Below are 72,089 nucleotides of genomic sequence, written 5' to 3'. Positions count from 1 at the left end.
AGATCTTTGATCGGGTGACCATAACGCGTGTGCACTGTTTTTTTCTTGAATGCGTCACTTTTGGAGAAGCTAGATTTTTGGTGTTGTCCTTGGTGGTAGTACTGCTTTTTCGAGAAATGGATCACTGTAGCGGGTTTTTCTTCTTTTTTCTAAAAAAAATTCTTTCTTTTTTTGGTTGTATACATCCGTAATATCGTCAGGGTAATGCGTTGTTGCAGAGCCTGGATGTAATTGGTATCTCCGCGATATTAATATATGTTTTTTGTTGAAAAAATATTTTATACTATGTATTTACGTGGTGCCACTGCTTCCATCACTATCTCGGAGACAAATATACATAGTTAATAAAAAATCACTATCTTGAATGTCCACATAGTTGCAAGATATATGTAGAGATTTTTATGCTCATAGAGTTGGGTGAGAGTCGCATGAGTTTATAAGTGGCTATTCCATCAGTGATTGCGATACGAACATGTTCTTGGCATGACTTCTTTGGCACCACGCGACGGTCTTCTTTCTCGCCAGATGGATCAGTGTAGATTTTATACACAAATGAACTTCAATGATATAAAAGCCTATATATATACTATTAACAGAAAGTATATTTTAGCCCTAAAAAGTATATTGTGTACGCCCTTCTCGCCAAAATATAGTGCGTATAATAATTTTTAAAAGTCAAATCATATAAAGTTTGATCAAGTATGTAGAACAAAATATCAACCTCTAGAATACAAACTCAATACCATTAGATTTTTCATGATGTACATTTTCATACGGTATACAATCAGTATGGTAGGTATAGATATTTTTTTAAAAAACTTAGTCAAAGTTGATATTGTTTGACTTTTCAAAAATCTTATATGCACTGTATTGTGGCAAGGAGGGAGTACTGTAAAATAATAGCTCCAATATTCTATAACCGGCAGAGCACCACCACCTGGAGAGGTGCAGTAGCATGGCTTATTAGGCCTAGATCAGGCATGGCCGCCTGCCTGGCCACAATCAAACCCCATTAGCCAAGCCGCCGCGCTGCTGCGCCTAGGACGCTGTCGCCATCCGCCCGCAGCTTCATGCCGGACCTACCCAAGCCACCACCAAGCTACCATGTGCTAGTCATATGCCTTGAGCGGCGTCGCCGCAACCTTACTCCATGCTAGACAGCCCAGGCCGAGACCGCACGCCGCCGCAAAGAAACACCCCTGCCATGACCCCCGGGGACATAGCCACACCGCTATCGACGCCACCACATCACCGGTCAAGCCGGTTGTTTTGTCCGCATCCAAGATCCCACCTTCGCACGCCAGTAGGACCATCGCGATGATCCTCCCAGATGAAAAAGAGAAGCTGAGGGGGCAGTGTTGCCAGGGGCCACCGGACCTAGGCTCGCCTAACCCAGATCTGGTGCCAATGACAGAGCAGCCTAGGAGAAACCCCCGCTGATGCAGGCCCACAGGTCCCGCCTGGCCCAATACTAGGCCCGCATGGCAACATGGCACCACAACCCGCCAGCCACCGCCTCCACCGGGATCCACCGTCGCCGTCGGACCGTGCCCGAGGAGGCCCGAAGAGCACTGCCGCCAGACGCTCCTGCCCCACGCAGAGCCCCATCCCTCACTCGATCCATCAACGTATCTTGGTGATCAGATCATGTGGTTAATTTTGATGTCGCTGCAGTAATATGGTTATGTATATGATAGCATTCTTCCAAATTCCAAAAGGAGTCCTAAAAAAATAGTATTATTTTCGATCTAAATTATTTTGGCAAGGAGATAGTGAGAACCGTAAATATACTCTGGCTAAATGGAGTTTGGTTTCCCGATATAAATTCTTTTGGCAAGGAGGACTTGGGATTCATGACCTTCAGGTCAAGAATAGGGCCCTCCTTGGTACACTCGCCAAGGTGCTGGAAACTTCCCCACCGAATATAAAAGATAAAAGTAGATGTATGGCAAAGGAGGGCCAATTCGTCGATTAAGCTGTTATCCATGTTGGGAAAAAATATCCTTCGTTGTATCCTTCAACCGTGTAGACACCTCCGTAAACAGGTCTCGATGCTCCACACGCTGTAGAGACGACCATGAATGAAAAGTAGTTGTGCACTGGTAGATGACCTGCAAAAGAGATGTATTTTTATCATTAAAAACCTTACCATTTATACATAGCCATAGCGACCAATAACGGGCTATCGCTCCCACCCTAATAAGTAGTTTAAACCTAAGATCCACACCGTTGAGCCAATTACCGAATATATTGGCAATGCTTCGAGGCGGGTATAAGGTAGAACCTATTTGGATGGCTGACCATATAGATCTAAAATTTTTGCATTGGAAGAATAAGTGATTTATGGTCACGTCATGATGACATAATACACCGAATTTACTTCCTTGCCAATTGCATTTTGCAAGGTTATCTTTCGTTAGAATTACCCCTCGACGAAGATACCACGTAAAAATCTTATTCTTAAGCGGGATCTTCATCTTCCAAATTTTCCTATTATTTTCCACTGGAATGTTAGGATGAATTACAACATTATACATAGAATCCACCGAGAAGTTTTCACCCCCATGGAGATTCCAACGAAATACATCAGATCCTTGCGTTAACTGGACCAAAGCCAGACGCTGCATCAAAGCATTCCAAGATGCTTGTCTAGGACCAATGAGATTTCTTCTGAACGACATATTCGGTAGGAAAGTTTCCAGCATCTTGGCGAGTGTATCGCTTTTGTGACGTACAATATTATACAATCCTAGATATTATTCTTGGAGAGTGGCATTACCTAGCCATTTATCTTCCCAGAACCTAATCTCCGATCCATCTCTAATAGAGAAAGAACCATATGGGAAAAAAATTTCTTTGTCGCCATAAGTCCAGCCCAGAAATGCGAGTTCCCAGATTTCCAATAAACTTGGGATAACGCACTTGAGACAACATACTTTCTCCTAAGAAGGGTCCGCCAAACCCCTTCTTCTGAAAGAAGCTTGAAAAGTAATTTACCAAGGAGTGCTCTATTCTTGACCTGAAGGTCATAAATCCCAAGTCCTCCTTGATCTTTTGGTCAGCAAACCACGCTCCATTTAGCCAGACGATATTTACGTTTTTCACTATCTCGTTACCAAAAGAATTTAGATAGGAAATAATCCAATATTTTTAGGCCTCCTTTTGGAAGTTGGAAGAATGCTATCATATGCAGTACCATATTACTAAGTACTAAATTAATAAGAATTAATCTTCCAGCCAAGAACAATAGTTTGCCTTTCCAACTCATTAATCTAATTTGAAGTATCTCTTCTACTAGTTTCGATTCAGCAGAAGTGAGTCTCCGCTAATGAATCGGAATACCCAAATATCAAATAGGAGGTTGGCCTTATCCGCAGCCAAATAATTCATTATATAGATTAGCATCATCTTTCGCCTCGCCAAAACAAAACAACTTATTTTTATGGAAATTTTATTTCAGGCCAAGTAATTTCTCAAACGCTGAGAGTATTAACTTCAAGCTTCTTGCTTTATCGATGTCATGTTCCATGAAAAGGTTTGTATGGTCGGCGTATTGAAGAATGGATAACCCTCTATCCACGAGATGAGGATGTTGGAGATATGCCCAAGAGGCAATAATAAAGTGGTTATTATATATCTTTATGTTTATGATAAATGTTTACATACCATATTATAATTGTATTAACCGAAACATTGATACATGTGTGTTATGTGAACAACAAGGAGTTCCTAGTAAGTCTCTTGTTGTCGTCGTGGGGAACAGACAGATGCTATAGGATGGCTTAAGTTGGGGCCGAATGGACGCTAGAGGATTCGGGGGAGGGTTTGTGATTAGATGGGATGAACTTCCGAATGCTTTCCTCAAGAACTTAGCCAAGGCTAGAGGTAGAAGAAGAAAGACATGAGGAAGAACTCGCTCTAGATCATCTTCTTTATTGATCTCCACAGGTTACAAGTTTCTGAGTACAAGGGCTCAGTTATGCGTACCCCCGTCTAGAGGGCTACCCCATCTCCTTATATAGGGGAGAGGATGGCTTACAGGGGAAGAAACCCTAATGGCATCTTTGACTAGACAAACTACTTTACAAAGTTACTTTAATCATAGATGACACCGGGGTCTTCTTTAATCAGGGAGGCTGGCGTCCTCCGGCTTCTTTCATCGTCATCCTCTTCTTTATCGTCAGGCCTTCGTTTAAAGCTACTTTGCTTAGCTCATCTTTGTCCTCTAGCTCTGGAGAGAATCTTTGACCAGTTATGCCGACGTGCTATAGTGTACTTCTTACCGGTAACCCGGTGTCTTTTCTATCCGGTTCCGGTATACCCCTGCTGGGGATACCGGCTTAGCTTCACTTAGCCAAATCCTTAACTTCGTGCTCCGATATAAACATTAAACTGGTATCTTGATGGCCTAAACCATCCGGTTTTGGCATGCCTTTGGCATACCGGGGGTCATCCCCCCAACATAGTCCCCGAAGCTGGTATAGTCCGGTGGATCCTATCCGACGGACCATGCCAGGTTCTTATACCTTAAGGTACCGGTTTAATCTTTCCGGCGATGAACTTAGATCCCTGGCATCTTTACCGGACTTACTTCTTTCCGTCTTTTCAATGTGCCTCCGGTATCTTATTCCCCGGCATCTTAGACATTAACTCTCTCCTCGGCGAAGTCGAGAATTTCTCGGGTACAGTGCCTATCAGTGACATGCGCACTGTGTCTGACGCGCCAGTGTCAGAGGTCACTTCCCTTCGGCTTCTGCGCCCGCATTTATGGCGCCACACCGGGTCCCCGCGGCCGTTTTGGATCCGTGTGGCCTCCCTGTGGCATGTTATTTTCCGTACGTGTATCTGCGTGCCACGTGGCGGCCCACGAGGCGAACTGCCGCGGCCCGACGGTTTTCGGCCCACTTCGTCTTCTCTCTATATAAGGGTGGAGCGGTTCCACTTCGTCTTCTTCTTCGCATTTGCCCCCATTTCCAGAGCACTTCGAGCCCTTCGCCCCCTTGCTTCCTCGTCGCCGCCGGTCGCCTCAAGAGCGCTGCTCCTGTCGACGTTGCGACGCTGCTCTCGCGGCGCCGAAGCTCTTCGTCGCGCGAAGTTCCTGCAGCGTTCCTTCCTCGCTGCTGATTCGGGCTTTCTCCAGCGGACCTCACCCTTCTCCGTCGCCGGCCTTCGTCGACGGCCAGGGGCTCACCATTTCTTCGGTAGACCTCTCCCTAAGCGCCTCCGCAGCCTCAGGTGAGTCCCAATGCTTGATTCCTTTCCTTTTCTTGTTTTCCAGATCTTGGGTCGGTAGTATATTTACTTCCTCTTTTCTTTTGCTTTTCTTCTTACTCGTAGATCTTCGCGCGAGGGTAGTTTTTGGGAAAACTGTTTTTGCGGTAGATACCAGCGTCATCCAGATCCACATGTCTAGCGAAGAATCTCTCTCCGCCTCCTCCTCCAGTAGCCAAGGAAGTAGTACTTCGGACGGGCTAACCGAAGATCTCGCCCGGATGGAAATTGAATCCGGCAAAGACCAGGAGGTCAGCACCTCCAGCCGGACCCCCGGAAAAGATCTTTCCGGTATTACACGCGGAGCCTGAGAGGTTCCGACGTAACACAACACGAGATTGACTGGCTCTACCGGTCTAGGAGGATACCGGAGGGGGTCTCTTGCCGGCTTCCTGGTGCTCGAACCCGGTGAGGTCGTTGTCTTTCTTGCTCACTTTGAGCGTGGCTTCGGCCTTCCTGCCTCCGACTTCTTCCGCCAATTTCTTGACTTCTATCGACTCCAGCCTCACCACCTTCCCGGCAACGCCGTTTTCTATCTTTCTTGTTTTGTCGCCTTCATGGAAGGCTACATCAGCATCCGTCCCGCTCGCAAGACCTTTGCCCGCTTCTTCTCTCTCCAGATCAATTCGGTCCAGGGCAAGGATATTCCCAAGCCCAAACCCCCCGTACAATGCGGGTCTTGTATCATCGGCTCCCGCCAAGGGAGCCCCTTTTTAAGTTCAACGGCCTCGAGTCTTGCCGGTTGTGGCAGACGACGTTTTTCTACGTGAAGAACGATAGCGCCGCTGACCTTATTAATATGCCAGCCTTCAATCCGGCGCCACTGATGACCCACAAGTATAGGGGATCGCAACAGTCTTCGCGGGTAGTAAAACCCAATTTATTGATTCGACACAAGGGGAGACAAAGAATACTTGAAAGCCTTAACAGCGGAGTTGTCTTCAATCTTCCTTGCTGTACCTACAGGGGTAATACCCAATGCAGCACAAAAATTTTCCAACTTCATAGTAATAGGCTTACCATAGATCTTAAAGTCTACGGTCGGGCGAAAATGCTTATTGTTGAACTTGAAGCTCCCCACAAAGATTTTAGTGAGCGTGTAGTATTGCTCACTCTCATCTGCCACATATGTGGTTAAACCCGCCTTACCGACGAGGGTCAAGAAAACATCCAACAACCCTGCATTTCTCAAAAAGTCATAGCATGGAAAGGATGCAGCATTGGGGACTCCATTGTCCTCCTCGGGTGCGAAGCTTGGTGCGATGAGGTCCTCATTGTAGGATGGCCTCGAATCGGGTGGATGACCTCGAGGGCCTCCCCGTGCTTGTTGTCTCCCCTTGGAACACTTCTCCAAAGTTAAAGTTGTCCATCCCCCTTTTCTGAAATTTTTCAACAAACAATATAAAACTTGATTTGGTGACATATAATTGAGGGAAACTACCATAGGAACTTGCTAGAGTACTAATCATGCATCAAAACTAGTTTCTACCACTTAGAACAAGCATGCAAGCTCACTATACATGTTACCTACAACAGCAAAATATGCAAGATATACTCCACCAAACAAAATTCTACTTGGAGGGTTGGAGGAGTCACATACCGAAGAGCAAATGTGCCAAATTTCGGACGAAATCTGGGCTGAGCAAAGAGATCGAGAAATCTGGAGTTCTTGAGCAAAAACACGAGTGAGAGGAAGCTGGTGTCGATTTTTTCGGGAGAGAGAAGAGTGTGGGAGGAAGAGATGTTGAAGTGGGGTAAAGGGGGGCCCACACACCAGGGTGGCGCGCCCCCCTTGCTGGCCGCGCCAGCCGTGGGGTGCCACCCGGGGTGCCCCACTGGTCATCCCAGGTGCTCCCAGGTGCCTCGTCGAAAAATAGGACCAACGGTATAATTTTTGTGAATTTTTTTGAAAACTTTGAAAAATGCACATTTCTGGGTATTAAATTTATTATTACTGGGCAGAAATTTTTTGAAATCTCCAATTAACTAAAGAACTTTGCAAAACAAAAGTGCTACAGCAAGTAGAACAAGTGGAGGAAGAAAGAAATGTTGTTTACCTCCTCTATGCATATAAAAAGTATTTGTTAACAAGGTTGATCAAGTCTTGCCACCAAATAAATTTTACATAGCATATGAAGAAATAAACCTCAAATCAATCATGTTACCTTGAATTGTATTGATATGGATCCAATCACAAGAGTTTGATATTCTTCTTTAGGCTCATATATTGGACAATCGATAGTTCCAACTTTGATAGTTCTCACATTAGAAATAGTATTAAGTCCACATGCTTTTTCAATCCTCTTGGGGAAATAGACGGTGTGCTCCCTATCATCAACATTGAAGGTAACCTTTCCTTTATTGCAATCAATAACAGCCCCTGCGGTGTTAAGAAAAGGTCTCCCAAGAATAATAGACATATTATCATCTTCAGGCATTTCCAACACAACAAAATCAGTTAATATCAAGCGGTTATTAGTAACTTGAACAGGAACATCCTCACATATACCAACAGGAATAGCGGTAGATTTATCAGCCATTTGCAAAGATATATCGGTAGGTATCAACTTATCTAAGTAAAGTCTCTTATAAAGAGAAAAAGGCATAACACTAACACCGGCTCCCAAGTCACATAGAGCAGTTTTAACATAATTATTCTTAATAGAACAAGGAATAGTAGGTATACCTGGGTCGCCCAACTTCTTTGGAACTTTGCCATTGAAAGAGTAATTAGCAAGCATAGTGGAAATTTCCATTGGGGATTTTCGTTTTGTTAGTAACAATATCTTTCATATACTTTGAATAAGGAGGCAATTTAATAGCATCAGTCAAAGGAATTTGCAAGAATAGAGGTTTCATCCAATCACAAAATTTATTATAGTGTTCTTCTTCCTTTGATTTTATTTTCTTAGCAGGAAAAGGCATTTGCTTTTGCACCCATGGTTCTCTTTCATTACCATGTTTCTTAGCAATAAAATCTTCTTTAGTATACTTTTTATTTTTATCTCGCTTTTCAGGTTCATCTTCAATTTCTTCTTTATCAGAAACATCATTCTTATCATTACCATTATTATTATCATGTTCATTACCACTTTCAGTTTCAGCATCAGAAATAGAAATACTATTAGGATCATTAACAGGTTCGGAGGATTCTACAACATTTTTATGTTTCTTCTTCTTTTCTTAGAAGGAGAACTAGGTTCAATGCGTTGAGAATCTTGTTCAATTCTTTTGGGATGCCCTTCGGGATATAGAGGATCTCGGGTAGAGACACCACCTCTAGTTGTTACTTCATAAGCATGTTTCTATTTAGAATTATTTTGTAATAAGTCATTTTGCACTTTAGTGAGTTGATCAATTTGAGTTTGAACCATTTGAAAATGTTTAACAAGCATCTTAACATCATTGGAGGTTCTCTCCACAATATCATGCAAATTGCTAATAGCTTGAGAATTTTCCATTAGATGATTCTCTACTCTCATATTAAAATTTTCTTGCTTAACAATATAATTATCAAACTCATCTAAGCATTGCGCGAGAGGTTTTGAATACGGAATATCTTCCCTAGTAAAGCGCTAAAGGGAGTTTACCTCAATCATGGATAAAGGGGGAATTATCTCACATATATCTTCTATGGGAGGTAGATTCTTCACATCTTCAGATTTAATACCTTTCTCCTTGAGAGACTTCTTGGCTTCCCTCATATCTTCATCATTCAATTTAATTAAACCCCTCTTCTTCAATATTGGTGTTGGAATTGGTTCAGGTGTAGTCCAATCATCATAATTCCGGCCTATTTTAGCCAATAATTCTTCAGCTTCGTCTGGAGTTCTTTTCCTGAAAACACAACCAGCACAACTATCCAGGTATGCCCTAGACTCAATGGTTAGTTCACTATAAAATATATCAAGTAAATCATTCTTTTCTAAATCATGTCCAGGTCGAGCTCTGATAAGAGAACAAAATCTTGCCCAAGCCACAGGCAATTTCTCTTCATCTCCCTGGTCAAATCTATAAATTTTCTGTAAAGCAACATGTTGAGCACTAGCAGGAAATTATTTTCGAAAGAAAACATCACGCAAATCAGTTGGACTTTTAATAGAACCAGGAGGAAAATTATTATACCAAGTTTTAGCATCATCCTTTAATGAGAAAGGAAAAAATTTAGCGACAAAATAAGTACGCATCTTGATATCATCAGAAAACAAACTACTCATAGAAGAAAGTTCAATCATGTGTTCTACAGCACTTTCTTTTTCAGTACCACAAAAGGGTGCTTTCTCTACAATAGCTATATGAGATAGATCAAGAGAAAAATCATAATATTTATCCTTAATGCAGGAGATGTGGCAAATTTAGGATCAGGAGATAACTTTTGTCTAACAGTATATTGTGTGAGAAACTTTTTAATTTTACTTGCATCAGCAGTAGCATTGCATCTATTAATTAAATTATCATTAAGCTCCACATAATCTTCATCAGGATCATCACTAGAATAATCAAGTTCGGATGAATTAACGAGTGTAGTAGCATCGGGAGTTTCGGTATTTTCAATTTGTCTAGACCTAGCAATTGTAGCATCTAGAAAGGATCCCAATGAACCACTATCATCAAGCACAGCAGAAACATTATCAATATCATAAGAGTTTTCAGATTCGAGCGAAGTACCGACAAGTGAAGCTTGTGGCGGTGAAACAAGTTTATCAATCACGGATGGTGAATCAAGAGCAACAGAGGTACTCGAGTTGTACCTTTTCTTGTAGTGGATGGTAATATGGCGACTTTAGGATCGCGAGTTTTACCCATGATGGAGAATTTGCAGCGAACAATATCAATCCAAGTGAACTTCCAAATAAAGCTATGCTCACCGGCAACGGCGCCAGAAAACGATCTTGATGACCCACAAGTATAGGGGATCGCAGCAGTCTTCGCGGGTAGTAAAACCTAATTTATTGATTCGACACAAGGGGAGACAAAGAATACTTGAAAACCTTAACAGCGGAGTTGTCAATTCAGTTGCACATCGCAAACGAGACTTGCTCGCAAGAGTTTATCGATAATAACAGTTTTATAGCAGTAACAGTAGTGAAATAACAGCAGCAGAGTAACAGAGACAGCAGTAGTGATTATAGTAAACAGCAGGATTAAAATACTGTAGGCACGTGGACGGATAACGGGCGTTGCATGGATGAGAGAAACTCATGTAACAATCAAGCAGGGCATTTGCAGATAATAATAAAACGGTGTCTAAGTACAAAGCAATCAATAGGCATGTGTTCCAATTATAGTCGTACGTGCTCGCAATGAGAAACTTGCACAACATCTTTTGTCCTACCAGCCGGTGGCAGCCGGGCCTCAAGGGAATCTCTCGGATATTAAGGCACTCCTTTTAATAAAGTACCGGAGCAAAGCATTAACACTCCGTGAACACATGTGATCCTCACATCACTACCATCCCCTCCGGTTGTCCCGATTTCTGTCACTTCGGGGCCATTGGTTCCGGACAGCGACATGTGTATACAACTTGCAGGTAAGACCATAAACAATGAATATCATGATGAAATAATAACATGTTCAGATCTGAGATCATGGCACTCGGGCCCTAGTGTCAAGCATTAAGCATAACAAGTTGCAACAATATCATCAAAGTACCAATTACGGACACTAGGCACTATGCCCTAACAATCTTACACTATTACATGACCAATCTCATCCAATCCCTACCATCCCCTTCAGCCTATAGCGGGGAATTACTCACACATGGATGGGGGAAACATGGCTGCTCGATGGAGAGGCGTCGGTGGTGATGATGGCGATGATCTCCTCCAATTCCCCGTCCCGGCGGAGTGCCAGAACGGAGACTTCTGGCTCCCGAGACGGAGTTTCGCGATGTGGCGGCGTTCTGGAGGGTTTCTGGCGACTTCGACTTCTCCTCGTGCGTTTTTAGGTCGAGGCCGATAAGTAGTCCGAAGGAGGGCGTCGGAGGCCGGCCGAGGGGGCCACACGCTAGGGCCGCGCGCCCCCTCCTGGGCCGCGCCGCCCTAGGGTGTGGGGCCCTCGGGCCTCCCCCTGACTTGCCCTTCTGGCTCCGTAAGTATTCTGGGAAAATAGGGCCTTCTGTATAAATTCCGAGGTTTTTCCTAAAAGTTGGATTTCTGCACAAGAACGAGACACCAGAACAGTTCTGCTGAAAACAGCGTTAGTCCGTGTTAGTTGCATCCAAAATACACAAATTAGAGGCAAAACAACAACAAAAGTGTTCGGGAAAGTAGATACGTTTTGGACGTATCAGCCACCCACCAAGGTCAACTGGGGCTACAACCCCGGTACAGATCACATAGAAACGAACCGGGTGGTACGCTTCATGGAGAAGCTGATGAAGGAGACCAACATCTGCTCCGATGATATCATCCGCACCTTCATCTTCCGCCGGGTGCTTCCCCTCAAGCGCCGGGCGCATAAGATAAGCGAGATGTATGGTCCTGGCGATCCCACCAAGATCACCGGCCTTCTATTAAGTAAAGCGGATGTGGTCCTCAAGGCTAATCAAATATGCCAAACGGACATGCCGGATGACTGGGAGTGGGGCTTTCTTCCTCTCAACTCCCTCAACCCTCCAACCAAGGAAGTAAGAGATTACACCACCCGGGCTGTACCACCGGTAATTTTTATGCTGTGTCTAACTGTTTTTCTTTCTGCTTTCAGGCCAAGGACCGCTTCCCCCGCATCGAGTCAGATCGGCGAGGCCCTTGCCGGAAGCGCCCTTTGGACAAGGTTGATCCAGATCCCTTCGTCCCTTGGTACGATATCAAGATGGGTCGCATCCCCACTCAACGCCCTGGTAACTCTTCTTCTACGGCTTCCGGTTCCGACGATGAGCTCACCATGCTTGAGGTAGTTTCCTCTTCCGGTCTCTCATATTTTGTTGCCTATTTCCTTCTGTAGACGCTCCCTCAGCTGGCCCTGAACCACAAGTCCACGAGCATGTGCCTCCTCTGCAGGCCGAGGTTGGCCATGAGTTCCTGGAGAAGCTCATGCCCCAGAGCAAAAAGAACAAGGTGCCTGCACCTGGTGCCGGTTCAAGCCAAGCTCCTCCCGCCAAACGCTCCCGGACGGAAGTCCTTGGGGGACGGCAAGTAGGCACGAGGCGCTACAAGGGGAAGACCATGCCGGTCTCTTCCGGGTAAGTTCTTGTTTCTCTGTTCACTTGCTATGCCGGACTTTTCCTTCCGGTTGCTTTTCCTTATCTCTGCTCTTTTTGTTTTCCTCCAGTCCTGCGCTTTCGCTTTCCAAGAGCGCCAGCGGCCAGAAGCCGGTGACCTCCGAGGGAACCGCAAGGGCCCCAACTCCTCCTCCTCGGTCAAGCCCGGTACCGTCCGGTACCGGCAACCTCTCTGCCTCCCCTCTGGGAGGCACCACAAGTGCGGGGCGCGCGGCCCCTACACCTCCTGATCACCGCGCGGAGGAGGATCTTACCTCCCCTCCTGAGAACCTGGATACCGGCGCCAGCAACATCGGCGCCGACGACGAAGCTGCCGGGCGGGCGGAACCTCTGGTTCCACTCGCCCCGAAGAAGAAGAAGAAGAAGCACTCCAGCTCTTCCCCCACCAAGGCCGCGCCGGATACTTCCGTGCCGGCCTCCTCTACGCCGCCCCCAGAAGCTCATATTCTCGAGCCTACCGGGGCCACTCCAACACCGCCACTAAGCCAAGGACCTTCCGCAGCCAAGCCGAAGCCGCCGCCCGAGACCCTCAAGATCACAAAGTTCCTCAAGCCGGGGGCTTCCCGGGGAAAGGCCGTGGAGGGCAGCGCCTCAGCCGGTAGCCCGCAGCCTTTAGTGCTGCACGTCAGCCCCGCCGCTGCTGTGGTCCAAGAAAACCTTCCGGCCTCCTGGGCCGGATCGTTGAGCTGAAGCGCGAGGGCCGGGACCTGGGGCACCTCCTTCCCTACGCCCAAAAGTGGAACGATGCGGATATATCCGCATCCACCCGCGGCCTGGGGAAGGACCGACTTCCGGTGCCAGACCCTGCTGGACCTCGGTGCACAGAAGAACACTTCATGCGACTCAAGCGCGCAGTGAAGGAGTTGGACAATGCGTGGCACGACGCCACCAGCAACGTGGTGGTAAGTTCCATCAATCGTTTTGCAACTTTTCTGTTGATGCCGGTTTCTTTCTTTCTGGATCTTGTCTATCTTCCCAGTCCCCGAGTTTCGTGTTGAGAGCATAGCCCTTAGCGTGAAACTTAAGAAAAAACTTGAAAAAAACTGGCATAGCCAGTCCCCGAGTTTCGGGTTGAGAGCGCAGCTCTTAGCGCGAAACTTAGGCAAAAACTTGAAAAACCGGCATAGCCAGTCCCCGAGTTTCGGGTTGAGAGCGTAGCTCTTAGCGCGAAACTTAGGTAAAAGCATTGAAAAACTGGGTTCTTTCTCACACTTATCTTCCTTTGAACAGAGCACGGCGGATGCTCGGAAGCAGCTCTTCGAGGAGCTTCTCTGGGAGCATCGGGACCTTGCCGAGGCCCACAGCCACTGCCAAGGTTTGTTTCCTATTTTCCCTCCGGCATCTTCTTACCGGGACTTTTCTTTTTTTAACACTTATGAACTTTCTGTTCAACAGCTGTCCCGGAGGCTACCATTGAAGCCCTCAAGGCTCAGATCACAGCACTCCAAGGTATCACCTTTTCTTTTTCCGGTTAACTTGTGCTTTCCGGGCAACTTTTCCAACACTTTTCTTTCCGGTACCCAGGTGAGAAGGAGCAGCTCATCAAGGAGCACCACGAGGCACTGGATGCCCAGAAGACCGCCTCCAGGGAGCTCAAGGAACAGGCTATCCAGGCCGCACTCCAGCATGACCAAGAGCTGAAGGATGCCAAGGCAGCAGCCGAGGCCAGTGCGGCGGAGGTTGTGGATGATTCCGCGAACTCCACTGCGGTGCTGAGGGCAGAGCTGGAGGAGGAGAGGAAGGCGCGGAAAGCGGTAGAGCGCCATATTGAGGTTATGACCACTGATCATAAGGAATATGATCGGCTGGTCATGCAGATTGATGCGCTGGCTCTCAGTAAGCTCTTGCCTTGTCCCTTCTTTCGCTTATAAGCTTTTTCTTTTTGGAAGTGTATTCTTGTTCCTTTTCCTTCCGGTAGATTGTTTTCCGGTATCTTAAGCTTATGCTTTTCCCTTCTTCCTGTAGAGCACTTCCCGGACTCTCAGACGCATGCCGTGAAAAAGGTGATGGAGGATCGGGTGGCGCGAGAGTTCCCCAACATGGACGCGCACTGGGACGGGTACGACTATTTGGTCGCCCTTTCCGCCCGAGTCCAACATATGCGCTTAGTGGACCGGCACCTTGCTGATCTGTCGGACGTCGCCATCCAACTTTTCAAGGTGCTGTGGCCTGAAGAAGCAATGCCAGCCAACATCACCCTCACCGCCAACCGGCTAAAGGAGGCAGGGCGCCGGATTCATGAGTGGCAGTGCTCCGCAGCTCGTGCTGGAGCCGACACCGTGCTGCGCTCCGCGTGCTCTTGGTATCCGGACTTGGATCTGGATGCTCTTCAAGGCGTGCGTGAAGACGCTCCCACCGATACGGACCCGATTCTTACCGCGAAGCGGCAGGATCGCGCCTATCGGCTTGCTGAGTCGCGCCGGCACGCACCTTCATCCCCCCTCCTTCAGTCGTCAAGGACTACCTCAGCGATGAGGAGTAAGAAGAGGAAGGTGAAGATGAGGGTGTCGAAGATGTGCTGCTGGAAGCTTCCGAGGCCAATGCTGCTCCCCCTGAAGCCCCCGCTGTTTAAACATTTACTGCGATGACAAGTTTACCTGCTCCTGCTTGCTTCATAACAAAACTCGTTAAATTCTACCCCGGTATGCCGGGGTTTATGATGTAAGATAAAACTTATCCTCTTGGTTGTGGTACAACTTTATGCCGGTGTCTTGCATACCGGTAACTTATTAAGCTATGTTGGTTTGCTAACTTAGCACTTTGCTTATCGTTCCGATTTTTTCTTGCACTGCAATGATTCCGAAATTTTTTTCGCATCCAATTCGATGCACACTTGGCTCTTTTGCTTTGGCTCTGCCTACCTTCTCTGGGCGTTTTTGGCGTATGAGCACAAAGTTCTTTTACCAAGCAAGCACTTTCTTGAACTTAGAAATAACTCGAAATTTTTGCAAAAAACAGGTACAACCGGGGTTAGTTAAAATTTTCCGGATTGTTCTTTCCCGCTCTCCCTCTTCGCAGTTCATGTGCTTATCCCCTACCGGTTTATCTTGCTTTCCATGAAGCCGGGTTGCGGACAGCAGCAGAGTCGAAGACTCCGGTAGGGTTTAGCACACTACTAAACCGGAAAGAAAAAAACATTTAATAAGCAACCGGTGAACTGAAAAAATAGACATATTGCATGCAATAGGGGTAGTCCCCGAGATTCATTCGAGGTTCCGACATCTTTTATTCATAGCAAATATGGTACAAAAAGGAACTCCTTACACCACAACTTCAAGAGTAGAAAGGACGCAACAGAGCTACATTCCATGGACGCTTGGTCTCCTCTCCGGACCTGTCCGCCTTTCCTTTCTTCCATTCCTGTGCATCAATCAGGTAATAGGCATCATTGTGGAGAGCCTTGCTCACAATGAAGGGTCCTTCCCATGGGGGGGGGGAAGTTTGTGCCGGCCCTTAGTGCGCTGCACTAGGCGTAGCACTAGGTCTCCTTCCCGGAACACCCTCGGGTTAACCTTCCGGCTGTGATAGCGTCTGAGGTTTTGCTGGTAAATGGCTGTTCTTGCCAAAGCTAATTCTCTTCCTTCTTCTAGCAAGTCCACATCGTTTTATCGAGCCTCCTTTACCTCTTCTTCGGTATAGAGTTGCACCCTTGGTGAATCATGGAGAATGTCGGTTGGTATGACCGCTTCTGCTCCATAAACCATAAAGAATGGAGTGTATCCGGTAGACCGGTTTGGAGTTGTTCTTATACTCCACAGCACTGATGGTAGCTCATCGAGCCAACACCCCGGCGATTTTTCCACCGCATCAATGAGCCTTGGTTTGATACCGGAAAGTACCAAAGCGTTTGTTCTTTCAACTTGGTCGTTGCCCTGAGGGTGTGCCACTGAGCACAAATCCAACCGGATATTGTTGTCCTCACAAAATCTTTTGAACTCACCTTGAGCAAAGTTTGTGCCATTGTCAGTGATAATGCTATGTGGGTAGCCGTACCGCAAAATAACATCTTTTAAGAACTTCACCGCTGTGCGCCCATCACATTTTGCAATGGGTTTCACCTCTAGCCACTTGGTGAATTTATCCACCATAACCAAAATGTGGGTCATATTACCCCTTGCTGTTTTGAATGGGCCAACCATGTCTAGGAACCAAACGGCAAACGGCCAAGTTAGCGGTATGGTCTTTAAACCGGATGCTGGGGTATGATTCTGCTTGGCGTACCTCTGGCACCCATTGCATTTTCTTACCAGATCCTCCGCATTTTCCAAAGCCATGGGCCAAGAGAACCCATGCCGAAACACTTTTGCCACCAGCGCCCTTGACGAAGCGTGATGCCCACATTCCCCTCGGTGGATCCCCTCGAGCATTTCTCTTCCCTCTTCCGGTTCCACACACCTTTGGAGTACACCGGTAACACTTCTCTTGTACACCTCGCCATTGATGATGGTGTACGCTTTGGACCTCCTTTGGATCCTTCTGGACTCATTTTCGTCAACCGGCAAAGTGCCGTTGATCAGGAATTCCTTAATAGGTTTAACCCATGATGGTGCCTCCCGAACCAGGAACACCGGTACGTCTATGTCCATGTTATCCACCAACATTGTTTCCTCCGGCACGGACGCAACAGTCCCCGAGCTTACCGGAACAGTCCCCGGGTTTCCTTCATCGATATCCATTGGTACAACATGTGATTCCGGTACAAAAATTGACTCCGACTCCGGACTTGGTTTGATCGATGGTACTCTTAAGTGTGCCAAGGCTATTCCGGGAGGAATTTCTTGTCTGGACGAGCCCATCTTGGACAAAGCATCCGCGGCTTCATTTTCTGCACGCGGCACATGGTGAAACTCCTCGAAGAATCCGGCAATCTTTTGCACGTGAAACCGGTATGAGGCCATGTTGACATCTTTTGCGTCCCAATCTCCGGAACATTGTTGTACCACAAGATCCGAGTCTCCGTAGCAAATGATCCGGTGTGCACCGATTTCATTTGCGACTTTAAGTCCATGGATCAATGCCTCGTATTCAGCGACATTGTTTGATGCCCTGAAATGTACTTGCAAAACATACCGGAGATGATCCCCCTTGGGTGAGGTTAGCACCACACCGGCACCGAGACCCTCTTTGAGTTTGGATCCGTCAAAGTGCATCTTCCAGTATTCTATTCTTTGGTCCGGCGGCTTGTATTGCATTTCCGCCCAATCAACCAAGAAGTCAGCTAAAGCTTGTGATTTTATGGCATCTATTCTTTCGTACACCGGTACGTATGGTGATATCTGGATCGCCCATTTTGCAATCCTGCCGCTAGCATCTTTGTTGCACATGATATCGGAGATGGGTGCCTCACTCACCACCTTCATGGGGTGCTCCTCAAAGTAGTGCTTGAGCTTCGTGGCGGCCATGAACACGCCATAAGTCATTTTCTGGAAGTGTGGGTAGTTTTGCTTTGAGAGGGAGAGCACCTCGCTCAGGTAATATACCGGCCTCTGGACGGTTTTTCCTTCCTCTTCTCTTTCTACTACCACAACCACACTCACAACCCGGTTAGTTGCTGCTATGTACAACAACATGGGCTCTCTTTCCAACGGCGAAGCCAGTATTGGCGCAGTGGCTAGCATCGTTTTTAGCTCTTTAAACACCGCGTCTGCCTGAGGGGTCCAGACGAACGTATCGGATTTTTTCATCAGAGCGTAGAGTGGCAAGGCCTTCTCTCCCAGCCTGCATATGAACCGGCTCAGCGATGCTAAGCTTCCGGTAAACTTTTGTACATCCTTAAGATCTTACGGTATCGTCATTCTCTCGATTGCCCGGATCTTTACCGGATTGACCTCAATGCCCCGGCTTGAGACGAGAAAGCCAAGCAGTTTGCCGGCAGGGACACCGAAGGTGCATTTTGCCGGATTAAGTTTCATCCGGAATCTTCTTAAGTTATCGAATGTTTGCCGGAGATCGTCGATTAAGGTTTCTTTTGCCTTAGTTTTTACCACGACATCGTCCACATAGACTTGCATATTTTTTCCGATTTGATCAAACAAACATTTTTGCATACGGCGAGTACGTTGCACCGGCGTTGCGCAAACCAAAAGGCATAGTGACATAGCAATAAGCCCCGTGCGGGGTAATGAACGCAGTTTTTATTTGATCTTCCTTTTTCAAGGGGATTTGGTGGAAACCGGAATAAGCATCCAGGAAAGACAACAACTCACACCCAGCAGTGGAATCAATCACTTGATCGATCCGTGGTAAAGGAAAAGGGTCTTTTGGGCAAGCCTTGTTCAGATTGGTGTAGTCGATGCACATGCGCCACACCTTTGGAGCTTTTGCTTCGAGGTTCTCATCTTTCTTCTTTTCAACCAGCACCGGATTGGCTAACCACTCAGTGTGCAGCACTTCCACGATAAAACGGGCGACCAACAGCTTTTTCACTTCTTCTCCAATGATTTTCCTCCTATCCTCAGCAAACCGGCGTAAGGGTTGTCGCACCGGCTTTGCATCCTTTCGGACATTTAAAGAGTGCTCAGCTAGCTCCCTCGGAACACCTACCAAGTCCTCTGTTGACCAGGCAAAGATATTCCGATTCTCACGGAGGAAGCTGACGAGCGCGCTTTCCTATGCCTCACTGAGGCTGGCACCGATACGAACAGTACGCTCAGGGAAAGCCGGATCCAGCACGATGTCCTTTGTTTCTTTTGTCGGCTTGAACGCCGGAGCGCTCAAGCTTTCACTCATTGCCGCTAAGCTCAACTGTGAAGACTGAGCCAGCGCAACCGCAGTTTGCATCCTCCTCTTTTCCTCTGCGATCACCAACGATTCTGCCAGATTTGACCCGACAGAAGCAGTTTCCAGCGAGATCTTGTAATTCCCCACCACGGTTAGGGGTCCACGAGGTGCCGGCATCTTCATCTTGAGATACGCCGTGTGGGTCGAGGCCATGAAGGCTGCCAATGCCGGTCTCCCCAGCAGTGCATGGTACGGACTATCTAGGTCCACCACCTCGAACTCAATGTTTTCAACCCGGCAATTGTCACGTCCTCCAAACGACACATCCACCCGAACTTTTCCTACCGGTGCGCAAGATAAACCCGGAACGATTCCGTGGAACGTTGTACGAGTTGGCTGAAGCATGTTTTCTGTTATGCCCAGCGTATGCATGGTGTGCTGGTACATTATGTTTATGCTGCTCCCATTGTCGATCAGCACTTTGCTGAACTTGACACGAGTCGTTGGCCCTTTCATGATTGGGTCCACCACGAGAGCGTAACCACCCGGGTAAGGCATTACCTTGGGGTGATCCTTAAGTGACCATGAGATTTCCTGATCTGACCACTGCATGTATTTTGGTATTGCCGGTATCACCGCGTTCACTTCCATGGAACAGCGATGTAGGCTTTGCCTGTCTGTCGGCTCAGTGACGAACACGACACAGCACACATCTGGATCTTCATAAACATTCTGGCCCAAAGGTGCCGGTGGAGGTGGTTGGCCGCGACCCTCTCCCACCTGATTGACTTGCTGGTACTTGATACGTCCAAAACGTATCTACTTTCCCGAACACTTTTGCTATTGTTTTGCCTCTAATTTGTGTATTTTGGATGCAACTAATACGGACTAACGCTGTTTTCAGCAGAACTGTTCTGGTGTCTCGTTTTTGTGCAGAAATCCAACTTTCAGGAAAAACCTCGGGATTTTGACGAAAGGGCCTATTTTCCCGGAATAATGACGGAGCCAGAAGGGCAATTGAAGTGGAGGCCCGAGGGCCCCACACTACATGGCGGCGCGGCCCGGGGGGCCCGCGCGGCCATGTAGTGTGGCCCCTCGGTCGGCCTCCGACGCCCCCCTTCGGACTACTTATTCGCCTCGACCTAAAAACGCACGGGGAGAAGTCGAAGTCGCCAGAAACCCTCCAGAACGCCGCCACATCGCGAAACTCCTTCGCGGGAGCCAGAAGTCTCCGTTCTGGCACTCCGCCGGGACGGGGAATTGGAGGAGATCATCACCGCCATCACCGCCAACGCCTCTCCATCAACCAGCAATGTTTCCCCCATCCATGTGTGAGTAATTCCCCGCTGTAGGCCGAAGGGGATGGTAGGGATTGGATGAGATTGGTCATGTAATAGCATAAGATTGTTAGGGCATAGTGCCTAGTGTCCGTAGATGGTACTTTTATGATATTGTTGCAACTTGTTATGCTTAATGCTTGTCACTAGGGCCCGAGTGCCATGATCTCAGATCTGAACATGTTATTATTTCATCATGATATTCGTTGTTTATGATCTTACCGCAAGTTGTATACACATGTCGCTGTCCGGAACCAATGGCCCCGAAGTGACAGAAATTGGGACAACCGGAGGGGATGGTAGTGATGTGAGGATCACATGTGTTCACGGAGTGTTAATGCTTTGCTCCGGTACTCTATTAAAAGGAGTACCTTAATATCCAATAGTTTCCCTTGAGGCCCGGCTGCCACCGGCTGGTAGGACAAAAGATGTTGTGCAAGTTTCTCATTGCGAGCACGTACGACTATAATTGGAACACATGCCTATTGATTGATTAGTACTTGGACACCGTTTTATTATTATCTCGCAAATGCCCTGCTATGATTGTTACATGAGTTTCTCTCATCCATGCAACGCCCGTTATCCGTCCCCGTGCCTACAGTATTTTAATCCTGTTGTTTACTAAAATCACTACTGCTGTCTTTGTTACTCTGCTGCTGTTATTTCACTACTGCTACTGCTATAAAACTGTTACTACTGATAAATTCTTGCGAGCAAGTCTGTTTCCAGGTGCAGCTGAATTGACAACTCCGCTGTTAAGGCTTTCAAGTGTTCTTTGTCTCCCCTTGTGTCGAATCAATAAATTGGGTAATACTTCCCTCGAAGACTGTTGCGATCCCCTATACTTGTGGGTCATCAAGACTATTTTCACGGCGTCGTTGCCGGGGAGCATAGCTTTATTTGGAAGTTCACTTGGATTGATATTGTTCGCTGCAAATTCTCCATCATGGGTAAACCTCGCGATATTAAGTTCGCCATATTACCATCCACTACAAGAAAAGGTACAACTCCGAGTACCTCTGCTGCTCTTGATTCACCATCTCGTGATTGATAAACTTGTTTCACCGCCACATGCTTCAAATGCTGGTACTTCGCTGAATCTGAAAACTCTCATAATACTGATAATATTTCTGCTGTGCTTGATGATAGTGGTTCATTGGGAACTTTTCTAGATGCTAGAATTGCTAGGTCTAAACAAATTGAAAATACTGAAACTCCTGATGTTACTACACCTGTTAATTCACTTGAACTTGAATACTCTAGTGATGATCTTGATGAGGATTATGTGGAACTTGATGATGATTTTATTGAAAAATGCCATGCTACTACTGATGCAAGAAAAATTAAAAAGTTGCTTGCAGAACATACTGTTAGATATAAACTGTCTCTCGATCCTAAATTTGCCACATCTCCTATAAACATTAGGGATAAAGATTATGATTTTTCTCTTGATCTATCTCATATAGCTATTGTCGAGAAAACACCTTTTTGTGGTACTGAAAAAGAAAGTGCTTGTTGAACACATGGTCGAGTTATCTACTTTGAGTAGCTTATTTTCCGATGATGTTAAGAAGCGTACTTACTTTGTTGCTAAAATCTTTCCATTCTCATTAAAGGATGATGCTAAAACTTGGTATAATAGTTTGCCACCTGGTTCTATTAAAAGTCCAAAAGAATTGCTTGTTGTTTTCTTCCGGAAATACTTTCCTGCTAGTGCTCAACATGCTGCTTTGCAAAGAGTTTATAATTTTGATCAGGGAGATGGAGAGAGATTGCCTGAAGCTTGGGCGAGATTTTGCTCTCTTATTAGAGCTCTGCCTGACCATGATTTAGAAAAGCATGATTTACTTGATATATTTTATAGTGGACTAACCATTGAGTCTAGGGCATACCTGGATAGTTGTGCTGGTTGTGTTTTCAGGAAAAGAACTCCAGACGACGGCTGAAGAATTATTGGCTAAAATAGGCCGGAATTATGATGATTGGAATACACCTGAACCAACTCCAACGCCAATAGTGAAGAAGAGGGGTTTAATTAAATTGAATGATGAAGATATGAGGGAAGCCAAGAAGTCTCTCAAGGAGAAAGGTATTAAATCTGAAGATGTGAAGAATCTACCTCCAATAGAAGATATATGTGAGATAATTCCCCCTTAATCCATGATTGAGGTAAATTCCCTTCAACACTTTACTAGGGAAGATATTCCGTATTCAAAACCTCCCGCACAATGCTTAGATGAGTTTGATAATTATATTGTTAAGCAAGAAAATTTTAATATGAGAGTAGAGAATCATCTAATGGAAAATTCTCAAGCTATTAGTCAATTGTATGATATTGTGGAGAGAACCTCCAATGATGTTAAGATGCTTGTTAAACATTTTCATATGATTCAAACTCAAATTGATCAACTCACTAAAGTGCAAAATGATTTGTTAGGAAATAATGCTAAAGAAAAACATGCTTATGAAGTAACAACTAGAGGTGGTGTCTCTACCCAGGATCCTCTATATCCTGAAGGGCATCCCAAAAGAATTGAACAAGATTCTCAATGCATTGAACCTAGAGCTCATTCTAGGAAAAAGAAGAAGAAACATAAAAATGTTGTAGAATCCTCTCGAACTCCGTTAATGATCCTAATAGTATTTCTATTTCGATGCTGAAACTGAAAGTGGTAATGAACATGATAATAGTGAAGATAATGATAAGAATGATACTCCTGATAAAGAAGAGGTTGAAGAAGAACCTGAAAAGCATGCTAAAAATAAAAAGTATACTAAAGAAGATTTTATTGCTGAGAAACATGGTAATGAAAGAGAACCTTGGGTGCAAAAGCAAATGCCTTTTCCTGCTAAGAAACTAAAATCAAAGGAAGAAGAACACTATAATAAATTATGTGATTGGATGAAACCTTTATTCTTGCAAATTCCTTTGACTGATGCTATTAAATTGCCTCCTTATTCAAAGTATATGAAAGACATTGTTACTAACAAAAGGAAAATCCCCAATGAGGAAATTTCTACTATGCTTGCTAATTACTCTTTCAATGGCAAAGTTCCAAAGAAGTTGGGCGACCCAGTATACCTACTATTCCTTGTTCTATTAAGAATAATTATGTTAGAACTGCTCTATGTGACTTGGGAGCCGGTGTTAGTGTTATGCATTTTTCTCTTTATAAGAGACTTTACTTAGATAAGTTGATACCTACTTGATATATCTTTGCAAATGGCTGATAAATCTACTGCTATTCCTGTTGGTATATGTGAGGATGTTCCTGTTCAAGTTACTAATAAGCGCTTGATATTAAGCGATTTTGTTGTGTTGGAAATGCTCGAAGATGATAATATGTCCATTATTCTTGGGAGACCTTTTCTTAACACCGCAGGGGCTGTTATTGATTGCAATAAAGGAAAGGTTACTTTCAATGTTGATGATAAGGAACACACCGTCTATTTCCCCAAGAGGATTGAAAAAGCGTGCGGAGTTAATACTATCTCTCATGTGAGAACCATCAAAGTGGGAACTATTGATTGTCCTATATATGAGCCTAAAGAAGAATATCAAACTCTTGTGATTGGATCCATATCAATACAATTCAAGGTAACATGATTGATTTGAGGTTTATTTCTTCATATGCTATGTAAAATTTATTTGGTGGCAAGACTTGATCAACCTCGTCAACAAATACCTTTTATATGCATAGAGGAGGTAAACAACATTTCTTTCTTTCTCCACTTGCTTTACTTGCTGTAGCATTTTTAATTTGCAAAGTTTCTTAGTTGATTTGAGATTTCAAAAATTTTCCTGGCCAGTAATAATAAATTTAATACCCAGAAAATGTGCATTTTTCAAAGTTTTCAAAAATTCGCGAAAATTACACCGTTGGTCCTATTTTTCGACGAGGCACCTGGGAGCACTAGAGGATGACCTGTGGGGCACCAGAGGGCGCCAAACCACAGGCCGGCGCGGCCAAGGAGGTGGCCGCGCCACCATGTGGTGTGGGCCCCTCCTTGCCCCACTTTGCCATCTCTTTCTCCCAGCACCTTCTCTCTCCCGAAAAAACTCGAACACAATTCCTCTCACTCGCGTTTTTGCTCAAGAACTCCAGATTTCTCGATCTCTTTGTTCAGCTCAGATTTCCTGCTGAAATTTGGCAAATTTTCTCCTTGGTATGTGACTCCTCCACCCATCCAAGTAGAATTTTGTTTGGTTGAGTATATCTTGAATATTTTGCTGCTATAGGTAACATGTTTAGTGAGCTTGCATGCTTGTTCTAATTGGTAGAAATTAGTTTTGATGCATGATTAGTACTCTAGCAAGTTCCTATGGTAGTTTCCCTCAATTATATGTCACCAAATCAAGTTTTATAATGTTTGTTGAAAATTTCAGAAAATGAAGAAGTTCAAATTTGGAGAATTGTTCAAGAAGGGAACAACCAGCACCGGGAGGCCTTCTAGGTCCTCCACCCAAATTAGGCGGTCGTACAACGAGGACATCCTCGCGCCTAGCTTTGCGCCCGAAGAGGACAACGGGCCTCCTAATGCTTCTACTTTTCCATGCTATGATTTTCTAAGGAATGCAGGAATATTGGAGGATTTCTTAACCCTTGTCAACAGGGCAGGGTTAACTACCTATATGGGAGATGAAAGGGAGTAGTATTATATGCTCACAAAAATTTTCGTCGAGAGTTTCCAGTTCAACAACAAACAATATGAGCCAACGGTTGCATTCAGGATTTATGGTAATCCTGTTACTATGCAATTGAAGGATTTTTGTCTTGCTTTGGATATTGTCCCTGCAGGTACAGCAAGTAGGATTGATGACAACCCTCGGGACTTGTTGGAGCTCTACCGAGGGATCACCAATGATGATTGTCGCACCATTCAGCGGGGCAAGATAAGGAACATTCAACTCCCCGCCATTAAATATTTTGCATACTACATTGCTACTAGCATTCTTGGTAGGGAGAACACTAGTAATATTTCTAGCTACCATCTTGCTTTCTTGAACATTGCACTTACTGGTCAAACATCCTATCACCTTGGTGCTCTTATTGCTCGCCGCCTGTCTACCAGGGGACCTATTTTTGGAGGAACTATTGCACTGCGTGTTTTAACATATCTAAATCTTCCTATTGATCCTAATGATGTGCCATTGGCCCCTAGGAGACTTGATATTGCTGCCATGAAGAGTCATCATTTTGTTACCACTGAGTCTACTTTGGATAATATGGCCTATAGAATGTTGTTTGCTGACGGGGATGAGAAAGAAATCCCTCTTCCCCAGCCAGGTTTGTTTGATATTGACAGGCAACCATGGTCGCGCACTAAGGAGGAGGTGGAAGAACATATGAAGATACAAGATTTCCATCAGCAGCATGACTCCGAGGACGTCGAGCCCTCCTACGATTACACGGTCACGTATCCGGGTGCTTCTTCTAGCACATACCCGGAATATGATCCATCTTCGTCGTACTACGGGGATACTACTTCATGGCCTCGATGGGATTGAACTCCACTTAGGTCAAAAGCCTAAGCTTGGGGGGAGGTATACCGGCATCACTCATTCTTTGCATATTATGATTGCTGGATACTTGTATATACTTGTTTAGTCTCTTTGAGTGGTTTTCTAATGAGAGGAAGATGATATTTGGGGAAGTGCTGCCTGAAAACAGATTCTGGGCTGTTACCGTAAAAATTCGTGCGCACAGCCAGAACGTTATTTTGAGTTGAAATTTTTTGTGCAGGTTCCCCAGGTTGTTATCTAACTTTCATTAGTTGAACACTTTTTGAACTGAGCAACGTAAGATTTTTGTAAAAATCGATTTTTGTACTGCTGTCAGGTTTTGGCAGATTTCTGCCATTTCGCTTTTCTGTGTTTCTTTTAGTTTGCTATTTCTTGCTTTCACTTTGTTTCTTTCCCAAAACACAAAAAGACCAAAAATATTTCTGTTGTTTCTCTTCATCATTTGTTTATCTTCGTTTCTTGCATTTGTTTCGCTTTATTTGCTATTGCTAGTTTGCTATAAGAAAACCCAAAAAGATTTTTGCTTTGTTTGCTTGTTTCCTTTTGTTCTTGTTCTCAAATTCGAAAACACCAAAAATATTTGCTGTTCTTCTTTGGTTTGTAAAGTTCATCATGAGTTCAATGGTCTTCGGTGGCTGGAGCGTGGTTTTCATTTCATATTATCCAAGCTACACAAGTGAAAAGGCAATAATGACGATCTACGACAATCTGATTGTGGTGAGAGGCTGGTATGAACTCTATTTGTTTTCATTTTTGTACATATACTCATCCATGTGAGCATGCTTAGTTCGTTCATGTGAGGTATATGTTATTTAATAAAGTCTAGTAGTTCATGATCTCTCATGTTTAGCTCCAATTTATTAATATGAGTAGCATGTCATGGATGTTTGCTTGCATTGTTTTATTCATAAGTAAGTATGGCATTGTGGTATCCTCCTCTGAATAATTCATTTATATCGACTTGGCACATGCTCACGCATGCATATGACTGAACAAGAGTCAATTAAGCCTCAATGATTTACATTGCTTCAGAGTTCTTGTATCACTTTTATGCCTCGGTTAATTTATTTTGCCGCAAGCATGATTATGACAGATTATTGCTCTCTTGATTTGTCGCTCCCTAGTCTTTTGCTAGCCTTCACTTGTACTGAGCGGGAATGCTGCTCGTGCCTCCAAACACATGAAAACCAAGTTATTCCAAAGTGTCCACCATAAATACCTATGCATGGCATTTCAAACCATTCCAAGTAAATTCTCATGCGCTACCTTTAAAACCTTCAAAATGCTTCTTAATTTGTGTTAATGTTTCATAGCTCATGAGGAAGTATGTGGTGTTTAGCTTTCAACCTTGTCATTTACTTTTGACGGACTCTCATATGGAATAGTGGCACATCCGCTTATCCAATAATTTTGCAAAAAGAGTTGGCAATGGGATTCCCAGTCCCGAATTAATTAACTTAAATAGACACTCCTCCATGGTTTGTGATTGTTGGACGGCACCCGAGGATTCGGTTAGCCATGGCTTGTGTAAGCAAAGGTTGGGGGGAGTGTCATCATCATAATAAAACTAAACTAAAAAAGACACTCCTTCATGGTATGAGATTGTTGGCAGGCACCCGAGGATTCGGTTAGCCATGGTTTGTGTAAGAAAGGTTGGAAGGAGTGCCACATAAAAATGCAAATAATTCATGGGAGCCGCTCTTGAAAGTCCGGTTGGCGAGGTAGTTGGTGTACCCATTACCATTCGTTGACAACAACAAACACCTCTCAAAATAATTTTATTCCTGCTTTAAAAATGAAAAGCTCTAGCGCATGTTAATCCCTGCTTCCCTCTGCGAAGGGTCAATCTTTTACTTTTATGTTGTGTCTCCACTATTTCTTTGAGCACTTTCTTGAGAGCACAACTGTCATTCTTAGTATAATATGCTTGTCTCAAAATATGATTGATTGTGGTATAACTTTGATGCTTTTATCTTTGACAATCACTACTTCTAGTCTTTCTATGAACTCCGGAGGTGCCCGGGCATTTATGTTTTGCCAATCAAATACGAGCAAGCGAGATACCACTTTATCATACTCTCTTATGAACATTGCAATCCTGCTTATATACATGATTCATGATGCTTATTATTAATTGTTGGAACCTCTTCATGATTGACATAGTCTGTTAGATGATCTTATTTGCATGTACCTTATTATGAACTGCTCAAGTATTAGCCATATCATGAGAATATATACATCATATGAGCAAATGTGTTCGTGAAAGTTCTTTTATCGCTCAGTTGTTAACTGAATTGCTTGAGGACAAGAAATAAGCTAAGCTTGGGGGAGTTGATACGTCCAAAACGTATCTACTTTCCCGAACACTTTTGCTATTGTTTTGCCTCTAATTTGTGTATTTTGGATGCAACTAACACGGACTAACGCTGTTTTCAGCAGAACTGCTCTGGTGTCTCGTTTTTGTGCAGAAATCCAACTTTCGGGAAAAACCTCGGGATTTTGACGAAAGGGCCTATTTTCCCGGAATAATGACGGAGCCGGAAGGGCAATTGAAGTGGAGGCCCGAGGGCCCCACACTACATGGCGGCGCGGCCCGGGGGGCCCGCGCGGCCATGTAGTGTGGCCCCCTCGGTCGGCCTCCGACGCCCCCTTCGGACTACTTATTCGCCTCGACCTAAAAACGCACGGGGAGAAGTCGAAGTCGCCGGAAACCCTCCGAACGCCGCCACATCGCGAAACTCCGTCGCGGGAGCCGAAGTCTCCGTTCGGCACTCCGCCGGGACGGGGAATTGGAGGAGATCATCACCGCCATCACCGCCAACGCCTCTCCATCAACCGAGCAATGTTTCCCCCATCCATGTGTGAGTAATTCCCCCGCTGTAGGCCGAAGGGGATGGTAGGGATTGGATGAGATTGGTCATGTAATAGCATAAGATTGTTAGGGCATAGTGCCTAGTGTCCGTAGATGGTACTTTTATGATATTGTTGCAACTTGTTATGCTTAATGCTTGTCACTAGGGCCTGAGTGCCATGATCTCAGATCTGAACATGTTATTATTTCATCATGATATTCGTTGTTTATGATCTTACCTGCAAGTTGTATACACATGTCGCTGTCCGGAACCAATGGCCCCGAAGTGACAGAAATTGGGACAACCGGAGGGGATGGTAGTGATGTGAGGATCACATGTGTTCACGGAGTTTTAATGCTTTGCTCCGGTACTCTATTAAAAGGAGTACCTTAATATCCAGTAGTTTCCCTTGAGGCCCGACTGCCACCGGCTGGTAGGACAAAAGATGTTGTGCAAGTTTCTCATTGCGAGCACGTACGACTATAATTGGAACACATGCCTATTGATTGATTAGTACTTGGACACCGTTTTATTATTATCCGCAAATGCCCCGCTATGATTGTTACATGAGTTTCTCTCATCCATGCAACGCCCGTTATCCGTCCCCGTGCCTACGAGTATTTTAATCCTGCTTGTTTACTAAAATCACTACTGCTGTCTTTGTTACTCTGCTGCTTGTTATTTCACTACTGCTATCGCTATAAAACCGTTACTATCGATAAATTCTTGCGAGCAAGTCTCGTTTCCAGTGCAGCTGAATTGACAACTCCGATGTTAAGGCTTTCAAGTGTTCTTTGTCTCCCCTTGTGTCGAATCAATAAATTGGGTAATACTTCCCTCGAAGACTGTTGCGATCCCCTATACTTGTGGGTCATCAGTACTACTGCCTGTTTGGCTGAGGCTGTACCGGTAAAGCATTTGCTCCGGTAAGTGGCGGTGGTGGTGGTAGCTGTTGCTGGCGCAGCATATCTTGTGATGGTGGCAACATTGTGGTGCACCCTTGTACTTGCGCATCTTTTACTGCTCCCTTGAGCATCAAGTATTTGGTCCAAGAGCAATCCTTTGTCAGGTGGTTTGACGGATGAGCCGGATTCGGCGTGTGCCACCGGCAAGGTTGATCCATGGCGGCTTCCATGGTGTATTTCACAGGTTCTTGCCAATTCTTTTTCTGGCCCCAGGGTTTCTTTTCGACCCATTGTTTCTTAGGACCCGCCCATGGCTGCGATCCGGTTTTCTGCCTCTGGCTACCGCTGGCATCAGAGTTTTCTTGTACAGCAGCAACTTGCTGCGGAGCGTACCTTCGATCCGGGAAATCTTCCCTTCTTTTGTTGTTCCGGTTGTCCCGTTATTGTTCCTGGCGCTGCTGAGGTGGGTTTGATTGTTCCGGCTCAGCTTGTACCGCCGGTTGCATTGGGTCTCCCAACGCATAGTTATCCGCCACACGTATCATCTCTGCCAAAGTTAGCGGCTTGTTCCGTTGTAGATTTTGCCACAATGGCGAACCTCTGCGGCAACCATTGCAAAACCAAGCTATGGCTTGCGCTTCTATCACCCCTTCACAAGAGTTTCTAATGGAATTCCACCGGGTCAGGTAATCCCGGTCTGTTTCTTGCGGGCGCTGCACGCACAAGGCGAGCTGCTGATGCCTGTTGGGCCTCCGGTAGGTGCTACTGAAGTTACTCACAAAAACTTCCTCAAAGTCCAACCAACCATTTATGCTTCCTGCCGGCAAGTTGTTCAACCAGATTCTTGCCGGTCCCACTAAAAACGTTGGCACAATCCTTACGGCGTGATGTCTACGGGTGCTTCTATTCTTCTAGACAGTGTTGGGCCTCCAAGAGCAGAGGTTTGTAGAACAGCAGCAAGTTTCCCTTAAGTGGATCACCCAAGGTTTATCGAACTCAGGGAGGAAGAGGTCAAAGATACCCCTCTCATGCAACCCTGCAACCACAAAGTAAGAAGTCTCTTGTGTCCCCAACACACCTAATAAGTGCACTAGTTCGGCGAAGAGATAGTGAAATACAAGTGGTATGAATGAATATGAGCAGTAGTAACGGCGCCAGAAAAGTGCTTGCTGGCGTGCAGTTGATGGTAGTAATATTGCAGAAGTAAAGATGTAGTAAAACAGTAAACAAGCAGCGATAGCAGTATTTAGGAACAAGGCCTAGGGATCATACTTTCACTAGTGGACACTCTCAACATTGATCACATAACAGAATAAATAGATAGATGCTAGACTCTACACCCTCTTGTTGGATGATGAACACCACTAACTGTGTAGGATTACACGAACCCTCAATGCCGGAGTTAACAAGCTCCACAATATTCAATGTTCATATTTAAATAACCTTAGAGTGCATGACAGATCAACATAACCAAACCAAGTACTAACATAGCATGCACACCTGTCACCTTCACACTACGAAAGGAGGAATAGATCACATCAATACTATCATAGCAATAGTTAACTTCATAATCTACAAGAGATCACAATCATAGCCTACGCCAAGTACTACACGATGCACACACTGTCACCATTACACCGTGCAGGAGGAATAAACAACTTTAATAACATCACTAGAGTAGCACACAGATAAATTGTGATACAAAACATATTGCAATCATAAAGAGATATAAATAAGCACTTCACTATGTCATTCATAACAATGAATAAGTATTCTGTGAAATATAGCCTAAGAGACCCACACGGTGCACACACTGTCACCTTTACACACGTGGGGCAAGGAGTCTCCGGAGATCACATAAGTAAAACCCACTTGACTAGCATAATGACATCTAGATTACAAGCATCATCATATGAATCTCAATCATGTAAGGCAACTCATGAGATTATTGTATTGAAGTACATAGGAGAGAGATTAACCACATAGCTACCGGTACAGCCCCGAGCCTCGATGGAGAACTACTCCCTCCTCATGGGAGACAGCAGCGTTGATGGAGATGGCGGTGGTGTCGATGGAGGAGCCTTCCGGGGGCACTTCCCCGTCCCGGCGGCATGCCGGAACAGAGACTCCTGTCCCCCAGATCTTGGCTTCGCGATGGCGGCGGCTCTGGAAGGTTTTCTCTGGTTTCGCCGAACGTGTCGAGGTTTTTAGGTCAGGGACCTTTATATAGGCGAAGAGGCGGATTCGGAGGGTCGACGAGGCCACGACACACTAGGGGGCGCGGCCAAGGCCTGGGCCGCGCCACCCTGTCGTCTAGGGCCCACAGGGCCCTCCTCTGGCGGCTCTCGGGTGTTCTGGAAGCTTCGTGGAAAAATAGGATGCTGGGCGTTGATTTCGTCCGATTCCGAGAATATTTCCTTACTAGGATTTCTGGAACCAAAAACAGCAGAAAACAGAACTGGCCCTTCGGCATCTCGTCAATAGGTTAGTTCCGGAAAACGCATAATAATGACATAAAGTATGCATAAAACATGTAGATATCATCAATAATGTGGCATGGAACATAAGAAGTTATCGATACGTCGGAGACGTATCACGGCCCAACGCCGGTTTCCTCCTCCGGCTACACATCCTCCGCCGCCAGCGACGTATACCGCGGTCACATAATCCGCGAGCCAATCTTCCGGCTTAGTGGTGCCATCGTATGTTTTGGTGTCACGGGGCAACTGGAAGTTGCGTACCGGTGGCTGCTCTTTCATGATCCTTGGGCCAAAGCACTTTGGACCCGGAGGACCCTTTGCCTCTATCATTTCAGACAGGTACACTCTATCCAGACGGTGCCTCGCATCCCGTTCTGGCAGGTGTCTTTCTCCCACGCGCTCTCCCAAAGGGTTTCGGTAAGCGGTGAGTCTTGTCGAGTCAGCTTCATCGTAACGTTCCGGTACCGCGGCCCTTGCCTGCCGGTACCTTGGTGGAGGCATCTCCTCCTCATCATACGCTGCCCTTGCAGCTTGATAGTTTTGCCCGGTTTCATATCTACCGGCATGATTGTTTCCGGCATAGCCTCCTTTGGCGTAGCCTCGATCAGCCCCTTGGCTTTTTCTACCGGCATCATGTTGCCCGGCTTGTTGTTTTCCGGCAAGGACCGGATCGTACACAGTCATCTGCTGTGCGTTCATTTCTTTTTCTCTCCTTCTGTTCGGATGAGGGGACGAGGCCTGCCCATGGGACTTGCTTCCGGCATTCTTTGTTGAACGCACGGATTTTGAGGCCGCAGCCTTGTTCAGCTTAGCCAGCTGCTGAGCATTCTGCTGCTCGATAGTTTCCAGCAGCTCTCTAACAGGCTCTTGCTGTTTTGCCAAAGCATCTCCGGAAAGTGATTCACATAGCTCTACTGCAGCCTTAGCAGCTTTTATAGTTTTATCCGGGCTACTGTACTTAGGTTTTTCTACGATGCTCACAGATGCAGAGGTACTTTTGCCGGCAAGAACTTCCTTACGCAAATCCTGATCTAGATTGCGAGCTTTAAGCCGGTTTTCCGGTATCCTAGCAGCATGAGCGCTAACAGAAGCAAAGCCATGGGCAGTGTTATACTCACGTAGGGTTAGGTTCAGCTCGCGCTGCGCCCGGACGTTGTCGGCGCCGTTCGCGAGCAGCTTCTGGCGTTGTGCCTCCAGCTCTGCCTGAGCCGTTGCTGGGTCGATGTTCTGCGCGATGGGCATTGCCAGCACGTTCATCGCCGCTTGGAGTGGTGTTTCCGGTGGTGCGGAAGATGCTCCCGCAGCGCCAGCGTCGCGCTCCAGTGGTGGCTTGGCCGCACGGGTCGAAGCCGCACGGCCAGCACCTTCATCCACAGCCTCCTTGCCCGCGCCGACTGCGCCGGTCATCATCACCTCGACGCTGCCGGCGGCGCGGCCAGCACAGAGCCACCTTGGCAGGTCCGGTGCCACCAGCACCGGCGAGAGGCGCTGGCGCACAGGGATGGTGCCGAAGTAGATGCGATGGCTGCCGAACTCGATGATGCAGCCGTTCTTGGGGAAGATGCCGCCATTGGCGAAGTAGCCCGCGTTGTCGTTGATGAAGTCCATGGAGTAGAGGCGCTGGACGAGCGCAGACATTGTCCGCTCGCCGGCGACCTCGAGGATGCCCGCCCGAATATGAACTCCTGCAAGCGCCACTTCATGCCCCACGGTGGGCGCCAACTGTCGTCGTGGGGAACAGACAGATGCCATAGGATGGCTTAAGTTGGGGCCGAATGGACGCTAGAGGATTCGGGGGAGGGTTTGTGATTAGATGGGATGTACTTTCGGATGCTTTCCTCAAGAACTTAGCCAAGGCTAGAGGTAGAAGAAGAAAGACATGAGGAAGAACTCGCTCTAGATCATCTTCTTTATTGATCTCCACCGGTTACAAGTTTCTGAGTACAAGGGCTCACTTATGCGTACCCCCGTCTAGAGGGCTACCCCCTCTCCTTATATAGGGGAGATGGTGGCTTACAGGGGAAGAAACCCTAATGTCATCTTTGACTAGACAAACTACTTTACAAAGTTACTTTAATCATAGATGACACCGGGGTCTTCTTTAATCAGGGAGGCTGACGTCCTCCGGCTTCTTTCATCGTCATCCTCTTCTTTATCGTCAGGCCTTCGTTTAAAGCTACTTTGTTTAGCTCATCTTTGTCCTCTAGCTCTGGAGAGAATCTTTGACCAGTTCTGCCGACGTGCTACAGTGTACTTCTTACCGGTAACCCGGTGTCTTTTCTATCCGGTTCCGGTATACCCTCGTTGGGGATACCGGCTTAGCTTCACTTAGCCAAATCCTTAACTTCGTGCTCCGGTATAAACATTAAACCGGTATCTTGATGGCCTAAACCATCCGGTTTTGGCATGCCTTTGGCATACCGGGGGTCATCCCCCCAACACTTGTATAACTAGCTTGTTGATTAATAGATGATCATAGTTTCATGATCATGAACATTGGATGTTATTAATAACAAGGTTATGTCATTAGATGAATGATATAATGGACACACCCAATTAAGCGTAGCATAAGATCATGTTATTAAGTTCAATTTGCTATAAGCTTTCGATACATAGTTACCTATTCCTTCGACCATGAGATCATGTAAATCACTTATACCGGAAGGGTACTTTGATTACATCAAACGCCACTGCGTAAATGGGTGGTTATAAAGGTGGGATTAGGTATTCGGAAAGTATGAGTTGAGGCATATGGATCAAGAGTGGGATTTGTCCATCCCGATGACGGATAGATATACTCTGGGCCCTCTCGGTGGAATGTCGTCTGATTAGCTTGCAAGCATATGAATGGTTCATAAGAGATGACATACCACAGTACGAGTAAAGAGTACTTGTCGGAGACGAGGTTGAACAAGGTATAGAGATACCGATGATCAAACCTCGGACAAGTAAAATATCGCGTGACAAAGGGAATCGGTATCGTATGTAAATGGTTCAATCGATCGCTAAGTTATCGTTGAATATGTGGGAGCCATTATGGATCTCCAGATCCCGCTATTGGTTATTGGTAGGAGAAGAGTCTCAACCATGTCTGCATAGTTCGCGAACCGTAGGGTGGCACACTTAAGGTTTGATGTCGTTTTAAGTAGATATGGAATATGGAATGGAGTTCGAAGTTTTGTTCGGAGTCTCAGATGGGATCCAGGACATCACGAGGAGGTTCGAAATGGTCCAGAGAATAAGATTCATATATAGGAAGTCATTTTCTAGGTTTGAAAATGATCCGGTGTATTTATGGAAGGTTCTAGAAGGTTCTAGAAAAGTCCGGAATAAATCACCGCGGAAGGTGGAGTCCCGGAGGGACTCCACCCACCTTGGCTGGTCAGCCTAAGGGAGGAGGAGTCCCAGGTGGACTCCACCCCATGGTGGCTGGCCACCCCACCAAGGAAGGGGTGGGAGTCCCACCTTGAGTAGGAATCCCACCTTGGGTAGGTTTCGTCCTTATGGAAGGTTTAGGAGTTGGACTCTTATTCGTTTTCTGGGCAAACCCTTGGGGCTATTCCACCTATATATAGATGAGGAGAGGGAGGCGGCCGGCCACACCTTGGCCGCACCACCCTTGCCCCCAGAGGCCAGCGCCCATAGCCCCCTCTCCTCAAACCCTAGCTGCCTCCCTCCTCCACCTCTCCCACATAAGCTTTGGCGAAGCCCTGCCGGAGATCTGCACCACCACCACCACCACGCCGTCGTGCTGTCGGGATTCCGAGGAGGATCTACTACTTCCGCTGCCCGCTGGAACAGGGAGAAGGACGTCGTCATCAACACCGAACGTGTGACCGAGTACGGAGGTGCTGCCCGACTGTGGCACCATCAAGATCTTCTACGCGCTTTTGAAAGTGGCAAGTGATCATCTTCTGCAACAACGAGATCTAATCTCGTAGGCTTTGGAAATCTTCGAGGGTTAGTCTCATGATCTTCTCGTTGCTCCCATCTTCTAGATTGCATCTTGGCTTGATTTTCGTTCTTGCGGTAGGAATTTTTTTATTTTCTATGCTACGAATCCATCAGAGGAATCAGACCTTCAATTTGACCATCAGACTTTGAGCATTCAGTGACATCGAGCATATCCGCCACTATATTAAATAGCATAGGCGATTAAGATTCCCCCTGTCTTAGTCCCTTCTTGGTTTAGAAATATTTGCCAATGTCATCGTTAACTTTAATAGGAAGATGGCCTTGTCCGAAAGCCAAATAATTCAGCATACAAATTAGCATCCTCTTTAGGCTCACCAAAACAAAACAACTCATTTTTATGGAAATTTTATTTCAGGCCCAACAATATCTCAAACGCCGAGAGTATTAACTTCAAGCTTCTTGCTTTATCGATGTAACGTTCCATGAATTTTTTTGTATCGTCGGTGTGTTGAAGAATGGATAACCCTTTATCCACGAGATGAGGAATCATACATTCAATCTGACCATCAGACTTTGCACGTTTTTAATCATGACATCGAGCATATCCGCCACTATATTAAATATCATAGGCGATAAAGGGTCTCCATGTGTTAGTCCCTTCTTGTTTTAGAAATACAATGTCATCGTTAACTTTAATGGCAACACTCCCGAGACGAAACTATGGACTAAAACACATCACTTATCAGAAAAATCTTTCATTCTAAGTGTTTGCTGAAGGAAAGACCACTTCACTTTATCATAGGCATTCTCAAAATCAATTTTTAAAATCACCCAATTCAATTTCTTTTTATGAAGTTCACGAATCGTCTCATGCATGATAACAACTCCATCTAAGATGTTACGTCCTTGCATAAACACAGTTTGAGATGAACAAACTACATGAACAGCCACCATATTCAGCCGTATCATAGCAACCGTGTTCAGCCGCTGCTATCAGGCACTGTATCACTAGCTAAGGCTGCTTGCAACTAGAGGCCCTAAAGTTCAACTGTGAAGTCCAAGCAAACGCTAGCTCTACAGTCTACACACCGGTCTCTTGCAAACTACAAGAGCAGCTTCGCTTTCAGTCGCAACGTTCCAATAGCTGAGGCGACCGAAGGAATAAAGGTGGTGTAGACTTACAGCGACCGACGGAGCGCTCGCTCACACGCGTTCGGCCGCGCGCTCGAAGGTGCTCCGACGAGCGAGACGGCGGACGTCGACGTCTCTTTGGACTCTGCTAGAGATAGTTCGAAGCCAGCCAGTGGGCGATGTCGGCAATCAAAATCCTGCGAAGCTGCACAGGATCGAGCTAGGAGCGCCCGACCGCGCGCGGCTATGTTTCGCGCTCCGGGAGGACGATGATACGATACGCGCGATCGAGCGCGCGATTGCTGTTGGCGCCGCGCACGCGCCGCGCGTGGAGGTTCACGTGCGCGCCTCGATGCGCTGGGACCGAGCGGCGCGAACACGAAAGGGATCGACGGCGACGTGCAGGCCGGGAAGAGGAGGAAACGGACGCGGCTGGCGAGCGGCGAGCGAGACACGTAGCCGGCATGAGGTATCCGCACCGGTGCCGTCGCCGTCTAGTCCGTACACCTATCTTCCGCCAAAGGAGGGAGCTCGCCGGCAGGATCAATGACGGGAAGCACTCGTACTAAGAATATCTTCGATCGCATCCTTCAAAACGTTTTCCAAAGGGTTTGGGGGTGTCGGACAAAATTTTGTTCCCACCCACGCGTCGCAAAGCCTCATTCCATCTGGCGTGGTCCGATACGGTGTCCGGCGCTCCGAGCCCGTCCCTGCTACATAGAGGACCCGCCGGACGCGCTAAACACAACAAAAAGCGAGGCGGGGCAGTGGCGGGGCCGACACGTCAGCTGCACATAAAAATTCGCCCCCTCTCCCGCCAAATCGCATCTCTCCCGACACATCTCATCTCTCCCGCCGCGCATTTCTGGCCTCCCAACAGATTTCACCGCCTATCCCGCCGATTCATTTCTTCCTCCCGCCATCGCTACTTTGTCCCTCCCGCCACCGGTACCCTCTCCCCATCGATGGTGCCGCCAATAGGCCCCAAGAAATGGCCAGGAAAGCGGCCACCAAGCCGCCGAGCAATGAGACGAAGGGGCCGAAGGCGCCCTTCGCGAAGCCGCGGAAGGCGCCGGCTGCGAAGAAGAAGCCGGAAGGCTTGACCGAGGATCAGTGGCAGCAAGACTGCCTGCATCGCCCAACCCCTTCTTCTAATTTCCTTCTTTATTAGCTTGCACCACCGGTCTGTAATATGATCGCGCGCCCAGTACTTTGATCGCGGCTATCTAATCGTGACGACTTTGACGGGAACGATCTCTTTTGAATCTAAACTATTTGTATTTCTGTTTTAGGGGCGGCGTTTGGGGGACGCGGCTGGGAAGCGACGTCCCCCAAACGCGACACAATGGAAACACGTCCCCTAACCGCTCGATTTGGCATTGTTTGGGAGACGCTTTAGAGGACGCGGCTAGAGATGCTCTAACGTCGAGTTGAATGGACCCGAGATGACGATGTTGTTTTTTCAGCCAACCAGCACATCCAATTGTTGATTCAAATAAGGTGTGGCTATTTCTCAGTCCACTCCTTCTCACTCAAATAATGTCAATTGTAACTTAGGTTTTAACTGATAGCTAGCATAAATCACGATGCAAATTTTACGGGGTAGAACTTAACTGAGCACGAACTTAGTTCTCAGTCTGAGAACTAGAAAATCCCATTCAAATATGTAGTAATCTCTCAACTCAAGTCATATTTATTTCTTCTATGACAGCAATAATCTTGTAGCTAGACTGCAAACGATAGCATATGATCTGAAAAATACAATAAGTCTAACAAGTTCAACTTTTCCCCTCTTATATTTGGTAAAATAAAATCAAGCGACAAAAAAATTATGTAACATTTCTATAATTTGAACATTTTAAATAGTTCTCAGTTGCAGCCTCCGCTTGCAACTGAAGAAAATCTCGGTTGCAACCATAGTTGTAACTGGACAAATCTCAATTGCAACTACAATTGCAACCCGATAAATTCTTGGTTTCAACCGGTGGTTGCAACTGGAAAAAAATTCTCAGTTGCAACCACGCTTGCAACCGCAGAATGTCTCGGTTGCAGCTGGTGAAATTCTCGATCATGTGCAACTCCACTTGCAACTACAAAAGAAAATCTCACTTGCAATCACACTTGCAAGTGAAAAATATTTTATTACTAGAGAAAGTTTCATTTGCAACCACACTTGCAACTAGGAAAAAAATCTCTGGTGCAACTTCACTTGCATCTGCAAGAAAATCTCAGTTATAACCATGGAAAAATTCAGATACAACACAAATAATATCTCGGTGGCAACCCCACGCAACTGAATTACAACCCTACTTACAAGTTGCAACTATAATGAATAGCGATAAAACTATCATATGTACTCTCTCTAATAACCGTATCGGCGACCGAATCAGTAGGTCTCGGGGTTCACAGGTTTGACAGGTGGTTCGTCTGGTTCAAGTGGTAGTATTTAAAGGTACGATTTTTTTATAATTACGGTCGAATCCCATATGTGAGTTATTAACATTTTTGCAACGTACCGACGGTCAAGCCTTCCAATCAAAAAAATTCGCGAAAGAAACTATGTAGGAATTTCCGCGTAATATATGTATACTGAGAGTTAGAAAATCCATTAAAAATTAACAAAGAAAAATCGTAGCACATTTATCCATACATATAAGGAACATTCACGGGCTTGTATGGGCCGGTCGAAATGCATCAAAACAGATTTTGGCCACATATCAAATCAAACAATAGAAGGGCGGGCCTGGTGCAGCGGTAGAGCTTCACCGCCTGTGACTGAGAGGTCCTAGGTTCTAGTCGCGGTCTCCCACATTGCATTTCGTCCTTCCCCAGACCCCACACAGTGCGGGAGCTCTTAGCACTGGGTACCTCCTTTTTTTTATGAACTCAAACAATACTACTAAATTTTGTTACTTCCTTCGGTCCATAATTAGTTTATCAACTCAAACGTGTGACGGTAGCTGCCACGTTAGCAATTTTGGTCTAGCGACTGACACCGACCTATATCTACCACGAAAATGGTTGTGTTGTACAACCACATATAGGTTTTCCATCGTGGATAGAATCTACTATGGGTTTCTACTAGTGTCAAGTGATATGTTCAAAACGTATCTACTTTTCATATCACTTTGCGTAGGGTTTTTACCAAATTCTTCTTTCTGCACAAGAGACGAATTTAATAAAATAGAAAAAATATTAGGGGGGGGGGGGGGATTTTGTGGCAGATGTGACCATCAATTGGAAGGGGCAGCCGAGGCCCGAGTGTGGTCCCGTGAGCCAGACATGGTGTCGTGCCTAGGTGGCACATGTGACCTGTGACCACGTGTGGCCAACTCCGCCCTTCGCCTATGCATAAATACTACCTAGATGCTATGCCTCGAGACGCAACCTTTTTAGGCGCGGGAGGTCACAATCTTTGCCATCCTTGATTCGGGGCCAGAGAGTCGGGGAGGGAGATTTGGCCACCGCTATCATCATCAAGCCATTCTCCATTGCCATGACGTCATCTTCCCCCACCACCGTGTGATTGGTCCGTTGTGGTCTCATGGGGTGGATGAAAATTGGTTGAATTCAATCATGTAATTATGAACTATTAGGGTTTGTGGTTACTCGTTTGTACGTGGTTCCTATTGCTAATTTGGGGAAATGAAATGGACAGTATTCACTAACTAGAAATTGAATCCCTGATTCTGATAAAGTCAAACTTTAATAATGAAATTATATGATTTTGGTAAATATGGTTTAAGGTTATAGAAAAGGATCTGAAACAAATCAAATCTTCAAATGCACTAAGTTATATGTCCAAACTAAATGTTGATGGAGCATGGACTGATGGAGAGAGTGTTGGAGGCACTGGGATGATTCTTCGTGATGATGTGGGCATGATCTCTGTCTCGGCTTGCTGGTCCATACCATCAAAATGACTGTCTAGAAGCTATCAAAATGACTGTCTAGAAGCTATCAAAATGATCAACGATACTGGACCGATACGCTCGCATATGGCTGCGCTGGTTAATGTGGTAAAATACCTTAGTGGTAGCAGAGTCTGCAAGTTCATTCATGTTAATACGACTTTTAATGGAGTGAGTCACTGCTTGGCTTGCTTTGGTCGTTTAAATTCATGTATTAGAGTCTGGCCATGTTCAGCTCCAGAAGAAGCTCGCTTAGCTTGTAATCAGGTTGGATCCCCTTTTTCTTGATTAATATATCTTAATTCCCGCAAAACAATTTGTACCCATAAACATAGTAGTAAGAAAATTTTCTCAGAATTCTTTGGATATATACTGAAAAAATGTTTTTCGTCGAGATACCAGAGAACTTTTCGCTCAGAATTCCTTCTATATATATTGAAGCAAAAAAAAAAAATCTCAGACAGACACCAAACTATGTGTCATTTGTATTACTACCACAAGTACAGCTCTCAAACAAAATAAAAACCAAGGAAAGGAAAACGAAATCAAAGAGAAGAGAAAAGCAGCATAAGCTAAACTATGTACACAGAGCTTCTCTATACTGAAGCAAACTACTTAATGTGCAAAAAAAAATCTTCAGACTTTTTCACTCTTTTAGGGAAAACTTATTTCTATCTATTCCATACAGATTTACAAGATCGAACTACAGGAAGGCACGAAATATTGCATCACCAAAATCTGAAAGAATTATACTGAACAACTAGTAAAAATTCTTCTACAAACCTAACTTCTAACTAATTGCGATTAGGAAAACGATAGGAGGTATAAGTAGAGAAGATTACAAGATTTTCCGAATTATTACTGATTCTGGCCGCACCTCAAATATGCAGCAAGATGATGAATTACACTTCTTTCATCACTTGTAGGCATACTTGGTCAAGAAGTCAGATACTTCTGAGGCACTCTCGTACGCACCCTCGATGCATCGGCCCAAGGCAACTCCTGCTACATAGTTTCCTCCTAGAAACAACCCACTGCAGCCGCCTCTGGCCAAGGCAGATTTTGCCGCATCAAGGCGATCAAGGTGCCCAATCAAAAACTGTGGAATGGCTTGTGGCCACACTCGGACGCCTAAGGCTAAAGGGTCTGGTGCTGTAGGATTTATCAACATTTTTCTGAGGTCACGATCAACTGCTTCCACCAAGTCACTCTCAGTCTGCAAACAAAATGGGATCAGTATAAATATGGCCAGCAAAAAAATCTAACAATACTATCGAGATTGAATGTAGCATCTAACCAAACCATTTAATCTATTTGTGTTCACAATTGCAGCTGGGAGTGAAAAATGCAGTCCAGTTATTTATATTAATCATAAATGAATAGGTGACCAACACTAACTGAATACCGTAACCAGGTATCACGCAATAAGAAAATGACATAAGTATCAAGCAGGTCGAGAGAACCTTGGAGACGATCCCTGTATTTGTAGCACCCCCGATATAGTTCAGAAGTAACACTCTTCCAGCAGGAGCACGATTCGGAAAGAGAGAAGAGCTATATATTGTCCCTACATAATAATACCACGAATTAGTAGAATAATACCAAAACCAATCCCACGATAAATGAAAATGGAGAAGGAAGAGTAATGCTCGCAGTTGTTTCATGCTAAGGTTCTATTCCACGAAATACCTAAAGTCTCAACTCCTTGGCTACGTGGATGCAACTGGCCGAAACCCTGGAGCTCCCCATCAATTAAGCATTCTTTTCTAATAGCTTCTGTTGGATATGAAACAGTTACAGCAGCAACCGGTGGATAATAAAATTTTGAGAGACCATCTGCTGCATCACTCTGCGGTAACAGGAGGGGAAAAAAGTTCAATGAACACAGAAGGAAGTATAGTTAGACTAACTTAGAAAGTCTAAGCAATGTGAAATAAAGTAAATGCTTGCAACTGCACCCTACCGGTTGGCAAGATAGGGTTGCAAATGGTACGTAGAACCAGGCTTGAATTCTTGAAAAAAAATGCCAGTGACAGCCAGCTATTTGAACAGATTGGGATGTAGAGCACAACTAATTTTATATTTTTAACAAAACTATCCATCCTTATTATATTCCCAGTGGAAACTCTTTGCTAACTAGTTAACTTCGAGTATATAGAGTTTGAAACTACTCTGTCCAGATAACAACTATAGCATGTGGCTTATTCAGGAAGGATAGACATGTTCCTTGGCAGCTGCCGAATACAAAACATCTCCATAAAAACAGCTAATGTCACCTAAGCAGTCCAGCTCACCTTGTGAAGATCTGGGATACATTTAGAACATAATGGACTGGCTAGTCAGGTTCAGTGAAAGGAGAACCAAGCATGAAGGTGTCCTCGTCAACTAGTAGGTGCTATTAGTGGTAGATTTAGCTTAATGCTGATGCTTCTTATGCTGGGAACTTAGGTCCTATGGGGCTTTATATTTTCCATTTCCAGGTCAAAATATTCTCTACTAAAGAAATCTCCTCCTTTTAAAATCATAAGGCATATTAGTGTCTTGTGTAACTTTGTCAAAACAAGATACAGTTATCTGAATCTATTGATTTATATTTCAATTATTTGAAACATAGAGTTGATTGGTGAAGAAATAGTCCAACCTATGCATCAGTGAACAGTTTAACCACATTGATCAATTAATCTCTCAACAAAAATGCTCAATCATGTGTTTGGACTTTGGACTAAGATTACAGGCAACCAGTATCATAATGCGGTCAATTATTGATTAGCAACTCTATTAAGGAATAGTGTACTAGCGTACAATATCATGGTTACCACAGGAGTATGGAGAATTATAGGAACCTAACACTAACATTAGTAGTACACCAATTAATTTTCCAAACATGAACTTACCGAAAGTGGGCGCAAGATTTCACTAGCAATATATGACGGAATGGTCATGATAACACTTTTAGCCTGCACTGAAACAACTCCTTCCGGTGTTTCATACGCTAACACATATCCCTGGTTGTCCGACTTTGTAATGCTCGTAAGCTTCCACGAGAGTTTGACTTTACTACCCAACCTGGAAATGAAGGAATACAGAACACGACAAGGTTACGTCTTAAGACCAAGCATGAAATTATTACTATAACTCATGATCATCTCCGAGTACAAGGGACACGGACATGCACAAACATGCTCTATAACTCATCCCTCGTGGAATTTCCTATATAGTACAGGCCCCAACCAAAAAAGCAAGATGAAAAGGATGAACACGGATGCATTAGTATCAACAATGCGAGAATGGCTGATATAAGAATCGAGCCACAGGTACTTTGGGTGCTGATGTAATGATATTCATATGGTATTGAGTTCAGCAAACAGTAGGTCTACCAACAGAGCTGTCCCCTCTATCTGAACAATATACATCACCTCATATACTGATAGCATAACTTAGGTATGTGTACAAGTGTTGAAAACAAACCTAGAAGCGATAGCATTTGGGAGCATGGCTAGACCCTTCCTGAAAGATGCCACCGTCTGCCCCTTTGGTGTCGGAAGTCGGCTAAAAGTGGTGAAACAAATTAATACGAGTATAATGGAACAGTTAACTGACTAAATAGAAAAGTAGAGTCTCCACTTACGGATCCCTCGGCGGTTTGGGGTTCTTGCCTCTATCCTGAATTGCCTTGATGGTTCCACCAATAATACTGCCTCCATTCTCCTCCAGTCTCCATACCTTCCCAAATGCAGCCCGCATACTGAGCTTTGAAGGGTCACCCGCATACACACCTAACGTTGATATCGAAATGCTATATTCTTATCGGAATCAATGCAAGAAGCAGAGCAGAACAGAACAGACAGATACTACTGCACACTACCAGAGCAGAAAGGCTCGATGAGGCGCTCGAAGACCTCTGCGCCGAGGTTGCGGCGCACAAACTCCTCCACCGACTCCTCACGCCCCTGAAACCTTCGCCGGAAACGCTCAGCCCCATCTTTGACAATCAAAATTCAGTAAAGAGTAGAGAGCACGGGCAGAGCACAAACTGGAGGAGGCGGACGAATGCCGAGCGCGCCAAGGCCGGCCCTGAGCTTCCCAGGAATACTCATGAGGTCGAAGAAAGGCAGGTCGCCGGGCTTGGACGGCACCGGCCTCAGCTTCCCCTGCCACAGCACGAAGCGCGGCGCATTGGGGTCCCCGAACACCAAGTCATCCTTGAGGCCGCTGTCTACCTGCGCAACCAATCCATGCAGGGATCGTATCTGTATCCTGTACACGTACGTCCCCAAGAATCCGAAAAGAAGGAGGAGAAAGCGAGCAAGATGCGTACGGCCATGGTGAGGACGGGGTCGGAGGGCTGGAAGCTGTTGGGCCCCTCCTCCCAGAGGTACCCCTCGTCGGGGCGCTCGACGGTGGTGATGTTGCCGCCTGCGCGAGCGCGGGCCTCCGTCACGAGCAAGTCGCTGACACCGTACTTGGTGGCCAGCGCCTGTGCGGTGCAGAGGCCGCTGATGCCGCCGCCCACGATGACGCAATCCGCGGACAGCCGTGCGCTGGGCGCGGCCGGAGCCTCGGTGGCGTCGCTCGCGACCGCGCAGCGCGTCTGGCCGCGTCGGGAGCGCGCGGGGACCCGGAGGCGGAGCGGTAGCGCCGTCGTGATGGTAGCGGTGGCCATGGTTGCGCCGACCATTTCCGTCGCTGGGGCTCAGGGGAGATGGCAGTGCGGAGTGGATGACGGGATGCGGCTGCGGCTGTATTGGTTGGTTAGTTTACGGTTTTCATGGCCCACTCGAATTGGAATTGGATAGATCGATGGGCTGGCAATGTCAATCACATTCTAGTGGGCCGGGTTCTCGGTTACTAGTTGTATATGAAAATCGGAAAAACCTATTCATCGCCCAGCTGCGGGGCGTATTAACGCCCGCACGCGTGCGGCAGTTCGCGGTCCGCGGGCCGCGGCCCAAGTAACTTCTCAATCCGGTGTTTTCTTTTTTTCCGGTTTCCTTCGGGTCCTTCTGGTTCGTGGTTTTCTTCGGGTCTTTGCTGTACCACGACTCCGTGACCCAGTCGCACATATGCTGTTTCTCTTGGGTATCTTGAAAAGTACCAAATTTCTCTATTTTTTTTACATCATCGAAGCACTACCCCATTGGTTTCAGCATCGTTCGAATCGTGCCTACCACGAATTGAAGAATTTTTTCGAATTTAATCAAAATGCAAACCCGAACAAATTCTAAAATTGAATAAATTTTGAATTTTGAAAAAATTCAGCTCATGAACAAAATTTGAATCTATCCAAAAATTGAATTTGAGCAAATTTGGTTTCTGAGCAAATTCTGTTCCTTAGCGAAATTTGAATCTGCGCAAAAAAATTAATTTGAGCAAATTTGGTTTCTGAGCAAATTTTGAATTTAAGCAAATTCGGTTCCTTAGCCAAATTTGATTTTGAACAAAATTTGAAACGGAGCAAAATTTGAATTTGAACAAATTTGGAAACAGACAAAATTTAAATTAGAACAAATTTCGACAAAGGGTAATAAAAACCCGAAGCAAACTGAGAAAAGAAACAGCCAGAACCAAATAAACCGGAACAAAATCGATAAAACCACAACAGATAAGGGAACATCGAAAAACGAAAGGAAAAAAAAAAGCACTAATAGGCCGTGACCCAAAATCACCAGCCACGCATGCGAAGGTTATTAAGGCGCGCTGCTGGGCGGGAATTAGGATTTTCCAACCCAGTCGGCCCCGTTACCGGATGCAAAGCCACAAAGCTCAAGCTGGTTATTGGACCGGCCCAGCGCTGTCTCTTTTTCCATTTATTAAGAAAGTTAAAGATTTTCCGAATATGGAATTTAAATTTGAACAACCTGAGCACAGCGAGAAACCTGAAATGGGTTCTAACGTGTTTTAAACAATTTCTAGAATGAAAATCAACTATTCTAAAAGTAAAATGGTCCCTACAAAACTTGCTGATGATGATCTTGTTTCCATCAAAAGCATTGGTTCCAGAAATACATCTGGTGCGTCCCTTCTCTCTGTCCAGTTTTGGGACCTCTACTGCATTTGCAACGAGCAGCTTGCAACTGTCAAGCAGGTTTGGACCGGGCATGTTCTTAAGTTGTCCTTTAGAAGAAACTTCTCGCCTGTTTTGATGGAAAAAATGGCTAGTATTAGAGCAAATTGCTACCGGTGTGGTTTTCTCTACTGATTAGGATTTCCTCATCTGGAAATAGACAGCCAATGGCAAGTACCCCTCTAGCTCCATGTACAACATTGTGAACTACAGGGGAATAACACTTGTGTTCATTCCTGCCGTTTGGAAGTTAGTGGTTCCGCTTAGACTCCAGCTAACAACAAATTAAGAGCGCCTCCAGCCGTGTTCTCCAAACGGCGCCGGATCGAGCGTTTGGGGGACGTGTTTTATTTGTGTCGTGTTTCGGGGACGTCGCTCCCTAGCCACGTCCCCCAAACGCCTCTTCCAAACTTTTTTATAGGGTTTTCGAAAAATGACCATTTATTAAATGTAGCGTACAAATAAATATGTTTGTCGAGATTGTTTTCAAATTAAAATACAACAAACAATAAAACAACTAAACAAATGTAATAAATGGGGCTAGATCAAGGTGTCGCAACATTTGTTGATAATCCTTTGATCCTTCACATATGCTCAACAAGATTATTTTGAAGTTGATCGTGAACATTGCTGTCATGGGTCTCTGCGTGCATGGCGAAATCTGCAGGCAACTCATGATCAACCTCCGCAAGAGGGTCGGACCAACATGTGTCCTGACATGATTCTTGCGGTCATCCTCTGTAAGGGTATATTGCCCTTATGTGTGGTTTTGGTAATTAAGTGACAACCCCTATGGACTAATGTTTTCATTGAGTTTATATGAAGGAATATTCCATAGGTACTACTTGTATTCCATGTGTTGGATTCAAGTATGGATGCCATGAAGATAAAGATATACCTTGTGTATTGGTATCAAGATCATCGATTTGAAGATATATATATGTGATATGATCGAGAAGAAGAAATAAAGATGGAGTTCTTATGTGGAACTCAATATTAGCCATGCTCTAGCTTATGTGATAAGCAATGAATGATCAAGATCTTGAGTGCTTAATTCCAAGTGAAGAATTCAAGATATGGCTCTAAGTCGGTGTCATGATAGTCTCATGAGTTGAGCTATGGTTGACTAAGATTTAGAGCATGCAACCCAATGAAGAATTCTTTATACACCTCAAGATAGTATGATGGAGCATGAGAAGATACAAGGTTGACCAATACAAGGATTGAAGAATAGATTCAAGTTTGGTCAACACATGAAGCATGAAGAATGTGCCACGCGAAGTCATGTGGTATGGTAAGCCTTGTCAATTATGCTTTATGAACTAACCCATCATATATGTGTCATTGTGTTGTCTATGTGGGTTAGGCATTTTTTCATGGGCATGCATCAAAAATGAGATCTCATATAGCCCATGAGAGGATGACGTCAAGTGGTGATCGTCATCAAGGTTGAGTTGGGCAAGTTCAAGTTGAACATCTCAAGAGGATCATATGCTTGAAGCTTGCCGTCCATTTGGTGATAATGGACATGTGAAGATGTGCATCAATGGAGTTTTCCCATCATGGTGTATGGGGGAGCATTTGTGAGTCTTCACGAAGTAACAATGATCAAGTGAGGCATTCCGGCTTGAGTGGAGCTTGAAGAGTTATCATCAAGATCAAGCGGGATGCACAAGGCAAAGGTATGGCCTTGCTAGGTTTTCCTTTTACCGGTCTCAAGGTGGATGTTGGGAGACCGGATTATAGGATAGATAGCCACACTATCAAGAGGGGCTTTCGGTTGGGTAACTTTATCGCGTAGTCTTACGGATCTCAATCCTTTGCATACGTTGCATATCCCTATTGCTTCTTGTTATTTATCTGTGCGAGGTTCTTGAGCTTGTTGCTAGCTTTACAATAAGCCCAAGTTCATCAAAAACGGAATCCGCATGCATCTTCTATTGCGTTTTCGATTTTGGACATCTTCACCATTTCTTGACGGTGGGAGACTCTCTCTCTAGAGTCATCTAAAAATATCCTGTGAGGAGTCTCCATATTTCCAACAAAATTGGTTTCATGTCAATCGGAGTCTGGACACAAAAGTTATCACAGTTTTTGTATAACATGTTTTCCTGCTGGCCCGGTGCCTCGCCCGGCGTGACCGGCCGTCCCACCGGATGGCCCGGTTCCAACCGGCCCCTGGACCGGTGCACACCGGGCACCATCCAGTGGAGTTTTCCCCTTCGCCCGGCGTTGGCCCGGCGTACGGCCTGGTCTGGACCGGCCTGGTCCGACCTCACGCCCGGTTGGGCCGACCCCTGGACCGGACGGCCCGGCCCCAGGCCCGGTTGACCGGCCTCCTCGACTGTGCTGAGATGAAACTCACCCAACGGTTATATTTTTCCCTAGACTATAAATAGGCCTTCTTCCACCTTGGGCTGGATAAGTTCTTCCACTCTCTCTCCTCCACTGTTGACTTTGAAGAACTTGCCCTCTCTCTTGATTCCCCCCATGATTCTTGCTCATTCTTGAGGGATCTAAGAGAGGAGATCTAGATCTACAATCCACACCAATCCATCTCTCCTCTAAGTGAGGGGAACTCTTTAGATCTAGATCTTGGAGTCATTTGTTGATTTCGTCTTTGTTCTTTCTCTCTAATCTCATCCTAGCATTTGTTGCTTTGGTGGGATTTGAGTGTGAAGGATTTGAACACCTCTAGTTTTCTTGATTTGCATCATTGCATAGTGTTGAGCTCTCCACCACGATTAGTGCGACAAGGTTCTGCATTAGCCTCCAACCATGTTTGCCAAGCATAGTTGTAAGGGTACATTGCCCACAAGTGTGTTTTTGGTAATTAGTGACAATCCTTATGGATTAATGTTTCCATTGAGTTTATATGAAAGAATACTCCATAGCTATTTCTTATAGTCTGTGTATTGAATTCAAGTGTGGATACCATGAAGATAAAGATATAATTTGAGTATTCGCATAAAGATCTTGAGAGCTTGATTTCAAGAGAAGAATTCAAGATATGGCTCTAGCCGATGTCATGATAGTCTCATGAGTTGAGATATGGTTGACTAAGGTTTAGAGCATGCAATCAAATGAAGAGTTCTCCATGTACCTCAACATATTATGATAGTGCATGAGGAGATACAAGGTTGACCAAGATAAGAGCAAAGATTGGATTCAACTTGATCAACACATGAAGCATAAAGAATGTACCACATTAGTGCTAACTTGTGATCTTGTGGTATGGTAAGCCTTGTCAATTATGCTTCTTGAGCTAACCCATTACATATGTGTGTTTGTGTTGTCTATGTGGGTTAGGTATCTTTCTATGGACATGCATAAAAAGTATGATTTCATATGGCACATGAGAGGATGGCATCAAGTATGGATGTCATTAAGGTTGAGAAGGGAAAGATCAAGATGAGCATATCAAGAAGATCACGCTTGAAGCTTTCCATCCATTTGGTGATAATGGACTTGTGAAGATGTGTCTAATGAAGCTACCCCATAGTGGTGTATGGGGAAGCAATTATGAGTCTTCATGAAGCAACAATGATCAAGTGAGGCATTGCGGCTTCAATGGAGCTTGAAGCGTTGTCATCAATATCAAGAGGGATGCACAAGGTAAATGTATGGCCTTGATAGGTTTCCCTTTTACCGGTCTCAAGGTGGTTGCTAGGAGACCAGGTTATAGGATAGACAGCCGCACTATCAAGAGGGGCTTTCGGTTGGGTAACTTGATCCATCATCTTAGGGATCTCGATCCTTTGCATACGTTGCATCCCTATTATTGTTGCTTCTTGGTGTTTCTCCGTGTGAGGCTTGATAACGCGTGAAGCACACGTTCGTTGGGAATCCCAAGAGGAAGGTGTGATGCGTACAGCAGCAAGTTTTCCCTCAGTAAGAAACCAAGGTTATCGAACCAGTAGGAGATGAAGGCCACGTGAAGGTTGTTGATGAAGGAGTGTAGTGCGGAGCAACACCAGGGATTCCGGCGCCAACGTGGAACCTGCACAACACAATCAAAATACTTTGCCCCAACTTAACGAGTGAGGTTGTCAATCTCACCGGCTTGCTGTAAACAAAGGATTAAACGTATGGTGTGGAGAATGATGTTTGTTTGCAAAGAACAACGAGAGAACAATGATTGCAGTAGATTGTATTTCAGATGTAAAAGAATGGACCGGGGTCCACAGTTCACTAGTGGTGTCTCTCCAATAAGATAAATAGCATGTTGGGTGAACAAATTACAGCTTGGGAAATTGACAGATAGAGAGGGCATAACAATGCACATACATATCATGATGACTACTATGAGATTTACTTAGGGCATTACGACAAAGAACATAGACCGCTATCCAAGCATGCATCTATGCCTAAAAAGTCCACCTTCGGGTTAGCATCCGCACCCTTCCAAGTATTAAGTTGCAAACAACATACAATTGCATTAAGTATCGTGCGTAATGTAATCAATACAAATATCCTTAGACAAAGCATTGATGTTTTATCCCTAGTGGCAACAAGCACATCCACAACCTTAGAACTTTTTGTCACCGTCCCGCATTCAATGGAGGCATGAACCCACTATCGAGCATAAATACTCCCTCTTGGAGTCACAAGTATCAACTTGGCCATAGCCTCTACTAGCAACGGAGAGCATGCAAGAACATAAATAACACATATATGATAGATCGATAATCAACTTGACATAGTATTCCATATTCATCGGATCCCAACAAACACAACACGTAGCATTACAAATAGATGATCTTGATCATGATAGGCAGCTCACAAGATCTAAACATGATAGCACAAGAAGAGAAGACAACCATCTAGCTACTGCTATGGACCCATAGTCCAAGGATGAACTACTCACGCATCAGTCCGGAGGCGGGCATGGTGATGTAGAGCCCTCCGGTGATGATTCCCCTCTCCGGCAGGGTGCCGGAGGCGATCTTCGAACCCCCGAGATGGGATTGACGGCGGCGGCGTCTCTGGAACTTTTCTCGTATCGTGGCTCTTTGTACTAGGGTTTTCGCGACGGAGGGAATAAATAGGCGAAGGGCAGAGTCGGGGGCGCCCGAGGGGCCCACCCCATAGGTCGGCGCGGCCAGGGGCCCCACCGCGCCGCCATGTGGGGTGGCCGCCTCGTGGCCCCTCTTCGTCTCCTCTTCGGTGTTCTGGAAGGCTCCATGGAAAATAAGACAATGGGCTTTTGTTTCGTCCAATTCCGAGAATATTTCCTGTGTAGGATTTCTGAAACCAAAAACAGCAGAAAACAGGAACTGGCGCTTCGGCATCTTGTTAATAGGTTAGTACTGGAAAATGCATCAAAATGATGTAAAATGTATATAAAACATGTGAGTATTGTCATAAAACTAGCATGGAACATAAGAAATTATAGATACGTTTGAGACGTATCAAGGCTCTTCAGCTTATTGCTAGCTTTTCAACAAGCACAAGTTCATCGAAAACGGAATCTGTATGCATTTTATATTGTGTTTTCAAATTTGGACGTCTTTATCGTTTCCCGACGTCAGGAGGCTTCCTCTCTAAAACCATGTAAAATCTTTCTGTTGGGGTTCTATTCGTCGTTATCTTTGCAAAAAATTGGTTTCATCTTAATCAAAGTTTGGGAATTTCGTCAAACTTAAGTTCTTTCGAGAAAACTGTGTTTGAGAGGTTTGTGACGAAACCGACACTAAGACCAACAACGCAGGCTCCCACACCGGACCGGCTGGCACGGCGCCGCGGCACATGCCGATGACCATCAGAAGGGGTATCTACGAGCTTTTCCGGCGTACAGCCTGGCATGTCGGCCCTAGTGTGTAACCCACCATGCCGGTCCTGCCGCCGGTTCATCCGGCGTACAACCCGACACTGCTTGCTTACTGATGACCCACAAGTATAGGGGGTGAATCGTAGTACTTTCGATAAATAAGAGTGTCGAACCCAACGAGGAGCAGAAGGTGTTGACAAGCAGTTTCGATGAAGGATTCACTGTAAATGCTCACGGACAAGTATTCGGGGGTTTTAGTATAGCGAGATGAATAAAGTACAAGTAAGTAAAGTGCGAGAGAAATAATTGCAGCGAGTGGCCCAATCCTTTTTAGCACAAAGGACAAGCCGGTTTGTTTACTTATAATGACCAAACGTTCTTGAGGACACACGGGGATTTAGTCTAGTGCTTTCGCTTCATATAGCTGATTAATCTTCATTGTTTTGATAAGTGTTGTGTGGGTGAACCTATGCTAATGCACCGCCCTTCCTAGGACTAATACATACTTGTGATTATACCCCTTGCAAGCATCCGCAAATAGAAGAAAGTAATTAAGATAAATCTAACCACAACCTTAAACTCTGAGATCCTGCTATCCCTCCTGCATCGATATACTAACGGGGGTTTAGGTTTCTATCACTCCGGCAACCCCGCAATTAGCAACCGAATACAAGATGCACTCCCCTAGGCCCATAAATGGTGAAGTATCATGTAGTCGACGTTCACATGATACCACTAGAAGAATAACACCACAACTTAAATATCATAACATTGAATACTAACCAACATAATTCACTACTAACATTTAGACTTCACCCATGTCCTCAAGAACTAAGCGAACTACTCACGAGACATCATATGGAACGTGATCAGAGGTGATATGATGATGAATAACAATCTGAACATAAACCTTGGTTCAACGGTTTCACTCAATAGCATCAATAACAAGTAGAAATCAACACCGGGAGAGTTTCCCTATCAAACAATCAAGATCAAACCCAAATTGTTACAGCGGTGACGAGGTGCAGCGGTGGAGATGGCGGTGATGATGACGAAGATGATGGTGATGATGATGGAGATGATGTCCAGCTCGATGACGATAAAGATGGCGTCGATTTCCCCCTCCGGGAGGGAACTTCCCCGCCGGATTTCAGCCTGCCGGAGAGCTCTTTTCTCTCTGGTGTTTTCCGCCCCGCAGAGGCGGCTGTGACTCTTCGCGACTATCCCCCTGAGCTTAGGTTTTCGGGACGAAGATGTACGCGAAGGAGAGGCGGCCAGGCCTTGGGCCGCGCCGACCTATGAGGTGGGCCCACGGCGGCCCTCCTCGGCTCCCCCTTCTGGCTCCCTTCGTCTTCTGGAAAAATAGGATTTTTCATATAATTTCCGTCAATTGTCGATCTTCCGAAATATTGCATTCTGACGGCGCTTTTTCCAGCAGAATCCTGACTCCGGTGCGCGATCCTCCAATAATCATGAAACATGCAAAATAGATGAAAGAACATAAGTATCATCTCCAAATATGAAATATATCAATGAATAACAGCAAATTATGATATAAAATAGTGATGCAAAATGGACGTATCAACTCCCCCCAAGCTTAGACTTCGCTTATCCCCAAGCGAAACTGAACTCGGTAAACAGGACCACATGTTTATGGAGTGCAGAGTCGATAAATAAAATACGGACAAGAAGCATCATATTAATTTACACAAGACATTCTAGTGAACAACTTCCTCATATAATTCAACTTGAAACAAGTAGAAGGTAATCACAAATAAAGGTGCATAGGAAATCATAATTGGTGATGGCAAACTTTGTTCTTGGTCAGAGAACAGTTAACAGATTATACTTATCTATTGAGCAGCGTTCTCATGTTAAAGTTTATAATAGACTTGCATACTCAATCATAGTAATCTCCTCATAATCATTGATAACTTTCAAAGCTATATTCATTCGGATAAAACTTGTACTTAAACAAGGAAGAATAAAAGACATGATGAAATAGATCACAATATAGATGGCTTGATCACAACAACTCAAATGCTTGCTTGAGATGGAGGGAAATAGGTTTACTGACTCAACATAAAGTAAAAGAAAGACCCTTCGCATAGGGAAGCAGGGATTAAATCATGTGCTAGAGCTTTTTAAGTTTTGAAATCATATAGAGAGCATAAAAGTAAAGTTTTGAGAGGTGTTTGTCGTTGTCAACGAATGGTAGCGGGTACTCTAACCCCCTTGCCAAACAGACCTCCAAAGAGCGGCTCACATGAAGGACGTTATCTCTACCAGCAAGGTAGATCATCCCCCTTCTCTTTTGTTTACACATGTACTTTAGTTTATTTAAGGATGACACTCCCCCCAACCTTTGCTTTCTCAAGCCATGGCTAACCGAATCCTCGGGTGCCTTCCAACATTTCACATACCATGGAGGAGTGTCTATTGCAAAATTAAGTTGCTTACTGATGAATCAGAGGCAAAACATGTGAAGAGAATTATTAATGAAAGTTGATTAATTGGGGCCGGGAACCCCGTTGCCGCCTCTTTTTGCAAAATTATAGGATAAGTGGATGAAGCCACTAGTCCATTAGTGGAAGCTGCCTAACAAGACTGAAAGATAAAACACCACATACTTCCTCATGAGCTATAAAACATTAACACAAATAAGAGGTAGTAATTTTTGAATTGTTTAAAGGTAGCACATGAAGTATTTACTTGGAATGGCAGGGAAATACCACACAATAGGTAGTTATGGTGGACACTGATGGTATAGGTTTGGTTTAAGGGTTTGGATGCACGAGAAGTATTCCCTCTCAGTATAGGTCTTTGGCTAGCAAGGTTAATTAGCAAGCATAAGAGTTGAGGGAAACAAACAAACAAATATACATGTGATAGAAACAATCATACATCTTCCTTGTAAGCATAAACAATTTAACTTCAGAATACTAAGCTAGGAACTAGCAAGAAAGATAATAACATCTCTACATGTGTTTCCTCTTTTCTACTTAAACTCAAGGTGTTGTTGCTATTGACCAATGCTAAGTTTGCCAAAACCAAATAGATTTACTCAATGCTCCCAAAAGTGACACCAATACTAACAACAAGATCAATCATATAATAGAGATTGCAAACTAAAATAAGATGTGCAATATGTAAATGATAAGACTTCTCATTAATATTCCATAACGATAACTCACACCAAGGGATACATAGATAACCACTAAAAGAGAGATACTTCCATACCGCAACACATCTTATATGATAACTTCCCTACTCATGATATGACACTACTTGATAGTAAAAAGGTAAAAGATAGTGATGATGTGATACCGCGGCACTCCCCAAGCTTGGAACAAACCAAGGGGTGCCAATACTGATGATGAATTACTCTTCCGGCGGTGTAGATGGGGAATTCTTGCGACTCTTAAAGATCTCCTTCAGCTTCAGCTTCTCAGTTTGGCAATTCTGCACTAAGAATCGAAGAGATTCATTGTTATCCAAAGATGGCGGTGGTGGCCTTGTGATGGAAATTGAGTGATATTCCAAAGATTTCGCGGAGTCGGTGGTTCTCCTCCTGGAGTATCTCCACCTCCCTTCTCAGAGCACGGTATTGATCACAAAACTCATCGGTAACTGATGGCGTGTATTTCACACGTTCATTGGGAACCCCAAAAGGAAGGTATGATGCGCACAGCAGCAAGTTTTCCCTCAGAAAGAAACCAAGGTTTATCGAACCAGGAGGAGCCAAGAAGCACGTTGAAGGTTGATGGCGGCGGGATGTAGTGCGGCGCAACACCAGGGATTCCGACGCCAACGTGGAACCTACACAACACAACCAAACTACTTTGCCCCAACGAAAGAGTGAGGTTGTCAATATCATCGGCTTGCTGTAACAAAGGATTAACCGTATTGTGTGGAAGATGATTGTTTGCAGAGAAAACGATAGAAACAAGTATTGCAACGAGATTTGTATTTCAAGTATTAAAAGAATGGACCGGGGTCCACAGTTCACTAGAGGTGTCTCTCCCATAAGATAAAAGCATGTTGGGTGAACAAATTACAGTCGGGCAATTGACAAATAGAGAGGTCATAACAATGCACATACATGTCATGATAAGTACAGTGAGATTTAATTGGGCATTACGACAAAGTACATAGACCGCCATCCAAATGCATCTATGCCTAAAAAGTCCACCTTCAGGTTATCGTTCGAACCCCTTCCAGTATTAAGTTGCAAAGCAACAGACAATTGCATTAAGTATGGTGCGTAATGTAATCAACAACTACATCCTCGGACATAGCGCCAATGTTTTATCCCTAGTGGCAACAAGCACAACACAACCTTAGAACTTTACGTCACATTGTCCCGGGTGTCAATGCAGGCATGAACCCACTATCGAGCATAAATACTCCCTCTTGGAGTTAAGAGTAAAAACTTGGCCAGAGCCTCTACTAATAACGGAGAGCATGCAAGTTCATAAACAACACATATGTAATAACTTAATAGTTAACATAACATGGTATTCTCTATCCATCGGATCCCGACAAACACAACATAGAGTATTACAGATAGATGATCTTGATCATGTTAGGCAGCTCACAAGATCCAACAATGAAGCACAATGAGGAGAAGACAACCATCTAGCTACTGCTATGGACCCATAGTCCAGGGGTGAACTACTCACTCATCACTCCGGAGGCGACCATGGCGGTGTAGAGTCCTCCGGGAGATGAATCCCCTCTCCGGCAGGGTGCCGGAGGAGATCTCCGGAATCCCCGAGATGGGATTGGCGGCGGCGGTGTCTCCGGAAGGTTTTCCGTATCGTGGTTTTTCGCATCGGGGGTTTCGCGACGGAGGCTTTAAGTAGACGGAAGGGCGGAGTCGGAGGGCCGACGAGGGGCCCACACCATAGGGCGGCGCGGGCCCCCTTGGCCGCGCGGCCCTATGGTGGCGGCGCCTCGTCGCCCCACTTCGTATCCCTTTCGGTCTTCTCGGAAGGTTCGTGGCAAAATAGGACCCCGGGTCTTGATTTCGTCCAATTCCGAGAATATTTCGTTACTAGGATTTCGAAACCAAAAACGAGCAGAAAACGAAGAATCGGCACTTCGGCATCTTGTTAATAGGTTAGTTCCAGAAAATGCACGAATATGACATAAAGTGTGCATAAAACATGTAGGTATCATCAATAATATGGCATGGAACATAAGAAAATATCGATACGTCGGAGACGTATCAGCATCCCCAAGCTTAGTTCTGCTCGTCCCGAGCAGGTAAAACGATAACAAAGATAATTTCGAAGTGACATGCCATCATAACCTTGATCATACTATTTGTAAACATATGTAATGAATGCAGCGATCAAAACAATGGTAATGACATGAGTAAACAAGTGAATCATAAAGCAAAGACTTTTCATGAATAGTACTTCAAGACAAGCATCAATAAGTCTTGCATAAGAGTTAACTCATAAAGCAATAAATCAAAGTAAAGGCATTGAAGCAACACAAAGGAAGATTAAGTTTCAGCGGTTGCTTTCAACTTGTAACATGTATATCTCATAGATAATTGTCAACATAGAGTAATATAACAAGTACAATATGCAAGTATGTAGGAATCAATGCACAGTTCACACAAGTGTTTGCTTCTTGAGGTGGAGAGAGATATGTGAACTGACTCAACATAAAGGTAAAGAGAATGGTCCTTCAAAGAGGAAAGCATCGATTGCTATATTTGTGCTAGAGCTTTTATTTTGAAAACATGAAACAATTTTGTCAACAGTAGTAATAAAGCTTATGAGTTATGAAAATTATATCTTACAAGTTGCAAGCCTCATGCATAGTATACTAATAGTGCCCGCACCTTGTCCTAATCAGCTTGGACTACCGGATCTTTGCAATGCACATGTTTTAACCAAGTGTCACAATGGGGTACCTCCATGCCGCCTGTACAAAGGTCTAAGGAGAAAGCTCGCATTTTGAATTTCTCGCTTTTGATTATTCTCAACTTAGACATTCATACCGGGACAACATGGACAACAGATAATGGACTCCTCTTTAATGCATAAGCATGTGACAACAATTATTATTCTCATATGAGATTGAGGATATATGTCCCAAACTGAAACTTCCACCATGATTCATGGCTTTAGTTAGCGGCACAATGTTCTTCTCTAACAATATGCATGCTCCAACCATTAAGGTGGTAGATCTCTCTTACTTCAGACAAGACGGACATGCATAGCAACTCACATGATATTCAAAAAAGAATAGTTGATGGCGTCCCCAGAAACATGGTTATCGCACAACAAGCAACTTAATAAGAGATAAAGTGCATAAGTACATATTCAATACCACAATAGTTTTTAAGCTATTTGTCCCATGAGCTATATATTGCAAAGGTGAATGATGGAATTTTAAAGGTAGCACTCAAGCAATTTACTTTGGAAATGTGGGTAAATACCATGTAGTAGGTAGGTATGGTGGACACAAATGGCATAGTGGTTGGCTCAAGGATTTTGGATGCATGCGAAGTATTCCCTCTCGATACAAGGTTTATGCTAGCAAGGTTATTTGAAACAAACACAAGGATGAACGGTGCAGCAAAACTCACATAAAAGACATATTGTAAACATTATAAGACTCCACACCGTCTTCCTTGTTGTTCAAAACTCAATACTAGATGTTATCTAGACTCTAGAGAAATCAAATATGCAAACCAAATTAGCAAGCTCTAAGTGTTTCTTCATTAATGGGTGCAAAGTATATGATGCAAGAGCTTAAACATGAGCACAACAATTGCCAAGTATCAAATTATTCAAGACATTTTAGAATTACTACATGTAGTATTTTCCAATTCCAACCATATAACAATTTAACGAAGAAGAAACTTCGCCATGAATACTATGAGTAGAGCCTAAGGACATACTTGTCCATATGCTACAGCGGGGCGTGTCTCTCTCCCATAAAGTGAATGCTAGGATCCATTTTATTCAAACAAAACAAAAAAAAAAAAAAACCGACGCTCCAAGCAAAGTGCATAAGATGTGACGGAATAAAAATATAGTTTCAGGGGAGGAACCTGATAATGTTGTCGATGAAGAAGGGGATGCCTTGGGCATCCCCAAACTTAGACGCTTGAGTCTTCTTAGAATATGCAGGGGTGAACCACCGGGGCATCCCCAAGCTTAGAGCTTTCACTCTCCTTGATCATATTGTATCATACTCCTCTCTTGATCCTTGAAAACTTCCTCCACACCAAACTCGAAACAACTCATTAGAGGGTTAGTGCACCATAAAAATTAACATGTTCAGAGGTGACACAATCATTCTTAACACTTCTGGACATTGCATAAAGCTAACGGACATTAATGGATCAAAGAAATTCATCCAACATAGCAAAAGAGGCAATGTGAAATAAAAGGCAGAATCAGTCAAAACAGAACAGTCCGTAAAGATGGATTTTATTAGGGCACCAGACTTGCTCAAATGAAAATGCCCAAATTGAATGAAAGTTGCGTACATATCTGAGGATCACTCACGTAAATTGGCTTAATTTTCTGAGTTACCTACAGAGAAGTAGACCCAGATTCGTGACAGCAAAGAAATTTTCTGCGCAGTAATCCAAATCTAGTATTTACTTTACTATCAAAGACTTTACTTGGCACAACAAAACATAAAACTAAGATAAGGAGAGGTTGCTACAGTAGTAAACAATTTCCAAGACACAAATATAAAATAAAATACTGTAGCAAAATAACACATGGGTTATCTCCCAAGAAGTTCTTTCTTTATAGCCATTAAGATGGGCTCAGCAAAAGAGAGCATCAGGAGGCAAATTCAAAACACATTTAAGTCTAAAATGCTTCCTATGCATAGGAATCTTGTAAATAAACAAGTTCATGAAGAGCAAAGTAACAAGCATAGGAAGATAAAACAAGTGTAGCTTCAAAAATTTCAAGCACATAGAGAGGTGTTTTAGTAACATGAAAATTTCTACAACCATATTTTCCTCTCTCATAATAATTTTCAGTAGCATCATGAGCAAACTCAACAATGTAACTATCACATAAAGCATTCTTATCATGAGTCTCATGCATAAAATTATTACTCTCCACGTAAGCATAATCAATTTTATTAGTTGTAGTGGGAGCAAATTCAACAAAGTGGCTATCATCTTATATAGGAGGCATATTGTAATCATAAAAGAAAAATTTCTCCTCAATGCTTGGGGGACTAAAAAGATCATGCTCATCAGAGCCAGCTTCCCCAAGCTTAGAATTTTCCATAGCATTAGCAACAATGGTGTTCAAAGCATCCATAGTAATAACATTCCCATTAGCATGCATATAAAGTTCCATGGGTTTTTTAATTCTCTCTTCAAACACATCATGTCCTAATTCAAGATAAAGTTGAAGGAGATATGCCCTAGAGGCAATAATAAAGTGGTTATTATTTATATCTTTATGTTTATGATAAATGTTTATAAATCATGCTATAATTGTATTAACCGAAACATTAGTACATGTGTGATATGTAGACAACAAAGAAGTCCCTAGTATGCCACTTAAACTAGCTTGTTGATTAATGGATGATTAGTTTCATAATCATGAACATTGGATGTTATTAATAACAAGGTTATATCATTATATGAATGATGTAATGGACACACCCAATTAAGCGTAGCATAAGATCTCGTCATTAAGTTATTTGCTATAAGCTTTCGATACATAGTTACCTAGTCCTTATGACCATGAGATCATGTAAATCACTTATACCGGAAAGGTACTTTGATTACATCAAACGCCACTGCGTAAATGGGTGGTTATAAAGGTGGGATTAAGTATCCGGAAAGTATGAGTTGAGGCATATGGATCAACGAGTGGGATTTGTCCATCCCGATGACGGATAGATATACTCTGGGCCCTCTCGGTGGAATGTCGTCTAATGTCTTGCAAGCATATGAATAAGTTCATAAGAGACCACATACCACGGTACGAGTAAAGAGTACTTGACAAGGGATTAACTTGTCAATGCCTACGGGTTATAGGCTAGGGTTTAGTTAGAAGTAGAGGGCAAGTAGATCTCGAAGGTTTCAGCCGAAAAGTACTCGACGATTATGAAAACTAGGGTTTGTGAACAATGATTCGATGATCTCCTCGTCCCTCGACTCCCCCTTTATACAAGAGGTGGAGCCGAGGGTTTCGTTTTGTACAAGTTACAAAGTCCGGGACGGTTTCTAACTCATCCCGCCAGATTACAAATAACACTTCCTATTACAACTCTATCTTTTCCTTAAATATATCTTGGGCTTCCGAATCTTCTTATTCTTCGAGTAGTGGGCCTTCAATAAACCCCGGGTACTATATCCGGCAGGCCCATTTGGGATGCCTATGTCGGTAGCCCCGAGATTTTGCTTGAATCATAGAATCGGGGAAAATCTCCACTTGTTTATTTTTACTCGAAAGCTCTAACTTCCATACTTCTTCTCATAAAATTCTATATTGTACGGGGATATTGGTAGTTGGGGCTAGTTCATCGACGGATCAGGTACTAGTTAAGCTGCTCTAGTGGCAATCCGCAAAAACCTACTTCAAAATCACGTCCCTGGACATGATCTCGGGATGCTTGGTGTAAACTTCGACGGGTGCCGCTTAAGGTCTTACCATTCCGTCGAGTCCCGGTCAAATTTATCGGGTACCTAACGCGTCCGTTAGGATTTTTCTTCGTATCTGTTGATACGGATAAAAGTAGCGGAGCGCGAGTCTTCGGCGATGCCACGCCCAACGAGAATAGATGCGGGGTCTTACCTTCGCAAATTTGCGGCATTCGGAAATTGATCGCAACTTTGGCGTTCGAGAATATATTGTCGAGTGCTTTTCCGGCTGTTGGAATGGCACATTTTATCGAGTCAAATATGACTTGTATTATTCTCCCGATGGGAGTATATGTAGAGTTAGTTATAACTCGAAATATACTCTCTTGACTTTCTATCTTTATTTCTTCTTCCTTTTTAAATTTCATCGGGCACGCGAGCAGCGTTCCCGATGGGAGTAGCCCCCGAGGCTACAACCAAGAACTTGTGCTTGGTTGTAGGCTCAACATTTTAGTCCACCTTGTCGCTATATTGCCATTATCTCCCGATATTCTTTCTCTCCCTTTTTCTTTTTTTTTTCTCTTGGGTGCGCGAACAGCGCTCCCGATGGGAGTAGCCCCCGAGGCTACAGCCAAGAACTTGTGCTTGGTTGTAGGCTCTCGCAATTTCTATATTTGCCATAGTCGAAACTTTACTTTTTTCGAAGTAGCCCCGAGCATTTGGGCAAAAACTTGTTTCGACCAAAGGCTCTCGAAATATGCAAATGACTCATCCTGTCGCCATTCTCCTTTTATTTTTCTTGTCGACATATTTTCCCTTGGCAAATTTTTCTTCAACTCTATTAATGGCCGAGTTTTTCCTGCCTTGTGGGTCCATCGTTTCTACCATGTTGACACGTCGTGTAAGTGGGGGACACACGTCCTCCGCTTTTTCTGGCGCACGTTCGGTAACGCCTATCTCTGTAAAAATACTTGTTTGCCCTTGTATCTAGAAGATCTATTCTCACCACACGATTTCCTCATCCAACGGCTACCTTGCTTCACCCAATTCTTATATAAACCTGTCTTCAACCTCCGTTCTCCCCTCGCTTGCGCCGCTCACCTATTCCTCTTTGCGAAAACTCCCCTGCGCCCAACTCTTTCTGATCTTCCGCACGCACGAACACTACTTCTCCAGTGCTTTTGATGCCACCGCGTACGCGACTCACCCGCCACAGCACTCCGGAATCCAAGATGGCCGCTGAGGATCTTGAGTGGGAGAGATCCAAAATCTCCAACCAAGATGTCAATGTGCTGAAGAAGCTCGGGCTGATGAAGAAGGAAGACACCATCCGCTTCCCCAGTGAAGAAAGCTACCCCAATCCTCCAATGGAATACCGGGTTAGTTTTGTTGATCATCTCATCCGCGGTCTTTCTGCTCCAATCCACGATTTCCTCCGTGGTCTTCTCTTCGTTTATGGGATTCAGCTGCACCAGTGACCCCCAATTCCATCCTCCACATTTCTATTTTTATCACACTTTGCGAATGCTTTCTTGGAGTCGCTCCTAATTGGGCTCTTTGGAAGCGCATTTTCTGTCTTCGCCGCAATGGCGCTCACAACACCACCTACAACATAGGTGGTGTAGTTATCTGTGTCCGAACCGATGTCGATTACTTCGACGTCAAATTTCCTGACTCCGTCCAAGGCTGGCGCAAAAGGTGGCTCTATATACACGAAGAAAGTGCCAATTCCGTGGAACACAACATAGTTCCTTTCGACGGACACGCAAAAATTCAACGCCGCTACTCCTGGGACGCTGAAGCTTCCGAGAAGAGAAGAAGGCAACGGAAGCTCTTATGTGTCGAATTCATCAGCTCCAAAATACTCGAGGCAAAGAGTTATCTGGTGTCCAAATCACTGCCTACTTCCTTAGGATTAGAGTACAGCCTCTTCAGGCTCGAAAAAATCCCCTTTGGACGTATTCGGTGTCAATGACGCCAATAGGCTCTCCAACGATCTTTACGTGAAGGACTTGGAGAAGCTTATTCGAAGAATTACCTCGCTGAACAAGAAAGATCCTATTCCTTCCTCTTGTCGCATTGAGCCATACAGTTCCACCAATCCACTCCCCGAGGTATTTGCCTTCTCGAGTTTTTATTTTGCTCTGAATTTTCTCTGCATCTCATTGTGTTGATATTCCGCTACTTTTCCCTTTGCCGTTATTTTCCTGCGGGATCATCCTACTATGGCTTCCCTTCCTCCTCTTCACGAGGATGGAGAAGTCGAAGAAATGGGCATTATTGCTGACGATAATCAAGAAGCTCCATCCTTTGTGAATGATCCCGTGGATTCTCGAAAATCTGCGGGATCTTCGAGGACACTTGCGTCGGTCCAATCTCCTCCTCCCGCTGTTTCCCCTCAAGGGAAAAGGAAGAGGAACGATGTCGAAGATTCGGCACATCCAAAGCCGAAGAAGTTGTTCCTTCTCATCCGAAGGCGACTTATGATCCTTATGTTGCATCCCTCGTCGGCTCGTAAGTTACCTTGATTGTCTTTTTACGTAGTCGAAGTTTTCTTCTCTTGTCTACTGCTTTTTATATTAGCAATCCTTACTTGCGGTGATGACGAGGAAGAAGTACCAACTCGCGACGTAGCTCCTCGGACGAGCACGTCGCATACTTTAGTTATTTCGGAGCTTTGTTGAAGGAGAAGAATCGTCGCCTCCTCAACAGAATGTTGATACATCTACTCCTCCTTCGAGCCCCCTTGTCCCTTCGCCAAAAAGGGCAAGGGTTGAAATGATTGTTGAGCCTCCTCCTCAATTGAGCAGCTCTTCGTCGCAGCTCTTGGATGATGTAAGTTTGTCGATGTCTATATTTCTTCTATTTTGCTTTTGTAAAACCCTACTTTTTTTAATGCCGATGTTTTCCCCTTCATTCTTCTTCTTTGACAGCCTATGATCAAAGATCTTATCCGCATCGGGTCCCAATTTATTGGGTACCGCGAGTATGCCGACGAGCCGAAGGTAATAACTTTTATCTTTACTTGTTCTTCCTGAATTTTGCTCCTTTTTGTTTGCCGCAATTTTTGATCTTTCTTTCCCCTTTTTTATCTTGATAGAGAAACTTGCGAGAGGCCAACAAGCGTGCCGACGTACTTGCTCAAAAACTGGAGCAAAGTGAGGCGGCTCGCGAGGAAAGCCGAACTTGTCGCTAGCGAAGCTAAAGCTGAGGGCGATGATGCCAAAGCAAAGGCTGCTAGTGTCGAGGAACTGCAGAGAAGGCTCAAGGATGCGAGAATCTGCCTTAGACGAGCAAAAAACTGCACAAGCTGCTCGTGAGGAAGGGATCCTCAAACGTCTGAAGTCGCAAAGTCGACGTACTCTGAGTAATGTTATCGATCCTTTTTGTTTTATCGTACTTCCTGTGTCTTGGTTTGTGACTAATGTTTTTGTCTCGTGTGGCAGCTCAAACAAACCAAGATTTTGATCTGGATAATCCTGTCGATGATCCCCTCCTTGACGCACTTTCTCTTCTGGAGTTTCATGGGCGCGAAATTCGTGAAGGCGTGGCCAATGCCAGTGCAGGTTTGTCGGCGTTGTTCCCCTACTTCTTCCCGAAGAAAGAGGAACCTTCGACTTTCCTTGCCCTTGCCAAGCTTTTCAATTCATCGGAAGATCTTGGACTTAAGACGCGTCATGAAAATATGAAGGTGGCTGTCGAAAATACTGTTGCTCTGGTTGCTGACAGCCAACAGACTCTTGACTGGATGAAGGTTGGCGACACCGATCAAATAGAACAGTCAAGATGGAAGTCATTGATTAAAGCTGCCAAGCCCAACACGAAGAAAATCCTTGCATATCTCGGGATCAAGCCATCTTCGACTCCTAGTTCGTCGAAGCCGGAGGTCTAGTTGCATGCCTCCTTGTTTCTTTGTTTCTTTTGTCCTTGTCGCCATTTTAGTCGTGGCGACAATTATCCTCTTAGTCCCCCTGGAGAACTTTCTTTTTGTAATGTACTGTGTAAATTTTCTAGTAAGTAATGAAATTGCCCTTCGTGCTTTTCATTGATCCTGGGCCTTTCTTTTCCAGTTAATATTTGATAACTACTCGACTCCTCCTTGTTCTGCCGCTGCTTCTCCTGCATCTTCCTTCTCGAAGAAAATACTAGTCGACCATAATCTCCTCGAGAGTTCATCCGGCGGACATTTGTCGGAAGATTTGCAAGAACTTCGACAACAACTTCGGTCTATGAAGAAACAAACTTTGGTCATGATGGAACAATCTCGAAAAGCTTCGAAGGAGAAAAACTTGCTCTTCATCAAGCCGAAGAAGCTGTGGCTGCTAGGGATGCTTCTGTGTCTTGGAAGCAAAAGGAGCCACCCCCGAGAAAATAGTATGCTTGAGCTAATGCTGGAAGCTAGCTCAGATATGCTAGGTACGTTTGTGCTTTCTTTTGATGCCTCCTCTTTATCTTGCCATGCCTTTCTTCCAACTTCTTGTCCTGTCGCTTTTAACAGGCTCAGTTCTTGATTCTGCTGCCGAAGATCAGAGAGTAAATGAGAGGACAAATCTTCTTGTTAATCTCTCCCTTAATCATGGGTGTTTGTTCTGGGCCACTCCTGAACGAACCCAACAAATTGTTAGGTTCCAAGACCGTGCTTGCCGGGTGCGCGATTTTCTCGGCTTTTGTACGTCGACATTAACCCTTGTCTATAGGAATGCTGTTTCCGCGGAACGAGGTTCCAAAAACTCTTCCCGAATTATTGGAGGTATTCGGAGATGCTCCTCGCATCCATAACTTTGTGCGGGCTCAACTCACTTCTTTGGAGCGAGATTTGCCATGATTATGATAAACATTTGTTATCCAAAGTTGGACCTGACGAAGATTGTTGCTGGTTGCACTGGCCAAGAAAACGCGTCGAAAAAATGATATTGACTCAATCGATGCAATGGTAGCTCCTGTAGCTGAATCGATGATAGATGAACTTCTTCGGATGGACTCGGAGTTTTTTACCAAGGGTTCTTATGCTGAGCATAAGACGACCAAGGAGCTTGTCCGTAGATACTATCTTGGGATTTAAGTGACGTGTATTATATTGGAAACCTTATATCTCACTCTTTTTTAATGTCCCTTCTCTTTATTGTCCGAAGGATTTTATTGTATATTGCTGAGGTCCTTTATGTTGTTGAAGCCCCCGAGCCTAACTAGGCGAAGATTGCACTATTTTTCCTCCTTGAAATCTATCTTTTCTGTTGTCATAAGTCATCCTTGTTCGACCCTTGGATGGATTGCCAATCTTCGAGTATCTCTAATGTCGAAGTTCTATATTTACGTAGCGAGGTTTTTAGCCCAAGGCACTTACGTTTTTTGATGTGTACACTGTATTTATGATTGCTGGCTTCTGATTTTGTTATATTTGGCGAGGTACTAATGTACCAAGGCGAAATATTTCGGTGAATCTATGTTGTATATATTTTGAGACTTGGGCGTTGAGCCTCCGAGCATGTCGAAAAACAAGAAGTATATCTCCACTATCTTTATTATATTGCAGCACCACGAGCCCGCCTCATTAAAAACCTTCCCCGGCCCCACTCGGTGCCCCGAAGAAGGAAAAGAGTGCGTCAGAAAACTCGTGGGCGTTTCAGTACATTTGAAGTTTTACAAGGACTATGTTTTAGCTCTTAGGCGTAGAACCGCCTAAGTTGCGCCACGTTCCAGGGGTTTGGCTCCTCCACCCCTGTCTTCTTGTCCTTTATCCTGTATGCTCCTCCTCCGATTACTTCCGTGATAATGTAAGGGCCAAGCCATGGTGACTCGAGTTTTTCATGACTTTTTTGCGTGAGCCGAAGAACTAGGTCGCCCACCTGAAAAGATCTTGGCCGCAAACGTCGACTCTGATAATTTTTCAAGTCCTGTTGATATTTGGTGACCCTTGATAATACTTCGTCTCGAGCTTCGTCGAGTGCATCTACATCGTCTTCCAATGCTGTTTTTGACGCTTCTTCATCATATGCTGTGACTCTAGGGGAGTCGTGCTCTATTTCTATTGGAAGTACTGCTTCCGCACCATGGACTAGAAAAAACGGGGTTTCTTGTGTCGCCGTATTTGGTGTTGTTCGGATGCTCCACAGCACACTTGGTAGTTCTTCAGGCCAGGTATGTCGAGCTTTTTCTAAAGGTCCCAACAGACGCTTCTTGATGCCGTTGCGAGATGATGCCATTGGCTTTCTCGACTTGCCCATTGGTTTGAGGATGTGCAAGCGACGCAAAGTTCAGCTTGATACCCACCTCTTTGCAATAGTCTTTGAATTCATTGGATGTGAAATTGCTGCCGTTGTACGTGACGATGCTTGTGGGGCACTCCAAATGCGAAGACGAGGCCTTTTATGAATTTTCTTGCGGATGCTCCGTACGGTGAATTTATCGGCTTCGCTTCTATCCACTTTGTAAATTTGTCGACGGCTACTAGCATGTATTCCTTTCCTCCTGGCCATGATTTATGTAACTTGCCCACCATATCGAGTCCCCATTGTGCGAAGGGCCACGACAAAGGTATTGGTGCTAGCTCTGCTGCTTGGAGAGTGAGGTTTTGCGGCAAACCTTTGACACGCGTCACAAGTTCGTACTATGTCCTTAGCGTCCTCAATTGCTTGTTATCCAGTAAAATCCTGCCCGAAAAACCTTGGCTGCGATAGCTCGACTACTTGCGTGGTGGCCACATATCCCTTCGTGTACATCCTTCAGAATTATTCTTCCTTCTTCAGGTGTGACGCACCTTTGCAAGACGCCTGAAATACTTCTCTTATATAATTCTCCCTTAACCATTGTGAAAGCTTTGGAGCGTCGAATTACTCGCCTTGCCTCGGCTGGATCGTCGGGTATTTCTTTCCTGAGTATATATGATATGTATGGCTGCATCCACGGTATACGTATTACCATGACCAGGTCTTGCTCTTCTTCTTCTTCCTCTTGCTTCTCCTTGGTAGCCCCAGGGGTTTCTTCTCCTTCTTTTTTGATTTTGTCGACTCAGTGGATCTCTCTGTTATCTCTTCCCAGAATACACCTGGTGGGACTGCAAGGCCTCTGCGACCCGATGTTTGCAAGAACGTCGGCTTCGTCGTTGCTCAATCTACTAATATGATTTACTTCGCATCCATCGAATAACTTCTCGAGCTCATTGTACACCTCCTTGTATGCCATCATGCTATCATTGATTGCGTCACATTGGTTCATAACTTGCTGAGCTACTAGCTGTGAATCGCCAAAGATTTTTAATCGAGTTGCTCCGCGAGGCTTTCGCCATCTTCATCCCGTGTATGAGAGCCTCATATTACTGCTTCATTGTTAGATGCATTAGGGAACGTCATCCGAAGGATGTACTTCAACTTGTCGCCTTCGGGTGATATGAGTACTACTCCTGCACCAGCCCCTTCTAGTCTCTTGGACCCATCAAAGTTCATAGTCCGGGTTCTCGACAAATGCTGGAGGTCCTGTATTTTGCAACTCCATCCACTCTGCGATGAAGTCCGGCGGTATTTGCGACTTTATTGCTTTTCTTTTTCGTACGTGATGTCCCGAGGGAAAGTTCTATTCCCCAAAGGGAGACACGACCCGTAACTTACTGGATTGTTCGGTATATTTGACGGGGAGCTTCGTTGACCACTATGATCGGGTGTGCCGAAAAATAGTGGCGCAATTTCCGTCTTTGTCGTGAATACTCCATATGCTAGTTTTTGGTGCGAGGGTACCTTTGTTTTGAGGGCGACAAGACTTCGCTCACGAAGTATACTGGCGCTGCACTCCATGGATTTTCCCTTCTTCTTCTCTTTCGACAACTAAAACCGTGCTAACCACTTGAGGTGTGGCCGCAATATACAACAAGAGAGGTTCCTTTTCCTTTGGAGCCACCGGGACTGGTGGTGTCGAGATTTTCGCTTCGGATCTTCGAAAGCTCTATCGGCCTCTTCGTTCCACTGGAATTTATCTCCTTGTTTTATCGGCGCATAAAATGGTAACGCTTTTCTCCTAACACTGGCGACGAATACTGCTCAAAGCTGCGACTCGCCCGGTTAGCTGCTTGTATTTCTTTCAACTTCGTTGGCTTTCTCATTGTTACTATGGCTTGTATTTTGTCGGGATTTGCTTCAATCCCTCTTGCTGAAACTAGAAACCCCGAAGTTCTCCTGTTTGGAACGCCAAAAGAACACTTTGTCGGGTTCGGCTTGAGGCGAGAATTTGTCGAGGTTGTCAAAAGTTTCTTTGAGATCCTCGATCAGCGTTGCCCCCTTCTTTGACGTTATGACGACATCATCAATGTATACTTGCACGTTTTTCCCGATCTGTGTTGCTAAACACTACGCATCATCCTGCGATATGTTGCTCCCGCATTTTTTAGACCAAAAGGCATTGTCTTGTAGCAAAACACGCCGTAAGGTGTAATAAACGCTGTTTTGGCTTCATCATCTTCTTTTAATCTGATCTGGTTATAACCGGAGTATGCATCAAAAAGGAAAGACGTTCACAACCTGCCGTGGAGTCGATGATTTGATCGATCCTTGGGAGGGGAAAGTGATCCTTAGGGCAATGTTTGTTGAGACACGTGAAGTCGACGCACATGCGAAGGACTGTCGTGTTTTTCTTCGGCACCATCACTGGGTTAGCTACCCATGTGGCTTACGTAGATATCTCTACGATAAAACCAGCTTCCTCTAGTCGATTTATTTACGACGGCATGGCTCGCGGTTTGGTTCGAAAAACGCCGCAAAGGTTGTACGATTGGTTTATTTGTTGGATCCAAATTTAGGTGGTGCTCGGCAAGTTCCACTGGGTACTCCTGGCATGTCGGCTGGACACCATGCGAAGATTTTCCGGTTCTCACGGAGGAACTCGACGAGCGCGCTTTCCTATGCGATATCCATGTTGTTTGCAATGGATGTCGTCTTTTTTGGATCTGTCGGGTGAATCTGCACCTCCTTAGAATTTTTCTCTGTGTTGAAAGTTGATTCTTTGTTTGGCCTTCCAACGTCTGGCAGTACGTCGTAATCAGTCATGCTTTTCGATGCCAAGTATTCAGCTTGCATCCCGAAGGTTTACGATAACCGATGGAAATCCTTGTCGCACTTATCGGCTAAGGCAAAACTCCCTTTGACCGTGATTGGTCCCTTGGGTCCAGGCAATCTCCATAACAGGTATGTATAGTGTGGTACTGCCATAAATCGAGCGTATGCTGGTCGTCCCAACAAAGCGTGGTACTTGCGATGGGAAATCCACGACTTCAAACTCCGGTTTCTCGATTCTATAATTTTCTCGGGTTCCAAAGCTGAACGTCAAGGTTGATCTTTCCCAATGGGTAACTTGGTTTCTACTGGTGTGATGCCGTGGAACCTTGTGTCCGTTGGCTTCGGGTTTGCTAAGGA

At 44.8% G+C, this 72,089-nt stretch overlaps 1 protein-coding gene across 1 annotated transcript; it reads right to left on the bottom strand.

Moving 5' to 3' along the window:
- Positions 1 to 41,926: 41,926 nt before the first annotated feature.
- Positions 41,927 to 45,961, bottom strand: LOC124660765 (protoporphyrinogen oxidase, chloroplastic). Its single transcript, XM_047198592.1, has 9 exons — positions 45,587 to 45,961; positions 45,303 to 45,488; positions 45,134 to 45,218; positions 44,897 to 45,044; positions 44,737 to 44,817; positions 44,163 to 44,334; positions 42,958 to 43,117; positions 42,732 to 42,835; positions 41,927 to 42,484 (listed from the first exon to the last, which is right to left on the bottom strand). The coding sequence occupies exons 1-9, from the start codon at positions 45,944 to 45,946 to the stop codon at positions 42,185 to 42,187; spliced, it is 1,596 nt and encodes a 531-aa protein (XP_047054548.1). The 5' UTR covers positions 45,947 to 45,961; the 3' UTR covers positions 41,927 to 42,184.
- Between the last annotated feature and the right edge of the window lie 26,128 nt (positions 45,962 to 72,089).

Source organism: Lolium rigidum, chromosome 6, assembly GCF_022539505.1.
Source record: "Lolium rigidum isolate FL_2022 chromosome 6, APGP_CSIRO_Lrig_0.1, whole genome shotgun sequence".
NCBI lineage: Eukaryota > Viridiplantae > Streptophyta > Magnoliopsida > Poales > Poaceae > Lolium > Lolium rigidum.
The sequence above is the reverse complement of the archived record's forward strand: the minus strand, read 5'-3'. Positions and strand labels throughout refer to the sequence as shown.

What these genes read in the sequence shown, in the direction of transcription:
- LOC124660765 (XM_047198592.1), bottom strand. Translation starts at nt 45,946, where the DNA reads ATGGTCGGCGCAACCATGGCCACCGCTACCATCACGACGGCGCTACCG. An exon ending in CATCGAGCCTTTCTGCTCTG is followed by an intron (nt 45,045 to 45,133) that starts GTAGTGTGCAGT and finishes TATCAACGTTAG; the next exon opens with GTGTGTATGCGGGTGACCCT. An exon ending in CCAAGGAGTTGAGACTTTAG is followed by an intron (nt 42,836 to 42,957) that starts GTATTTCGTGGA and finishes ATTATTATGTAG; the next exon opens with GGACAATATATAGCTCTTCT.